The sequence below is a fragment of the Neofelis nebulosa genome, chromosome 13, assembly GCF_028018385.1.
Source record: "Neofelis nebulosa isolate mNeoNeb1 chromosome 13, mNeoNeb1.pri, whole genome shotgun sequence".
NCBI classification, from domain to species: Eukaryota; Metazoa; Chordata; class Mammalia; order Carnivora; family Felidae; genus Neofelis; species Neofelis nebulosa.
In genome coordinates, this window is record NC_080794.1 from 1,296,930 (window position 1) to 1,369,018 (window position 72,089).

Consider the following 72,089-nt stretch of genomic DNA (forward strand, 5'->3'; position numbering starts at 1 on the left):
AGGGGACGTGGAAACATGAAAAGCTTACAAAAGTCAGTGCGACCAAGGTGAAGGGCAAAGACGAATACAGCGTATGAACAGCCCGCAGAGGCGAATGAGGTGGGTGGGATCGGACCGAGTAGGGACCTATAAGCTCAGGTCCCTGATTGGGTCACGTTTGATTAGGTCAATTAGATTCTGACCTCAGGCCTCTTGTAATGCGAAGCAAGGCTCTCTGGACTTGAACTCTGGCTCTGTGAGGCAGTGTTTGAGAGGATTGGGGCAGGTCCTTTTAACCCGTCTGGGCCTCAGTGTCCTCATCTGCGAAATGGGGTAACAATACTCCTCTTCAGAAGGCTGGTGTTGAAGGTCAAATGGGTTTATGCATCTAAGGGACCTCGAACACTGCTTAGAAGACACTACACAGTGATACTGCTTTTGGTTGTTTTTTGTTGTTGTCTTTAACACAGGTGGCTCTTACTAGATAAACTCTGAGTGCTTTTCAACCCCGAGCCTTCAGGTTTCCCCAAATCTTGTCTGAGATGTGCACGGTAACCCTCACTTTTGAGAAATGCCGGGAGCAACAGTTCGACTTGCTGAGTACGGGGCTGTGTTTTCCCCACACGGGCCTCGGGGAGGCCCCAGCATGGGATGGACTGACCTGGAGAAAGCATGCGCAGGGAGAGGGCTGGTGGGCCGCCTCGGTTCAGGAGGAAGTGATGTTGAAGTGGAGAGATTCGGGGTGGGGGCGGGGCAGATGCTGGTAAAGACTCCCGCAGGACAAGGGCACAGGGCCGGACCACTGGATCCGGTGACCCCGCCGCGCACGGCGCCTGGGGACTTGGGAGAAGAAGCCTGAGTTCCACATGCAGGAGATCATCCCAATCCAGCGATGTCACGGGGACCAGACCCTTACCGCCATCTGTCAGGTAGTGCCCATTGGCCATTGACCTGCCCCATCAGGGTGCCCACTGCAGACAACCCCTGAGAGAGCAGCTTTGGGGTTGGGGGCAGGGGGGACGTGAATGCGGATCGTGTCGTCAAGCAGCGGCGGTGGGTTGAGACGGAGGCCGAGGCGGAGGCTCATCCTTGTGGCTGAGAAGTAGGAGCCCGTGGAAAGGCGGGGAAGAGAACAAGAGAGCCAAAGAGACGAATAGTGCCCGGTGAGGACCCGAGAGCCCGCCGACCACTATGGGCAGCCCCAGCCCCTGCCTCACACCCCCATGCCTTGCTCGCCGGAGCTCTGAAGCTTTGGTGTGCACCTGCTCTCATGACTTCTGCCTTGAAGCAAACCCTCCACCAACAGGACTAGAAAATGGAAACACGGCTTATGAGCCAGCACGCTGGGAAAGGAGGTGCAGGTGTGGTCCCATAAGTCTGATCATCAGCAAACAGTTATTGAATATGGCAATGCTGTTGTATGTTACTTTTTTTCATGTTTATTATTTTATTATGATTTTTGAGAGAGAGAGAGAGAGAGAGAGAGAATGTGAGTGGGGGAGGGGTAGAGACACACACACACGTGCACACACACACAGAATCCGAAGCAGGCTCCAGGCTCTGAGCTGTCAGCACAGAGCTCAACGCGGGGCTCGATCTCTGAACGGCGAGATCATGACCTGAGCTGAAGTCAGACGCTTAACCGACTGAACCACCCAGGGGCCCCAGCAATGCTGGGTTTCTTAAAAAAGATTATTTATTTATTTATGTATTTATTTATTTAGAGTGTGTGTGTGTGTGTGTGTGTGTGTGTGCAGGGCTGGGAGGAGGGACAGGGAGAGAGGGAGAGAGAAAGAGACAGAATCCCAAGCAGGCTCTGCACTAGCAACACAGAGCCCCACGCAGGGCTCAAACTCCCAAACAGTGAGATCATGACGTGAGCTGAAATCAGGAGTCGGAGGCTTACCTGACTGAGCCACCCAGGCGCCCCCGCAAGGCTGTTATTTATTGCGACACCCTGGAAGGTTGGCGTGGAAATAAAACAGCAGAGGGAATCCAGATTCCTGGGCTCCTGCCTCGAGCTACCGCAGTGGAATCTACGCTTTCCCTCTGCTTGTCGGTGATTCTTAGACCACCTACCATTTGGGACCCAGTGATCACGTGATGTAAGACACTGGTGGTGGAGGAAGAAGGGCCCTGGCCCCCAACTGGGGAAACCGTCTGGCACAGAGAGAGAACGAACCACCCCGTAGGCTCGGAAAACCGGGGAGGGCGTGGCAGCGGTAACTGTTATTTGTGGTTTACTCCAAGGGCCACTGCCGGTGGACAGCAGGTGCCTGCGGCGGGGCACGGCGCCCAGGGGACCAAGTGGCGGAGGGGCCCACAAGCATGGCTTTCGGACCGGGAAGGAATTCAGGGAACAGAAAGGGGAGTACATTAGGGCAGAGGTGGGAATTAGAGTGGCTTGTTCAAGGAATAGAAACATAGCTCAGCCTGGCCGGTTAGAGGGTTTGCGCAGGCTCATGAAAGTGGGGACACGGTTGGGAAGTGATCTCGGGCTACGTTGTGACAGGCTTTGAAGCCCAGAGGAAGGAGCCGCTGCATTCATTTCTGCAGGCCCTGGTGCGTTCACTCTGGGCTGGTGCAGGGCTGGGTGCCGGGGACATAAGTCCAGATAAGGCAGACTCTTCCCTCCCTGAGCCCTCAGTCCAGTGGTGGAGATGGACATTTGCATGAGCAAGCAGGACTCTGAGCGAGCGTGCAGGAGCAGAGGAGCCTGGGAGACCAGGGTGCAAGACTGAGTGATTGACCCTCTGCTGACCTGGGGGGCCTCCCAGGCAGGGGGAAATTCCTTGCCTGAGAGTTTCCAAATGGAAAGTACTATGCAGTTGTAACTTGCGGGCAATGGGTTGGGTCCACCGGGGCGGGGGGGGGGGGGGCGGTTTCTGGGCAAAAGAGGGATATGATGAAAGTAGCATTTCAGAAATAGTAAAGGGGGCGCCTGGATTTCGCGGCCGAGCGTCCCACGTCGGCTCTGGTCATGATTTCATGGTTCGTGGGTTCGAGCCCCGCGTCGGGCCCTGTGCTGACAGCTCGGAGCCTGGCGCCTGCTTCGGATTCTGTGCCTCCCTCTCTCTCTGCCCCTCCCCTGCTTGCGCTCTCTAAATAAATAAATAAATAAATAAGCATTAAAAAAAATTTTTTTTAATAAAAATAGTAGGGGCGCCTGGGTGGCTCAGTCGGTTAAGCATCCAACTTTGGCTCAGGTCATGATCTCAGGGTTCATGGGTTCAAGCCCCGCGTCAGGCTCTGTGCTGACGGCTCGGAGCCTGGAGCCCGCTCCGGATTCTGTGTCTCCCCCTCTCTCTCTGCCCCTTCCCTGCTTGTGCTCTGTCTCTGTCTCTGTCTCTGTCTCTCTCTCTCAAATAAATACATAAACAAACATTAAAAAAAATAAAAATAGTAAAAACTGGCGAAAAGACGTTAAAGGGAACATAGCCTGGTTCCCAGCTCCCCCTTAGTGATCCACAATCTCTCTATTGTGCATGGATAATCCAAGTTCTCCTCCCCTGTGAGGGTACATCTCTCACCCTCTGCCTTTCCCTTTATCCCCTTGCAGGCTAAAGCACTTGAAAACAAGGCATCAGGTAGTCGGGATCTGTTCTCGAGGGCCAAGTGGGCAGCCTCCCAGAGCAAGTTCCTTCCCTGGCTGGGGTCTGCAGGGGGGGAGCAGACGGGGGGGGGGGAAGAGCTGGAAAACCATCCACGAAGCTGCTTCACCAGCGGGAGAAGGTGCAGAGTGTGGGAGGAAAGTCAGGTTCACTCGCTTGGCCTCAGCCTTTCTTATTGATCACGTCTAGCTTAATTACTTTTCTAGGCATTCAGGAAACCAGAAAAATGGCTTATGGTTTACTGATGTCAAAGCCTAGGACTTCAAGGGTTTGCTTCAAGGACAAAGAGAAGCAACTTGGGTGGATTTTTTTTTTTTTTTCCCCACCGTGGCAACACGACCTTGGCTATGTTCCTTAGACTCTCAGGAAATAATCACATCTGTCCCCTTTCATTGCCATGCACAAAAAATAAGGCATCAAGGGTATATGAAGGCGCTGACACTTCTCTATTCTCCAAGGGTTGGTAAGTCAGGCATCATGGCTTTGTGGGGTCCCAGGTGGAGAGCCCAGTGTAGGAGCAGAAAAGCGGGGGAGGGAGGTGGTTTTGACTGTCCGCTAAATCGAAGTGGGAATTAAGTTTCGATTATCTGCTACTCAGGAAGGTGTCATCATTTTACCCCTAGAAGAGCCCAAGTGGACGTCACAAACCTTTAAGGCACCGCTGCTCAACTGACTAATGGCCACCAGAGACCTGGTTCTGACCAAGAGTCTCCTAAAGGCCCAGGTTCTATGCCTTGTTTTGCCCACAGGATGAATGGGTTTGTGATGCCCCAGCCATATAGTTTCGGAGACTTCAGGTCAGACCTAGAACGGCAGTGTGAGGACAGAGTAGAGGCTCCCTGTGCCCACACGGAATCCCCCACCTCACCTGGGCTCCTCGCACCCAGTGAACTGCCAGCCTGAGAGCTGGAGGCAGACTCGGCTTCCCCACCAAGCCCAGGCTCCCAGAGAGCACACGGGGCTCGGCAGTGGGAGCCAGGAGCCCTGGGTTCCGGTCTGGGCGCTGACACTTCTCAGTCCAGGAATAAATTCGATGACCCCTCAGACCTTGCCATCTGGCTAATGCTGACCAACCTTCCGAGCTCCCAGAGAAGTCTGTTTATTGGCCCCCCACGGCCAGTGACCTCTCGTAGCACCTACCCGGTGTATGGAGACCCACCCCGCTGGGTCTCTTACCTTCCTGGCCCCCTGGTGACCTCCGACGGGGCATGAGGCACACCCTTCACCTTTATAACCCCAGCATCTCTGTTGGTGACAGAACAGACTTCAAGTCCTTCCCCTTGTTGCTGCAATCCAAACTACGCACTGAGTTCTTGAAACAGCAAGAGCTTGACAAGGTAAGCGAGCTAGACGGTAGCAATGCAGTGAGACAGGGACAGGCGAGGCACGGCCAACAAGCACTTGGCAAAGGCCATTGTCCTGTGCTGGGCGCTGCGGCCCGAGCCTTGTAGAAGGGCACTGGTCTCCTACTGGGCTGCCGTGACCAAGTGCCACAGGCTGGGGGCGCTGAAACAACAGAGCATTATTGTCTCCCGGTCCTGGAGGCTAAACGTCCAAGATCAAGGTGTTGGCCGGGTTCCATCCTTGGAGGGCTGTGGGGGAAGCGTCTGTCCCAGGCCTTGTACGCGGCTTGATCTTCATACGGCCTCCTCCCCGTGTGTATGTCTGGTTCCAAATTCACCTTTTTATAAGGATGCCAGACCCATTGTCATTGGGCTCACCCTAATGACCCCGTCATGATGACCTCTCTAAAGACCTTGTCTCCAAATGCTATGGTCTGAATATTTGGGCCCCCCCACCCCGTATGTTGAAATCCCACCCTCTGAAAGTGACGGTATTAAGAGGTGGGGCCTTCGGGAAGTGCTCAGGTCATGAGGATGGGCTCTCATGATGGGATTGATGCTCTTATCGAAGAGACCCCACAGCTCCCTCCCCCCTCTGCCACGGGAGGACACAGTGAGAAGGCGCTGGTTAGGAGCCAAGAGGAGGGTCCCCACCGGTAGGTGACCGCACTGACACCCTGATTGTGGACCTCCAGCCTCCAGGACTGTGAGGAATAAATTTCCGTTGTTCATAAGCCACCCAGTCCGTGCAAATTTGTTACGTAGCCCGAGCTGACTAAGACACCAGATAAGGTCACATTCTGAGGCGGTAGGGCTTCAACATAGGAAATGGGGGGCGGGGTGGGGCGCAATTCAAGCCACAACAGAGGGTTATATGAGAAGGGTCACATATCAAGCCAATTTCAGCCCTTAACATCATTCAGAGATTAGCCAAGTCTCCTCGGAGGTTGGAGCGAATCATTTCCAAGAAGGGCAAAAGAAAGGCCTGCCCAAAGATTGGGCCCTGGTAGAACCCTGTGGGGTACAGGTGGCTCCGAGGAGCCAGGGGACAGCACAAGATCTCTGGCGGAAAGGGGCTTGGGTAGGAAGGGGATGCTGGAATCGCCCCGTGAGGCCTGCCCTCCCCCGGCCAAGCTCCAGGCAGGATGGACGGGAGCTTGTCCCCGTGGAGTCACACATCCCGGAAGGCTTGGGTTGATGGACGCTCGGTGGTCATTTCGTCCAGGAGTCCCTGGGCCTGGCTGTACGTGTAGGATCACCTCAGGAGATTTGTTTAAATGGCGCGGCCCAGGTTCCACGCCAAGCCAATCAGACTGGAATGTCTGGCTGGGCATCTGTAGCTTTCTGAATCTCTCTGCTCTGCTCCCGTTCCTCAGTTGAGAGCAGAGACTTGGCTTGGGCGAGTGCCGGGCACAACACACACACGTCACACACGTGCGTGCACATGGGCACGCGCATGCAACTTCCTCCCGTTGGGCCACGCGTGGAGCTTGTGTAGAAGACAGAGCTTGACCAACTGAGTAACGGTGGGTTTCCAGTCTCGGTTCTGTCACCGCTTGTGTCCTTCCGTGATGCCCTTGACAGCCCCGGCCTCCATTTCCTCCTGGGAGGAGAGGATGGGGCTCAACCCAGTGGACTAGAGGGGGGTACGGTCCTTGCAGCCCCGGGCTTCCGAGGCTGCACGTCGGAGAGTGCAATGCATGTGCTGGCAGTCCTTTGCCTGAAGCCAACTCACATCCACCTTCCAGACCCTTCCAGAACCTTCCAGACCCTCCCGTGCCTCCCTGGAGCCCATTTCCAATGCTCCAACGGGCAGGGGCACAACGCAAAGACTTCCTGGGAGGCCTGTGGTTTTCTTGAAGGGCGGGGTGTCCCTAAGGCCTATTTCTTGGCTTGGACCACAGATTCAACTGAGAGCCACCAGCAAGAACCGGTGATGGAGTAGGAAGGCTTCCCGGCATCGGGTGGGGTCACCCTTCCTGGGCCCCAAGAAACCAGATCGAGTGGTGCTCTTGTGTTGGCTTCCCTCAGGAAACTAGATCCTTGGGGGGAGCCGGAGGCCGCGTTCTGACTTGACGGCAATACCCCCTTTCACCTAACGCCATGCGGAGAGTCCGGCTCTCCCGCGTGAATTCAGCTATCGAGAGCGTTCTCCGCTAGCTGCTCTCTTCTGTGAACGTTTACCAGCCCTGCCTGCCAGCCGTCCCCACGCGCGTATTTCCCTTGGACGGCAGGAACTGTTCTCCAAGCCAGCGTCGCGCGGACGGAACGCCGCGGTCAGGACGCCTTCTTGTAGGACAGATGTGCCAATGCCACACGGTTTCAGCGACGAGAACTTCGTGGGGACACACGGGAGGCAAAGTGCTGCCCAAGCGGATGCGTTCGTCGTGTTACCCGAGGGATGGGACGGTCTACTCCGGGGAGCCTGGCAGGTGGTTTTGTATCCCTCTGACCTTGTTCCTCATCACCCTGGCGGATATGGAACGCACGCTCTCACTGCTCTAGAACCACCAAATGCCGGTTACGCCTCCCTGTCATTCTTTAAGCACACTCCTCACCATCAGAATCCGTGCTGACTGGAGCTGAGAAGTGCCGGCCAGCTAAGGTGGGTGGGAGCAGTTGCTCCTCAGACAGCCACTTCTGGAAGTTTTGCTTCTAGAAAGATCCGAGGCACTCAGGAAGCAGGACGGACACTGCAGGCCTCGCCCGGCTCCCCGGGAGCTGCCCTGTGTACAAACAGCAGTTCCACCTCGGGCGTGTGACGCTCCAGGTCTCTCCCAAGTGACCGAGGGAAACGCTGAGGAAACTCCCGTGTTCCTGGCGCCCACTCTGACTTGGGTTCTTTCGTGAACATCATCTCTTCAGTCAGCGATTCGTTGACTTGTTCTTTCACTTGTTCACGTACTCGTTCCCTCGTTCGCTTAGTACATTTTGACTGACAGCTGCTCTGTGCGTGAGGCACTGTTGTCGGCGTTCTACCCCGAGACTCTTGCGTGGAACGTCTTGTCCCTTCTACGCCCGCTAACGTCTCCTCGGCATCTGCAGCCCACTTGTTCCAGGTGGCCACCGCCTCCAGAGAGCGTTGAATAACCAAACAAAACTTCCCCCTCTCACTGGGCTGATATCCTGGCGGGGAGAGACAGCCAATAAGTAATAAATGAGAAAAATGGAGAGCGCCTGGTTTGTTCTTGAAGGAACCAGTGTGCCCGGAGGGGAGATGAGGCCAAGAGGCCACAGGTCCTTCAGGTCACTGTAGGAACATAGGTGCGTACTTGCAGTGAGCTGGGACTCACTGGAGGGCATCACATCTCAGCAGGATCGCTCCCCTGCTGCGTTCAGACGAGACTGGGTGCTGTGGGGAGAGTGGGTGGGCAAGGGCAGGAGTGGGGAGACCACTAAGCAGGCTCCTGCCACGACCCAGGTGAGAGATGGGGGTTGGCTTGCTTCGAAAGGCGGTGGTCAGACCCTGGATGTACGTGGAAGGGGGAGCCGACTGCATTTGCACTCGGACCCGATGTGGGGAGGGACAGCAAGACCCAGGAGCCCAGATGTGGAGAGTGAGTTCATAGCTTCCGCCTGAGCATCTGCAAGTGTCCAGTTGTCGTCAGCTGAGAAAGGAATGCCTACCCAAGTTGCTACTTTGGGGAGGGAATGTCAGGATCGTGGTTGCGTGAGGTCCGACGTGACCAGCAGCTACCCAAGGGGAGACGGGGGAGTAGGCAGTTTCATCGATGGGTCTGGAGGTCAAGAAAGAGGTCTGGGCAGGAGATGAGTAAATACTCAGCAGCATGGGGACAGTACTGGAAACAATGATCCCATAGGAGGTCATCTAGTGAGTGAGGCTTGACAGAAAGGTCTGGGTCCGGGGCTCTGTGACACCTCGGGTCTGGGGAAGGGGTTGAACCAGCAAAAACAGTCTGAGCAAGAAGGGCCAGAGAAAGAGAAGGACATCCGAGCCTGTGACATCGTTGGAGCCACGCGAAGGGGGCGTCTTAAGAAACACCACATGCTGCTAAGTGTCCGAGAGAGGCATGGTCTGAGCACTGACCTAGAGCCTTGGCAATGTGGGTCATTGCAACCTCGGAGTGGTGAGGACAGAGGCCTGGTTGGGGTGAGTTCAAGAGCGTGGGACGCCGTGGACGTTGACACCTCTTCGGGGTAGTTTGAAGGGGCAAAATGGAGCAGGAGCCGGAGGAGGAAGTGGGATCGGGAACGGGTTCCTCGGGATGATGCGAAATCACAGTGACTTTGCAGGGCCCGCTCTGCTGGTGTCCTCATCGATGAGGAAGGACTCTGTGATGGGCTTTAAGACAAGATCTCGGGCCCGTCAGAGAGGAGGAGGTGGGACCCCAACCCAGGTCTCTCCCGCTCAGCTTTGTTCTGTCCACTGCATCTTGCCGGATTTTTAAAAAAATCTTATTGTAGACCCAGAAATTCCACTCCGAGGCACACAGTCTAGAGAAATGCACATTTACGTGCACCAAGAAATATCTAAAAGAGTGTTCACTGTGACAGTCTTCATCTCAGAGCCCTAAACTGAAAACAATTCGAATCTCCATCAGTAGTAAAATGGATAAAGAGATTGTGATATATTCTTTTTGTTTAATTTTTTTAAATGTTTATTTATTTTTGAGAGAGAGACAGAGCATGAGTGGGGGAGGAGCAGAGAGAGAGGGAGACACAGAATCCAAAGCAGGCTCCGGGTTCTGAGCTGTCAGCACAGAGGTCAACGCGGGGCTCGAACCCACGAACCGTGAGATCGTGACCTGAGCTGAAGTCAGACACTTAACCGACTGAGCCGCCCAGGCACCCCTATGATATTTTTAATGTCATAGACTTTTTAGTTAAAAATAAGAGGGAAAAAAAACCCTTCTTGTAACCAGAATCCCTGGAGCTATCTCCGAAGCTCTTTCTGCCTTAAAAGACCCCTCTCTTCTACATCTGTTGAAAGTTTTCCTCCTCTGGAAAGTTCCTCTGGACCGGCACTTTGGTGCCAGGTGCTCACATCCATCAAGCCCTGCAGAGCTGCTGTGGGTCCCAGCCCACCTGTGTGTACCCCATGTGTGTGTATCCTACGTGCACCCAAGTCATTTTCTGCACAGCTGAGCCTAGATGGGGAGCTCCTGGAAGACAGAAAATAGCTTACTACATCTCTCCGAGATATACACCACAATCTCCGTCCCTTCCCTTCCCTCCTACACACACACACACACACACACACACACACACACACACCTCCTTCACACACTATACGAAGATGTTTAAAGCGTGTCTTGGGCTTTAAAACAGAAATCTGCATTCAGAACCTCTCCTTCCATGAGAAAAGGCCAAGAAAAGGGGTTTAAGACCCACACTCAGGATTGGGGGGCGGGGAGGGGGGGTCGTTGGTGGTCTCGCACTTCTCATTGGATTCTTGCAGTACAAAGTCGAGAATGGAAAAGGCAGCCCTTTGCGAGCATATGCTTTGTGTCCTTTCTAGTTCAAGATCAGATGGATCGTTGATCTTGCTTTTTGCCTCTTTCTGTCTTATAATTTTTCGCTTTTGAGCAATAAATAATGAGGGGTTTGCCCTGAAAGCAACTTCTCGTGTTTTTATTAGTCAGAAGTGTTCTGAGGTCAGAACAGCATGAAACATAAAGTCCAGTCTACAAAAGAGAGCGTACTCCCATTTCGCGGGCGGCAAGTCTGGGGAGCGGGGAAGATGATGTGATCTTGCTGGTGACTTGAGGTTAGGGGATGACCCTGATGTCAAACAAAAAGCCAGATGTGGGCCGGAAAACTGCCGGCACAGAGGCCCCTCACACTTCTAGATTCATTCAAACACTTCAGGCTTTTAAGGGAGGGAAGCAAAAATCCGTGGCGATCGATCCTTGCTCTTTTCCCAGCCTTGCTTCTTCCCTAGGACTTGTATTTCCCACTTGTAATTCTTCCTACGTACGTGTGATTAACTTTCTACCCAATTTAATATTTCAGCTGAAATTATCAGGAACGTAATTTGGTTTCAATTTTAAAAGGCTACATGTAGACCTGATCCTTTCTAGAAGGTACTTGTAATGTGAAATTAAGGACAAGACTCCGGCTTTAAGGCAACTGTTAAAGGAATAAGTAATGGAAAGTTGCCTTTCACATCTCACTCATTTTAGACACATTCTAATTAACTCCGCCGGAAAAAATAATTGGCTTAGATCGGGTCGATCTGATTGAGGATCTAAATAACCTCGCTTGAGTGGTATTTATATTTCAGCTTCTGGTCTTGGGTGAAGTTAGTATGTGGATTGAATGCTAATTGCACGCTACGTGGGGACAGAAATAACACCAAGGCCCGTCGAATGATCTGTACTTGCTCCCTAATCTTGTAAATAGGTGCATAGAGAGTCTTTCAAAAGTTCCTTTAATGTGAGTGGTTTCTCAAAGTTCCTTTTAAGTTGGTTGTTTGGAGCTCGCATTATTTCCCTAAAGAAGTAATATGCTTAGTGCTTAACTTCACTGGTCATAGCAATAATAATGGCAAAATCCATCTAAGCTCTAATGCAGCTAAAATAAAGTATTTAAAGAACCAGCCAGAGCCACTGGTCCTGGGTGGCAGATGCCATCTAGTTTAGGAGAAAGGAAGACAATAAGAGGATGCCTCTTATCCCAGGTCCTGGGACAGACACCACCCCGTCTGTGTCCAGAGAGAGACGCATCCAGAGCGATGACCAGGACAGATGCTCACCTGGACAGGTTGGCAAGTCCAGAAGCAGATGGCCATCAGCTTTGGACGGATGACCCAGCTCAGCAGACTCCCATGGTTGCCAGGGGTTGAGAAAGGCTCATATCAGAAGAGAAAGCAAAGGGATTGAGATGAAATCCAGGCAGGAAGACTGGTAGTTGAGTTGGCATCTAAGAACTGACTCTGAACCTGGGAAAAGTCTGATGCTAACTCTAACAAATAAAAGAGAATCAAAACCCCACAGTGGGTTTCAGATTGAGGGTCAGACAGGGCTGAGGATGTGGTTGGGTGGAGAGTGGGTAGAGAGGACAGGGTAGAAGGAGCAGGGGCAGGAAATGAGATGGTTTCATTACAACCCTTCCTTCCCCATGTGAAACTTTTCCTTTCCTACTCTTTAAGGGAACCATGTTTGAAGCGGCATTTTGAAATCAAAGGCACTTGTCTCTGGCCATCTGCACTTCTCGCCCTCCTCTCCATAGACTCTGGGTGATAGGACCCTCATCTGAGACACCCTCAGCTCCTTGCTGCGACATCTGACTCACGTCTGCCTACACTCGTACTCAAACGACCTCTTTCCTCCCTCCCTTCCCTGCTGGCCAAGGTTCCAGGCTCTCACTGTGAATGAAACTACCATGCTTGAGGAAAGGACTTACATACACTGCGAAAGGAACCCTTCCAGAAGGGTCTGCATCCTGGAAGGATGCTTGTTAGCAAAGAGGAAGCTCCGAAAGGTGGGTTCCAGGCCATGCAAAGTGAAGGCAGTGGAGGAGAGGGTGTGGAGAGGGGAGAAGAGGAAGGTTTTTAGGCAGGGAAGACTGACCTGCCCAAGAGTCTGTCCGTAGCTGTGCCCCTCTGAGTGGGTGCTGTTGCTCAAGTTTTCCTTCCTCCAATTCTGAGCCACGGGTTTCCGAAAAGCTCTGGATTTTCACTGCATATTCTACTGCTATAATAAGGACTAGATTATACTGGAGAAGGGGTGACAGGGACATGATAATGGTAACCCCCTAAAATCTACTGAGTACCTTCTCAGTACTCCTAGATGCCAGAAATTGTTCTAAGTATTATATATAATATATTTATTATATATTTATATATATATATATTATATTTATATATATTTATTTAAGGGCTTTTTTTTTTAAGAGAGGGAGAGAGAGTTTGAGTGGAGGAGAAGGGCAGTAGGAGAGAGAGAGAGAGAGAGCAAGAGAATCCCAAGTAGGCTCCACGCCCCTGGGATCATGACCCAAGCAGACATCAAGAGTTGAACGCTCTACCGACTGAACCACGAAGGCGCCCCAAGGGCTCCTTTTTTATGACTACATATTTTTATTTTGTTTTATCGATGCCCATAATTTATTTCATCAGTCCCCCATTGTTGGTATTTAGGTTATTTCCAATTTTCATTGTCTATTTATAAGAATGCTTCTTCCGGGGTGCCTGGGTGGCTCGGTCGGTTAAGCATCTGACTTCGGCTCAGGTCATGATCTCGTGGTCCGTGAGTTCGAGCCCCGTGTCGGGCTCTGTGCTGACAGCTCAGAGCCTGGAGCCTGTTTCAGATTCTGTGTCTTCCTCTCTCTGACCCTCCCCCGTTCATGCTCTGTCTCTCTCTGTCTCAAGAATTAAATTAAAAAAATGTTTAAAAAAATTAAAAAAAAAAAGAATGCTTCTTCCATTTAACCAGATAACATTTAAGCTGCTATGCAGAAATTTTGTCACCCAGTTCCTAGTTTGCCTTTTAACTTTATCGTGGGTTTGCATTGAGGAGTTTGTTTTTAATGTATTTTTTCTTTTTAGCTTTGGTCCCCCATCACCATTTCCCCTGCCCGCCATCTCCCACCGCTGGCAACCGCCATTCTGTTCTTTACATCTGCGAACTGGGTTTTGCCTTTCTCTGTCTGACTCGTTTCATTTCGTATAACGCCCTTGAGGTCCATCCAAGCCATCACAAATGGCAAGATTTGTTTTTAATGCCTGAATAGTATTCCATTGTGTATTCCGTTGACCCTTAAATAACGACGATTTGAGCACAGATCCACTTATACATGGATTTTTTTTACAGTACAATAGTATAGACATATCATCTCTTTATTATGAGCTTGTAATAACACTTTTCTTTTCTCTGGCTTCCTTTATTTTAAGAATATGGTATATAATACATATAACATACAAAATATGTGTCAATCAACTGTTATCGGTAAGGCTTCTGGTCAACAGGAGGCTGTTGGTGGTTACGTTTTGGGGGAGTCAAGAGTTATACACAGATTTTTGACTACACAGGGGGCTGGTGTCCCTAACCCCTGCATTGTTCAAGGGTCAAATGTGTATATCACAATGTCTACAATCATCTGTCGTGGACACTTAAGTTGCTTCCGTAGCTTGACTATTGCTTAAATACTGCCGTCGTGAGCATTGCAGAGGGGTGGGGTTCAGATATCTTTTCAAGTTAGCGTTGTCATTTTCTTTGAACAAAGACCCAGGAGTGTAATTGCTGGATCATATGGTATTTCTATTGTGAATTTTTTGAGAAACCACCATCATGTGTTCTCTAGTGGCCATGCCTATTTGCATTTCCACCAAGAGAGCACCAAGGTTCTTTTTTCTCCACCTCCTTGCTAACCTTGTTATTTCTTATCTTTTTGATCATGCCCATTCTAACATGTGCGAGGTGATACCTCATTGAGGTTTTCTATATGCATTTCCAGGATGATTAATAGTGTCGAGTACCTTTCAAGTACCTATTGGCCATCTGTTATGTGTTCTTTGGAAAAATATCTATTCAGATCTTCTGCCCATTTTTACTTTATTGTTTTTATCTTATATAGAGATAGCATGCACACATGCGAACATGGGAGAGGGGCAGAGGGAGAGAGCGAGAATCTTCAGCAGACTCTCAACCCCATGACCCTGAGATCATGACCTGAGCCCAAATCAAGAGTTGGTCGCTCAGCCAACTGAGCCACTCAGGCACCTCTCTGCCCATTGTAAAATCAGATTGTGTGGGTTTTTTGGTTTTTGTTTTTTAACTTTTTTTTTTGCTATTGAGTTGTACAGGTTCTTTATACATTTTGGATATTAGCTCCATATAGTTGAGAAAACTAGGATTTGCAAATATTTTCTCCATCACAGGTTACCTTTGTGTTTTGTTAATGGTTTCCTTCGCTGTGCCAAAGCTTTTTAGTTTGATACGGTGCTGTTTGTTTACTTTTGCTTTGGTTTTTTTTTTTGCTTTTGGTATCAGATTTAAAAAATCATGGGAAGAAGCTTGGCACCTGTGTTTTCTTCTGGGAAGTTTATGGTTTCAGGTATTTGTCTTTATTTTAAGTAAATTTTTGTGTGTGGTGTGAGATAGCAGGTGAGTTACATTTTTTTTTTTTTTTTTGCACATGGCTGTCCAATTTTCCCAAGGCGCTTTATTGAAGAGACTGTCTTTTCCCCGTTGTATATTCTTAGCTCCTCTGTCGCAAATTAACTGACCATATACGCACGGGTTTATTTCCGAGCTCTCTATTCTGTTCCACCGATCTATGTGTCTGTTTTCATGCCAATACCATACTGTCTTGATGACTACGTCTCTGAAACATAGTTTGAAGTCAAGGAGCATGATGCTTCTAGCCTGGTTTTTCTTTCTCAAGATTTCTTTGGCTCTTTGGAGTCTTTTATGCTTCCACAGCCATTTTAGGATTGTTTGTTCTATGTTTTTGTGAAAAATCCCATTGGCGCCTTGATGGGGCTTGCGCTGAAACTGTACGTTTTGGTAGGTAGTATGGACATTTTAACATGCTTCATTCTTCCAATCCATGAGCACAGAATATCTTTTCATTTGCTTGTGTTGTCTTGGGTTTCTTTCATTAATGTCTTGTGCTTTTCAACATATAGGTCTTTCACCTTCTGAGTTAAATTTATTCCTAGCTTTTTTATTCTTTCTGAGCCAATTGTCAATGGGATTGTTTTCTTCATTTCTCTTTCCTATACTTTAGCGTACAGAACTGCAACAGATCTTAGGGCATTGATTTTGTATCCTGCAACGTTACCGAACTTGCTTATCAGTTCTAACAGTTATCTGACGAACTTTCCAGGGTTTTCTGTATAATAGCATTTCATCTGCAAAGAGTGACAGGAGTTTTTATTGTGAATGCTGCATTTTGTCAGATGCTGTTTCTGCATCTATGGAGACGATCATGTGATTTTGGTCCTCTGCTTTTGCTAATGTGGTATATCACACGGCCTGATTTAGGGGATGTTGAACCATCCCTGCAATAAATCCCACGTGATCATAGAGGCGATCCTTTCAGTCGATTGTAAAATTAAACAGGGTAGTATTTTGCTGAGGATTTTTGCAGCTATTTTCATCAGGGATGTTGGCCTGTAATTTTCTTTTCTGTGGCATCATTGTTTGGTTTTCATATCAGGGTATTGCTGGCATCATAAAATGAATTTGGAAGGTTTTCCTCCTGTTCTATTTTTTGGAAGAGTTTGAGATGGATAAGTATTAATTTTCTTTGAACGTTTGGTAGAATTCACCAGTGAGGCCATCTGGCCCTGGACTTTTGTTTGTTGGCAGGTTTTTGATTACTGATGACTGATCTCCTTACTAGTAATTGGTCTATTCAGATCTTTGTTTAAATGTTTATTTATTTTTGACACAGAAAGAGAGACAGAGCATGAGCAGGGAAGGGGCAGAGAGAGAGGGAGACACAGAATCGGAAGCAGGCTCCAGATCTGAGCTGCCAGCACAGAGCCCAACGCGGGGCTTGAACTCACAGACCGCAAGATCGTGACCTGAGCCGAAGTCGGACGCTCAACCGACTGAGCCACCCAGGCGCCCCTTTTTTTGTGTATTTCTATTGTATCAGTTGTAAATCTCTTCCATTTCCTATTTTATTTTAAGTATTTTAATGCCTTGCATCTTTTAAGCCTCAGCAGCCCATCTTTCCTTATATCGCAGCAAGGAACCCTGCGGCAAATGAGGCAATTTGGACACGACCATGTTCTTAAAGCATGGCAGGGCCAGGATTGGAACGCAGGAGAGCTGTGTCAGGATTTGACCCAAAGCCTGTGCCTCTGAGTATGTCTGTCTGATGTCTATACAACTAGAGCAAGGCAGCTCGCGGCACGGTGCTCGGCGGCTGGCAGCTTTTCCAGGCAGACTCGTCTGTGATTTCCAGCCAAGGTGGACTAGAAGTTGTGCTAAGGAAATGAGGATGAGATAGAAGGGGGTATCAGTAAAGGGAAAAACAGGGAGAGGAGCAGGTGGCAGAAACGAGTCAGCTCAGACCTTAAGTTGCCGGGTTGATGAAGTCAAGCCAAAGTGAGTTAAGTCAATGAAGTTGGGCAGAAGGGTGAAAAGAGTGGGTCAGGGAGTAGTCAGGGAAAAAAAGACAAGATTTCTACCTGAACAGAGCCTGGAAGATGAACTGGGAAAAGGCTGGGGAAAGACATGCGGATGGGATTAAGGTCATAACTTGTCTGGCATCAGGATCGGGGTGTAGGTGAGGTGCGATGGAATGAAGAGCTTAGGAGGGCAGGAGAATGGGGAGGGGCAGGACTGAGTGGCACACACCTCTCTGGAAAGGTAAGTTTTCTTCAAAGAGAAGAATCATACGTTCGTAGCGGCCGAGCTTGCGAAAGACCAGTCGTTATTGCGCGAGCCGTCATTCCTACAGTGTAACTGCGCTGCGACCCTGCCGCGTGCCTGGCACCGCCGAAGATTCTTTACATGCTTTATTCTAATTCTCAAAACCCTTCAAGATGGATGCCGATACTTCCAATTTACCAGTGGAGGGAATTGAGGCCCAGAATGGTGAAGTCACCCGCCCAAGGACATGGGGTTAGGAAATCACAGAGTGGGACTCTGAAGTCAAGGGTAGCTTGCTGCATTAGTCAAGGTGCAGGGCAAGGTGCTGTAACAAAGACGCCCAAAGAACAGTGCGTTACGCGAGGCGGAAACTTCTTTCTTTCTCATGTAATAGACTGCAGGTCAGGCACCCAGGCAAGTGGGGTGGCTGTGCTCTGAAATGTCGTTTCAGAGACATTCTACCAGACGTTCAAAGAAAATTAATACTTATCCTTCTCAAACTGTAGTGGTTGTTACTGCAGATCATTGTGCGAACATGAACAGACCCATCACCGCTGGAGGCTCAACCCAGAGCCCGTATCTGACTTGCACAGGCAGGGCCTGAGCCAGGAAGGGTAGAGATGGGGTAGACTGATGGGTGCCCACCATCCCGGACTGTGCTGCTCTCGATTCTCAGAGTTGTCCTTTCCAACATGTTCTTCTGTCTCTCTAGGACCTAGGAACCATTGACTGTTCAAGCCCACAAGAGAAACGTAAACTCAAAATGCCAGAGCTGAGATGTGACGGGACTGAATATCGCCTGGTCCAGCTTCTAGTCCCCAGAGGAAGCACAAGGAGAGTCTGCCCCCTGGGATCACAGAGGGTAGTCAGCAGGTGGTCTGTCCATGCTCCGTCCACCCACAATCCACCCTCCCAGGAATAGGAATGAGGAAGCCCCACACCCTCTGAGCTCAGGGCATCCATGATCCACATTAAACCAATCCTGGCCTTCCCACTCTCCTCCATTACCCATGCCGCGGAGAGGGGTAAAGGCAGCCTTCCCAACGCTTCAGTCCAGACTGTGGCAGGTCCTGTCTTCATTCTTAGGTTGACAGGTGGCCCATTTTTTTCTCTCCAGTGCCTCGGAACACCCCACAGCGACATACGGAGTCACTTGCCTTAAAATATCCTGGATGATGGGAAAAGACAATTCCTTTCTAGGCGTAGGCTGGGTGGGTTTAGATGTGGGATGGCCTTGGCCTTGGGTGGCTGACAGCAGAGCATGGGGACATGTCTGTCCTCACCCTCCCAGCCATTGACTAGTCCAGGTTCAAGCTTAGGATTGAACTCATCTCTTCTCTTGACTCAGATCAAAACCCTCAAGCCGCTGCTTTTAATGTAATCCGGTTCCCAACTTCAGGCTCAGTGATGTGCTCAGGCTTCCCTTCGATGTTTGTGTGCCTTCTGTGTAGACCTGGGCTCTCTCCAAGAAGTCAGGGGGAGCTAAGGAGGAGGGAACCACCCCTCTTTAGTCCCTAGAACCATGGCCAGCCCTTGGATGGTGCAACCCTTCTCCTCTGTGTCTCCTCTGCCTGGAATGCTCATCACTTCCTCTGAGTTGAGAACGACGACTGACATTAACACAGTGCTTACTAAGTATATCTAGTCCTGTAGTGCTCACGTGCTGTTATTGTAGTGCTGTCCGTCTGTCCGTCTCTCTAGGAGGGAGAGCACCGTACGAGCACTTGGCATCGTTCAGTTCTCAATCCTTATAGCACACTAGGGGCTGGTTCCATTATGATTCCCACTTTACAGATGAGAAAACTGAGGCACCTGCCAGATGGTTATTGTTAGATCATACAGATCCACTTGCACACTTTATTCCCGGCGTGTCGGATCCGGGTCTATATGGATGACGTCGACAGGCTTCCAAATTCTATGGTTTTCGGTTGTGTTTAGCCAGTGAGGAGAATGAAGGGGAGGGGTGGAGAAAGTGAGGTTGTGCGCTTGCCCCCCTGGCTCTCTCCCTGCGAGGTGGCCGGGGCTGCGTGTGTCTCCCAGCCTGAGGACGCTGCCGCTTTCAGGGCTCTCCCTTCTCCTGGGCTCCCTCTTCTCATTCCTTCCGGCCTCAGGTGGTGGCAGTTCCTGGGTTCCTGCACAAGCCCCCAGGGGCTCCGGAGACTCTGCCCAGAGGAACAAATCCCTTTGTAAACAGCCCCCTCCAATTATTTACTTTCCCTCTCTCTGAACTCCCTTTAATTAAATCACAAAACAACACAAAAGAAGCTGTATTCCTGGCGAGTGGATGCGGTCTTCCTTCGAAAAGTGCTGAGCACACCAAAAGCTTGCAAGCTTCTTGCGTTTGCAGTTTGGTGAAGCTGGCTTGCTTTTTTACGAGCAGCCAGCGATTGAACGCCAACCCCGGAAATTAAGGATTCGTCTTGGTTTAAAAAAAAGGTGGTTAGCCACCTGCACCAAATGCAAGCTTACGCCAGGTCCAGGAATTTTGTAAGTGAAGACCGCCATCTAGAAGAAGTTTCACCCTTTAGTTTCCCAGGGAGCTGGGCAGGGAGAGTTCGAGCAAACAGAGTGAGGCAGGCTACACAGGACTGAAGGGGGTGCGGCGACAGGGTTGGGGAGATTTTTGCAAACACAGCCATCCCCAAACAGGATAGCTCCCAAGTAACCCGGCTCCCCATCCCCACCCCAACACCAAGACAAGGGAAGGCTGAGGGATACTAGATTTGATCACATTTATTTAACATGAAAACAATCAGACAGTCTCAGTGGACCACAAGTTGACAGAGGTGGTGGTTCTTCGAGACAAAAAGTCTAAAAATTGTGAATTTTCACCCAAAGTTGCATAGCTTGGGCAAAGCCAGGACTCATACTAGGACCTGCCTGCTGTAGAACCCATGTTCGTTTCTTTATACTATAGCTTCCGAAACCCGAGGAACTGATAAAAACATACAGATTCTCAGACCCCAGTCCTGACTTACTGAATCAGAAAATTCAGAGGGAGTAGCTTAGGAATCGATACTTTTAGAAGAGCACCACAGTGATATGGTCTAAATAATCCAGGGATCCGGGGAGTGTGTGGGCGAAGCGAGAGTGGTTGAATTAATCATGACCGCAGCTGAGTGATGCGCTCATGGGGGTTGATTTTCCTTTTCTCTTTGCTTTTGTGCGTGTTTTAATTATTCCACATTGAACTCTTAAGAAAAGAGAAAACAGAAAGAATTAGCAAGAAATCTACCAGATTGGAGACCCCCTCGTTTGATATTCCACACTGGGGGGCCTTGCCAATTTATGAACAGGTATGGAGGGAGGGACTGAAGTCAAATGTGTCATCTAAAAAGGACACAAGTCTTATCTGCTCCCCAGTCGGTAGAGCTGTCAACGATTAAACATCATGGAATGCAGACTCAAAGGGCCAAATGACACTTGCAAGTTCCATTCTCCCCCCCACCCTGGGGTCGGGGGGGGGTGGTCCTGACATCGTTGCCATAAACCACGCCCAGCAAGAAGGTAGTCAGTTTGGGGTAGGATTTGCTCTTTTCCCGGCCTTGCAAAAATAACCAGAGAAAGGAAACTCCCGAGACTCAGGCAAATTGGGTGTTTTCTCTGGCTCAGCAAAACCAGCCCCGTCCACGGGACTGCAGTTAAGAGAGTCGGTGCTGCAGTATCGCCAGGGACAAGCCGGCCTGGGATGGGCAAGTGGCCCACAGAGCCTCCGCCCTGCACGCCTGGCACCTGGGGGAGATGTGCGCGTGTCTGCCTGCCCACCCCATCTCCAGTGGGGGCGGGCAGCCGTCGCAGGGCACTTAGGCGTGCTAACTCCGGGGCGTGCAGACCTAGGACCTCAGCCCGCATCGGTCACTGCTGTGGGTGAGTTGCCAGACCTTTGGGAGCCCCGGTTTTCTCATCTGCAAAATGACAATAACAATAGGGCAAGTTCCATGGCTTGTGAGGAGGTGACCCCCGTGCGGCGCGTTAGCAGCGAGCCCCAGGCCCGAGGATGGTGAATTTTTCCTCTTGCTGAGCCCCAGCTGTCCGTTCTTCCTGCCTCCCTGGAGCAGAAGCTGTGGGTGCTCTGCCTGCACCCTCCGCTTTAGGGGTGCTCCAGCCGACTTCCAGCTGTGTCTCATTGCCCGAGGCCTTTCTCTGCAGCCACAGAAGGTCACTTGGGCCCCAGGTGAGGCAGGACAGGACCAATCCTCAAACCCTGCACGGAAATACCACAGCCCCCTCCCACCTGCCATATTCTTATTTACTGGGTCTCTCAGGCATCTCGCTCATGGGGACCACAGACCTCACCTGTTTCTCCTCTTGCCTGGTCGGTGGTTGTCACCTTGTGCCATCAACAGCCACTTTGCAGAGAGCTGTGGCGCCGGTGCAGTGAACCCCTCCCCAAGCTCGAGAGCCTAAGAGGGACCTGCTGTGGCCCTGGAGGCCAAAGCTTCCCCGCGGCCACCCATGGGGGTGGGGGCTGGCCGATAACACACCCTTTCTTTGTCCCCCCACCTCCCAGATAAACCACTTGTACTCAAACCCTTGCTTTAGGATCAGATCTGGGGAGTCCAAACAAAGACACTTGGTGTTACGAGGTCCGGACAGCAGATCCTGTGTCTTGGGTCATTTATTTGTTAGTAGATGGCGACAAGGATCCGGGTCTTGGCAGGGAGGGGGTGGTGATACCCCCTGGCATGCTGTAGCCCATCATGAAGACCCCCTTCTGTGAATACCCGGGACGCGTGCTGGTTATTTGGCACCTGCAGCCGTGTCCCCAGGGGGGAGGTGACCTTCTGTGCCCTGTGATGCTGCAGCTGGGACTCTCAACATTCCATTTCCACGCCGCCTGGGTGGAATTAGGCTCTGGGGTGCCGTGGGACGCTGGAGGGAAACAGGGGGCTGGACGAGGAAGAAGGGACTTGCCGCTTCCCATCGCTGCCAGGGTCGCTCAGCGATGATTCTTCGTTCTGGAGAGGAAGTCGGTTCCAATCGCTACAGGTGGTTCCAGTTAATGGTTTTTCCCGTAACCCGTTTCATGGCCCCCCCTCAGTAGGGGTGCCCCCTGCCCAGACAAAACCCTTCCCCATGATCCCCCAGTCTTGGGGTCTTCGTCGCTTCCTATAATTACTACCTCGGTGACACCACAGTGAGGGTGGCCAACAGGTCTGGTTTGCTTGGGGCTACGGGGTTTCCCAGAAGGCAGGACGTTCAGCACTGATAGTAACATAGCTCTGGGCAAACCGAGGTGACTGGTCTCCGTGCTCCCTTCTTACCTGCCCAGGTCCTCAATAGCTGTTTTCAAATTCTCCATATGAAATTTTCTATGTAAAAATTCCTTGGTGAGGCTTATAACTTCTTCTGACCAAAGCCTGACCGGTACCATATGCGATGCAGGTGCCGGAAGATGAGCCGGCTTACCCGATGTCGTTAGCATTTGAGCGGGATGGTGGCGGTCACGGGGGACTCTTAGTGCATCAGGGCAGAAAGACAACGGCAGACCCAAGTCAGAAAACCATTGACGAGGGCACCAGATTGGAAGCCAGAAGCCCTCTGTGGTAGCACGTAAAAGGACGGTCGCCTGCCGGGGCCGGGTGGCACATCCCGCTGTACACGTGGCTTTGGACCCGATAAAACGCGTGGTGAGGTCTGACATTACGGCCCCAGCAAGTAGCCGGTGCCAAAGTCAAGGCGCCGTAAAGAAGAGCGGGACCCGGCAGCCTAGAATGGGTCGTCTGGGTACGTGTGCTCCAGACCCCTCAATCCTCAGGTTACCTGGCCCTCTCGGTGCTTTCGTAGCCTCCCCTTGCCCCAAGGTGACGTGGAGGTCTCACCTGAAGCCGGTGCTTTGTAAGATGATACTTGCCCTCGTGGCTTTTCGGCCAGGGGTGGTAAACTTTCTCTGTAAAAGGACAGATAGCAAATATCTTAGGCTTTTCTTGGCCAGGGGTGGTAAACTTTCTCTGTAAAGGGACAGAAAGCAAATATCTTAGGCTTTTCTCGGCCAAGGGTGGTAAACTTTCTCTGTAAAGGGACAGATAGCAAATATCTTAGGCTTTTCTCGGCCAGGGGTGGTAAACTTTCTCTGTAAAGGGACAGACAGCAAATATCTTAGGCTTTGCAGGCCACGCAACCCCTCTCATAACTACTCAACTCGTGCACTGCATCCAGAAAGCAGCCTCACCCGGTGCCCCGGGTGGCTCAGTCGGTTAAGCGTGATCTCAGCTCCGGTCAAGATCTCACAGTTTGTGGGTTCAAGCCATGCTTCGTTGACGCCCCTCCCCCACTCGTGTGGACAAGCCCTTGCGCGCTCTCTCTCAAAATAAATAAATGAACTTAAAAACAAAACCAAACCAAAAAGCAGCCTCGCCAATATGTAGATGAATGGGTATGGCTAGAGTCCTAACAACACTTTATTCGCAAAAACAGGCCGTGTTTGACCCGTGGACCGCAGTTTGCCAGTCCCTGTGGTAGACCAATAATTAGCCCTAGCATATCTCAGCACGGCAGACGCGAAAAATGCCTCCCGTCTTCAGAAAGGGCCGCGGAACCCAGCTAACATGCACCCTCGTGATTCAGGAGGTCCCATCTGGGAATGAATCTTGAGATAACTGGCGCGAAAGAAAACAGAAGGCTGGAGAAGGGAGACTTCACTGACATGTGGGCACTGTCCCATGACTCAGGATTTAGCACCCTGGCAAGGACCCTTAGCGCCCCCCTAATCTGCTACTGACACAGTGCCCCGCAGCGTGGTGATAAAGGATGGCCTCAACCAAATGAGACATTAATGCCAGAACGGCCTTGGGAGCAGAAGGGGAAGAATGCTCAGTGAGGCAGGCATACAAAAATAGGTTCTGTAAAATCAGAGCGTCTACCTCGCCTTCTCTGTCTGCCCCTCCCCTGCTCATGGGCTCGCTCACTCTCTCTCTCTCTCTCTCTCTCTCTCGCAGATAAACTTTTTTTTTTTTTTTTAAAGAAAAGCACAGCACGGTTGGCAGGGCTAACCCATCAGAGGTGACGTGGACAAATGACTGTAAAAGCAGAAGAGTTCCAGTGGCAACCTGGACCCTTATCTGCAAGAATCAGGGGGGCATGACTAACAGACCGTGGTGTTCTTAGTGGTGAGATGGCAGCATGTTGCTTGAACTGTGTAACCAAAGATGAAGGGCAGGTGAGGCAAAGACTGATGTCAACTGCTGCAGTGGAAAACCAGGATGCTCTGCCCGGTTTCCAGACCTGAGCCTGTTGTCAGACCCAGAGCGAATTGCCGAAGGGGAGCCTGGGTGTCCTTGAGGAATGCCCTTGCAGCATCACAGCACAGCATACACGGTAGTGATTATCTCCTTCATCTGTCACTGAAAAAAAACTTATGGCTATTTCTCCTGAGGCAAAGGAATGACTCAGATCTTTAAAGAGCTGTGGATGGAAGATCTGGGCTAAAACTTAAAATGCCATCCCAACCCTCCCCCTGATGTGGAGAACTTCTAGCTCCAAACCCATCTCATAGTGAGTTCAACGGATTCACACCCCACCTCGTGTTCATTTGTCTGTTCCCCGAATGTGTTACTGGAAAGGACGCACGTGAGAGCTGGAAGGACACTGTTGCGGAGTAAGAGCCACAGTGGTAAGAAAAACCCAAGTGGAAACTCTCGAAACTTCCTCATTCTGGCTAAGATAGGAAATCAGAAGAAATGTCTCGTTCTGGGTTAGAAGGTCGCCTAAAAACTTAACGACGGCAAACAAACAAACAAACAAACACCAAAAAAACTTAAAGAAGGCAGCGGGCAGGGCCCCTGGGTGGCTGAGTTGGTTAAGCGTCTGACTTCAGCTCAGGCCATGATCTCACCGTTCCCCAATTTGAGCCCCACGTCAGGCTCTGTGCTGACAGCTCAGAGTCTGGAACCTGTTTCAGATTCTGTCTCTCTCTCTCTCTGCCCCTCTCCCACTCTTTCTCTCTCTCTGTAAAAAATAAATAAGCATTAAAAAAATTAAAAATAAATAAACATTAAATAAATAAATGAAATTGGGTTTGTAAATTTAATATATATTTTTTCCTCTGTAAGGTACTTTAATTGTCCGATAGATAAACCAAGCCTTTCCAGGGTCTTTAGTCAATTTTCATAAGTCTAATTAATTGTAATTTATAAACAAGATGAATCTAGGTCCTTTTAAGTGTTCTTACACTCTATATAAATTTAGTAAATCTAGAATGTATTATGCTAAGCAAAATAAATTAGTCAGGGAAAGACAAATATGATTTCACTCATAATTGGAATTTAAGGAACAAAACAGATGAACATAGGGGAAGGGAGGGAAAAATAAAGACAAAAACAGAGAGGGAGACAAACCAGAAGAGACTCTTAAATACTGAGTTGAGAACAAACTGAGGGTTGGGGAAGGGGTGGTGGGTGGGGGGGATGGGCTACATGTGTGATGGGCATTAAGGAGGGCACTTGTTGGGATGAGCACTGGGTGTCATATGTAAGTGATGAATCACTAAATTCTATTCTTGAGACCAATACTACATTACATGTGAAGTAATTTGAATTTACATTAAAAAAATCACAAATTTATTTTATTTTATTTTTTTAATGTTTATTTATTTTTGGGAGAGAAAGGGGGGAGCAGAGAGAGAAGGAGACACAGAATCCCAAGAAGACTCCAGGCTCTGAGCTGTCAGCACAGAGCCCAACACGGGGCTCGAACCCATGAACTGTGAGATCATGATCTGAGCTAAATAAAGTCTGGTTCTTAACCCTCTGAGTCACCCAGGTGCCCCCCAAAAATCACAAATGTAAATCACTTAATTTTAATATGGAATCACAAAACTGGCCTATTACTTGCATAAGCCAAAATCTCTTAAGTACTGTAGGAACTTAAATACTAAATATGAGTTGGATACTTACGTCAAGAATTGTGAAGAGTCTGAAATTTAGCCTACTTTCAAAATAATCAGTTTGCTGGCTGCTGGCAAAGGATAGGAGCCTTCTGAGTCAGAGACAAAGGACTTAGTTACTCATAGCAATAGTAGAATTCAGCATTTATACCAGTTTCTGAGTCCCAGTCCCCAAGGGTGGTGTGAAACAGGCCAAGTGACATCTGCACCCACAATGGATTATGGGAGAGGAGCCCTGAGCTTAGGGCCCCCAGATCTTTTCTAATGGACAGTAAGTCTGCTTCAATTTTGCTGTGGAGGATGGCGTTATCTTTATTGTACTGGACAGTAAATAAACCTTCCCTTTGCTCTGGAGGAACAAACTGGAGGAAAACACTGTCTCTGTTTTCTAAAGCTGTTCACCAGCTTTAGGATATCCTTGAAAAGATAGTGCAGAAGAAAGGCAGTCATGCGTCTGCTCACAAGATGTGCAGAAACAGGTGAAACCCATGGAAAATGCTCTCTCAACACCTTACCCACAAAATAGTCTCACTGTGGGTTCTCTTAAGCATTTCTAAATTTAAATCTAGATCTTTCTGTGATTGAAAGATGTTTCCCTGCTAGGGGATCAATCCAGACAACTTTTGGGTTATTTTCTCATACAATTGTTGTGGTTGCCTCCCAGTTAACTGGGGAATTTTTAATGACCAGTAGATCTCTGGCTGGAATATGGCTTGGGTGCTTGTGGGTGACCTTGACTGCCAGGTGAATCCTGGCTTCAGAGTCATTGTGCCAATAGTCTCCAAACAGGGTGGTCTCCACATGTATTTCACCTATACTTGTGTTACATGACGCCATTCTGCTGACTTGCGACAGAGCGGTCAGCCCTCCAGCCAATTGTTGCTCCCTCTGGTTGGATTTCACATATCTATTTACATCTTTATTCTTGTCATGCTATTCCTATCTTTTACTCTTTTTTTTTTAATGTTTATTTATTTATTTTGCAAGAGGAGAGGCAGAGAGCGAGGGAGAGAGAATCCCAAGCAAGCTCCTTGCTCAGCACAGAGCCCAACACGGGGCTTGATCTCAGGAACAGTGGAATCATGACCTGAGCAGAAATCAAGAGTCGGATGCTTGACCGACTGAGCCACTGAGGTGTCCCTATTCCTATCTTTTAGACCACAGACCTCAGAGATACACTTGACTCCATTGTCTTCACGTTTAAGAAGAGCATTTTGTTTAGTTCTTTGACAGGCTAGGAAAGGGTATCTTCTCATCTGATCCTCTCTTCCCTGTTCTGGAAAGTGCCAAAGTGTGCCACTTGGGCAAAGGGAAAGAGGAAACCCTTCCTGTGGAGGTCCCTCAGAGATGTAACAGTTAAGGCAGCAGCCCCTCGCTGTGGCCAGGAGTTGGAGATTTCACCCTTCTCAGAAGAGCTCCCGCCCCCTGGCTGAAGTTCCGCCTCCAACAGCTCTGTCAGTGAAAGTCCTGCTCCTCCCCAGGAGGACCCCCTGCCGGGGGGGCTGAGTCCTGAGTGCTCACCTGTATGGCACAGAGGGCAGCAACTAGGCAGAGAGGAGGGCTCTGGCGACACCTTGAGCCAGCCCATAAATTCCCCCTTCCTTCCACCGACAGATCATGAATCTCCTGGAACAGAAGCTGAGTACTAATTGGTCTAATAATGGGAAATGGGTCAGAGAGAAGGGCCTCCATGGTGGAATGGAGATGACTTTTTTAGGTACGTAGTTTTGATAGGCATGTGAGAAGGAATTACAGCCCTACGGCAACCTCTGGTTTGCCCAGCTTGAAATAACTGAAGTTTCTCTCCATTTCAAATTCTAAATTAATTATAGCCTGAGTGCACTATCGCATTCGGCTTTCATCGTCCATTCAGTTTGAAGGCCATTACCAGCCGCCGAGCCTCCCAGCTCCTGCAACCAGCGGCGGTCTGTCTATACTCTGCACTCCCAGAGTAAAACTTGAGCTGGTGTCTCATTTCCCTCTCCTAAGAGCAAAGTAAAGCCCAAAGGAAAGGGGCCCTGTTGGTGGCAGGATAGCGTCCTGGCATAGCTTATGGATAGATGGCACCTGGCAGGGTCTCACATCGCCTGGGGAGCAGCAGGAGAAGGGGCAGCCCAAGCTGGGTTCTTTGTGGGGGGCGGGCACTCCATCTGAGCCTGGGCACCAGGGCATGTCCACTAACCGTGAGAAGTTTGCTGGTTTTCACAGTTATTTTTTGGCCGGAACGCACAGCAGCCAAGATGCTCTTACTTGTGCTTTATGATGTTGTGATAAGGGCCCCAGGATTCCCAGAGACTGGTACCACTGACGAGGAGCCAGGAGACCCGAGTTCTAGTCCCGTCTCCGCCACTCACTGCCACCATCACTGAATAAGTCCCTCGATGTGTTAGTTATCTAACTCATAAGCAAGTGTAATTGTACCTGCCACGCCATATCCCAGGGTTATTGCTGGGCTTGGTTATTTCATCACATGAAATAATGGAATACTAGATGTGAATGTACTCTGCGAAGTACTGTGTTGCTCATTCTAAATGAGAGTCCAAGGGACCCACTTCAATTCTCAGCACAGGACAGCTCTTCTGATCACTCAGAGACTGACAACAAGCTCCCCAGGTTCCTGGTTTGAATCTCTATCCAAGAGATAGAAAGCTCAGCCACGGTGCTCCACCTGGAGGGATCTTGGGATGTGGCTCTCAGCTGGAAAAAGGTGGGGGGGGACCTGTCTGCCTGACTGCGGGAACTTAGGGGAGGCACCTAAGTGGCCGGGTTTACCGAGGGCTGGAGTGCAGAGAAAGGAGGCAGGAAGAAGAGAGGGCAGCGAAGGACGGAGAGATATGGTGTGGGCTCTGTCCTCAAGCCAGATCCGGAATCCCGGGACTTCCTTCCACCTGCTACCTCGCACACCTGTCACCTGAAGGGGCTCCTCACAGGTCTCCCTGCTTCTGCCTGACGGCCTTCAACACGGAAGTCAGATTCCTCCACAGCACCCAAAGCCCTCAGCAGCTCTGGATTCCCCTCAGAGCAAGAGCCCAGTCTCCAGGGAAGCCCATGAAGCTCCCCCTTCTCAGCCCCTGCTTCTGGTCGCTCCCAGCCACCCTCGCCATGCGGGCTTCCGGCCTGTTTCAGACTGCTGTTTTGCACCAACCGTTGTTCTGCTTGGACCCCTCTTTCCCGGATTTCCCCAGTCATTCCCAGTGACTTTCCTCACCTCACTTGAGTGTGTGCCCATTTACGTTTTTCACCATGACACTTAGAACCACCACAGACCGCCCAGCGCCCTCCCGAACTCTTCGTACCTCTTAGCCTGGGTTGTCCTTCCGGTGGTCCTTATCACCTTCAACACCACGTAACTTATTTCTTACACTTTCTGTTTATTCCGCCTCCTCCCTCCCCCGACCAGAATGTAAACCCCAGGAGCGCAGGGGTTTTTGTCTGCTTCCTTTCACCGATGTATCCCAGGGGCCTAGAACACCGCCTGGCCCATATCAAGTATTCAATAAATATTTGTAAGAAAATGAGTAATTCCGTGGGAGGAAAGGGAGGAGACCGTCTCAAGAAAGAGAAAGAATTCAACAATGTCAACACTTCCAAATGCTTCAGAGAGGTCAAGGCGAGAGCCGGAATCCTTGGCAAACACACTCCCGTCTGTTTGGACTGGAAACAGAGTACCATGCAGGATTACGAGATGAATGAATGGGACTTAAGTACAGGAAAAATAAGTGTCAACACCTTCAAGAAATGCAGGGCAGGGGCGGGCGGGGGGGGTGGGGGAAGGTTGTAAATCATTTCGATGCTAACTTGAGGGCACCACATCAAGAAAAAGAAATGCTTTCTGTGGTTTTAAACCGTCTTCTGGTTCTGAAATTAATGTGTGCCCATTTTAGAAGGATTTGGAAATTGTAAAAGACCCAAAGACAGAGATGAACGTCTCGCCCCATCCCACCACCCAGAGAAAATCACAACTGACCGTGCCCTATGCTTGTTCTCTAGGTCCAGGTATTTATGACGGTTCTGTTGCTTGTTAGAGTGCTTCCTCAAAACTCAGGGGCGTCTGGGCGGCTCAGTCAGTCAAGCGTCCAACTTTAGCTCAGGTCATGATCTCACGGTTCGTGAGTTCGAGCCTGGCGCGGAGCTCTGCGCTGACAGCTCGGAGTCTGCTTCAGACCCTTTGTCCCCACCTCTCTCTGCCCCTCCCCCACTCATGTGCACACATGCTCCCTCTCTCTAAAAAATAAACATAACAAAACTTTTTAAATTACACAGCTATGCGTGATATGGCTACTTTGTATTTGCATGTCCATTTTGTAGCTTTGTATTCATTTCATGTCGTAGCAGGAATTTTTCTTCATACCCTCATAGGTTTTTGTATGATGTAAATTTGGGGGGCGCAAATGACTTTGTTCAATAACGTATATAGCCAATTCTCTCCTTGGACCTTTATGTTTTACCCATTCCTTTATTATTATAAGCCACACTTAGAGCATGATGTTTCTTTTCCTTTCCTTTCCTTTCCTTTCCTTTCCTTTCCTTTCCTTTCCCTCCCCTCCCTTCCCTTCCCTTTCCTTTCCTTTCCTTTCCTTTCCTTTCCTTTCCTTTCCTTTCCTTCCTTTCCTTTCCTTTCTTTTCCTTCCTCTCCTCTCCTCTCCTCTCCTTTCCTTTCCTTTCTTATTTTTTTCTTTTTGGAAAGAGAAAGAGAAAGCCCAGAGAGGAGAAGTTGAAGAAATAAAAGAAAATGGAAATAACTCGTGGCAAAATGTCTTGAGGAATCTGGACAAGATGAAAGGAAAGGCGAGGGAGCACATAATACTTGATCTTGAGGGGTCAGCCTGTCACTGCCCACAGCCCCTGTCAGTACCAGCATCACTGCAGTGGGCACACGAGAGTGTGCCACACTGTGTACAACAGGAGCCCATGGCATCCCCCGTGGTCCAGGCGCCAGAAGACCCTGAAAAGCTAGTGGAGAACACAGAGCCCCAGCCTCACCAAGGCAGGTTCGGGCCTCGGTCTCTGTGTTTCTACCACGTTACCCAGCTGAGTCTGACGCTCACCAGAGTTTGAAAACCCGTCAAGCCTCTTCGGACTTCCGGTCAACGTGAAATATGGGGCACAGAAAAATGAATTAGATGACAGGCTGAGGAATCAGACACATCCAGAAAGTGTAGCATCCATCACAGAGGACATCCTAAATGGTCTCTTCCACCGGGCAGTGCCCGGGGAAGGGTTGGGGAGGGCGGCTTAAGACTTAACAGCATTCAAGTATACAAGAACCAAATGCAAAGTTTGAATTCTGTCTTGTTTGAATTCTGTCTCAAGCAAAGCAATTTGGGGAGGGCCAACAAGGGGAATTTGAATGCGAAGGGGTATAAGACATTACTAAGGAATCACTGTTCATTTGGTTTGCTGTCCTATGGTATTATCACTGGGCCAGAAAATGCCTTTATGTTTTAGAGCCACAGGCCAAAGTTTTGAAAATAAATGTGACACGTGCCTCTTCGTAATATTTCAGCAAGGCAAAAGTGAGCAAACAAATATGGACAGTGTTAACGGATAGATCTAGGTCACGGACACAGGGGGACTCGTTTTAATATCGTAGCTGGTTTTCTATATATTTGAAAAATTGTCGCAACAAAACGCTAACGAGACACCTGGGAGATCAGCCGTAGCAAGTTGGAGAGACCATCGGTCCTCAAAAACTGGCCTGTATGGAGAGAGAGGTGATAGAGATTTTTTGGGTGGAGGAAGTTTGAGGAAACTCAAGTTGAGTAGCCCACCTATCACTTAGGCAGAGAGGGAGAAGTGCAGTGACGAGGCAGGGGGATTGCCTTGAAGGGAAGGAAATCACGACTGAATCACCTCACAGAGCCTGCCAGATGCCTGGAGAAGTCCTTGGGGATGCGGGATTCTGAGGTGGCCGAGGCTGATCAGGCTTGTGTGTCTGCCTTCGTGTGTGGCTGAGGGTGTGCAGAGGGGGGTGTTGGTGAGTAGTTTCAATACCTCTCATACTGAAAAAAGCTGAGTTTTATGCCTTTCAAATCTTGCTGGCCCACACTTTCCGAGGGCGGAGAGACCCAACGTTGATCTAGCAAAGATTTAGCGAGCACTTTATTATAGGCTACACCTCGGCCCCATCAACCTTTGTGGTTTTTCTGGTCAGCAGGAGGGGCAGGCTTAGAACTGTCCATCACAATGCATTTCTTACTATCAAAGTTATATCGCAGTGGGGTTGTATTCATAATTTTTAAGAAGTTATGTCTTCTTTTTTTTTTTTTTTTTTTTTTAATTTTTTTTTTTTCAACATTTTTTATTTATTTTTGGGACAGAGAGAGACAGAGCATGAACGGGGGAGGGGCAGAGAGAGAGGGAGACACAGAATCGGAAACAGGCTCCAGGCTCCGAGCCATCAGCCCAGAGCCTGACGCGGGGCTCGAACTCACGGACCGCGAGATCGTGACCTGGCTGAAGTCGGACGCTTAACCGACTGCGCCACCCAGGCGCCCCTATGTCTTCTTTTTTAATGCTTATTTATTTTGAGAGAGAGAGAGAGAGCACGTGCACGAGCCAGTGGAGGAAGGGCAGAGAGCGGGGAGACAGAGAATCCCGAGCAGGGGGTTGATCTCACAAACTGTGATATCATGACCTGAGCCCAAATCAAACGTCTGACGCTTAACCGATGGAGCCACCCAGGCATCCAGAGTTGTATCCATATTTATCTTAAACGTTTTTAGGGCAAAGCCTTCTCTGAAACCCGGTAAAAGTTATTTCTTTTTTTCTCCTGAGAAAAGATGTACAGATGCCCATATGTGGGAATCTGCATAGGAGTTCAAGAAAGGGGCTCCTGGGTGGATCAGTCGGTTAAGTTGGCCAACTCTCGATTTTGGCTCAGGTCACTGCTGTGATTGAGCCCCGAGTTGGGCTCAGCACTGATAGTGCAGAGCCTGCTTGGGATTTTTCTCTCTGCCTCTCTCTCCTCCCCTGCTCTCTCTCTCTCTCTCTGTCAAAATAAACAAATAAACATTAAAAAAAAAGTGCAGGAAATTCACAAACTCCCGGAAGCCAACTGGTGAATCTTTGGGGCTCTCTGGGGTAGAGGTTTTCACAGACATGTTGTGGGAAGAGACAAGGAGGTAATAGGCTTGTCCTGGAGACTGAGGAAGCCTCTAGAAGTGCCAGCTGAGCCAGGCCTTGGAGAGCAGCCAGGACTTATATCCTTGACCCAGCTGGGGACCTGGGCCTGTGGACGGGAACCCAGAACGAAGGAGGCCTGGGGAATGAGAGCCGGTGAGTCTAACTGGCCTCCGTGCCTGCATTCACCCCTTCACTGACAGCCTCAGTCCGGGGGTGTGCGGGGCTCACATGATGCAGGTAAGTGATGTGAGGCGGGGTTGGCTCTGGAGACCAGCGGAGTCCCTGATGGAAGTGCATGTTTCCCATAATCTGGCCAGATCTCCTGGCAGAGAGAAGACGGGCTTCGGACATGGAGGGAGAGGTGTCTCTCCGTGGGAGGGGTGCCTGCTGTTTAAGCACATCTGTTTTGATTTGGCTCCCAGGCTGTGGATTCATTTAACAGATGCAGGCTTTCAGTGGGTTCAGCTTTTTATATCCCCGTCAGGCACCGATTTAGGGAGGCTCGGCTGATTCTCTGCGCTTGTTTGGCTTTGAGGAATGGAAAATGTGGTTCTTTCAACATCCCTCCTTCAAGCAGGTGGCTGGAGGGGGGCGGGGCGCGGGATGGCCACAGCCTCATGAATAGCTGCTGGTCTTTTCCCATCTTTGTTCCTCTTTCTCATTACTCCACTGACAGGCTCAGGCCCCCGGGGAGGAGTGAGAATGTTGGCACATTTCAGTGGCTCTGCTTCGGGCCCATCGGCATCCAATAAGCCAGTGACTCCATCTGGCTATACTTCAGCCGCCATAGGATGGGCTGCTGGCAACGGGACTGCGGGGCAGACCCGTTCGTGTGAAAGATTGAAATCGACAACTGTCAGATATTTCTTTCTCTTTTCAGCAAGCAAATCTCGCATGCGTGTGTGCATGTGCGTGCACTCAGGGAAGTACATATGCTCCTTAAGGTTTGACTTCTGATCTTCCTATTTTAAATAAAAAGGTCCAGGAAATTTCTGATTGGTGGTGTTGATAAACGATTACAGAGATCATACCCATACACCTGCCGCACTTTACAATTTTTTTAAATTTTTCAAAATTTATTTATTTATTTATTTATTTATTTATTTATTTTAACGTTCATTTATTTTTGAGACAGAGCATGAACGGGGGAGGGGCAGAGAGAGAGGGAGACACAGAATTTGAAGCAAGCTCCAGGCTCTGAGCCATCAGCCCAGAGCCCCACACGGGGCTCAAGCTCACGGAGCGTGAGATTGTGACCTGAGCTGAAGTCGGAGGCTTAACTGACTGAGCCACCCAGGCACCACTTATTTATTTTTTAATTTACATCCAAGTTAGTTAGCATAGAGGGCAACAATGATTTCAGGAGTAGATTCCTTAGTGCCCTTTACCCATTTAGCCCATCCCCCCTCCCACAACCCCTCCAGTAACCCTCTGTTTGTTCTCCATATTTAAGAGTCTCTTATGTTTTGTCCCCCTCCCTGTTTTTTATATTATTTTTGCTTCCCTTCCATATGCTCATCTGCTCTGTGTCTTAAAGTCCTCATATGAGTGAAGTCATATGATATTTGTCTTTCTCTCACTAATTTCGCTTAGCATAATACCTTCCAGTTCCATCCACATAGTTGCAAATGGCAAGATTTCATTCTTGTTGATTGCCGAGTAATACTCCAGTGTGTGTGTGTGTGTGTGTGTGTATGTGTGTGTGTATATATATGTATATATGTATATGTTGATATACATATGTTGATATGTTGATATGTGTATGTTGTTGATAGTGCTGCTATAAACATTGCGGTGCACCTGTCCCTTCGAAACAGCACATTTGAATCCCTTGGATAAACACCTAGTAGTGCAATTGCTGGGTCGTAGGGTAGTTCCACTTTTAATGTTTTCAGGAAACTCCATACTGTTTTCCAGAGTGGCTGCACCAGTTGGCATTCACACCAGCAGTGCAAAAGAGATCCTCTTTCTCCGCATTTTCATCAATACCTGTTGTTGCCTCAGTTGTTAACGTTAGCCATTCTGACAGGTGTGAGGTGGTAAGTCATTGTGGTTTTGATTCGTATCTCCCTGATAATGAGTGATGTTGAGCATTTTTTCATGTGTCGGTTGGCCATCTGGATGTCTTCTTTGGAAAAGTGTCTATTCATGTCTTTTGCCCATTTCTTCACTGGATTATTTGTTTTTTGGGTGTTGGGCTTGATAAGTTCTTTACAGATTTTGGATACTAACCCTTTATCTGATATGTCATTGCAAATATCTTCTCCCATTCTGTTGGTTGCCTTTTAGTTTTGCTGATTGTTTCCTTCGCTGTGCAGAAGCCTTTTATTTTGATGAGGTCCCAGTAGTTCATTCTTGCTTTTGTTTCCCTTGCCTCCGGAGACGTGTTGGGTAAGAAGTTTCTGTGGCTGAGGTCAAAGAGGTTGTTGCCTGTTTTCTCCTCGAGGATTTTGGTGACTTCCTGTCTTACGTTTAGGTCTTTCATCCATTTTGAGTTTATTTTTGTGTAGGGTGTAAGAAAGTGGTCCACGTTCGTTTTTCTGCATGTTGCTGTCCAGTTTTCCCAGAATCATTTGCTGAAGAGAATGTCTTTATTCCACTGGATAGTCTTTCCTGCTTTGTTAAAGATTAGTCGGCCATACGTTTGTGGGTTGCGCTTTATAATTTTTAAAGTATGTTCCCAGCTATGACTTTATAATGGTCCTGAGAAGCAGCCACAACCACCAGCATTGTAATAATCCTATTTTGCAGATGAGCAAACTGAAATCCTCGGATATAATTTACCATTACCACACTACCAAGAAACAGTACATACCATTCCAGAACTCTCCTTTTGCAATCTAAGTCACATATGTTGCGGAAAGTTTCATCGTTGGCTACCTGCAGTTCAGATACTTGGTCTTCAAAGTTGGAAAGTCACTACACGAGCTCCTTGATTTTTCACTTGGTCTGGAAATAAAAGAAAGTGACATTTTTAAGCTGTATCCTCTGGTTAATCAAGGAAAGAATATTCATAGTCAATTTTTTGAGCTTTTACTATATGACAGACACTAATCTAAAATCATTGTGTTAATTAACATACTCATTTAGCCCTTGTAGCAACCCTGTTATGTATGTTTTACAAATGATGAAAGAGACGTCTAAAGAAGCTATTTAATGCCCACACACACACACTCAGTAAGAGTCTAGACTTGAACCAGGCAGTGTGAGCTTAGAGTCCACGAGTGCTCAGTAGTTGGGGTCATCAGACAAACGAGTAATAATTCAGAAGAATGGGCCTGAGAATAATCTATTCTACTCAGGCCCTGGAGACTGGGTCAAAGCATTTGCCCTGTTTCTCTGAGAGCAGAGATAGACTTTTATCTCCAATGGTGACACAGGGAAACTTGGAGAAACCTTTCCACTGGGAACCATTACAAATGCTGGAAAAATGTGTATGCATGATTTGAAGGCAATGGAGAGCTACCAGAGCAGTGGAAAATTACTTGGTTAACATCCAAATGCAAAGAACGCAGAGAAATGAGCAAGGGATTCAAGACCCCTTTTGCACAGGGAACATTTGCAGTTCCAGGAGAGGAGGCTCAATTGACCAGGGGCTAGGAAGACAAATTCAAGCTTTGGCTCACCAAAAGAAGTAGCCATAGTAAATCCCTTAGGTTTTGAGTGTGGTTGCACCCTACAAATAAGGGTGAACTAGAAGCAGATCAGTTCTTCTAGACTCTCAAGCCCAACTTGGAATTATCCCAACCTAGGCTTGAATTAAATTCATCTGAGATTGATGGTGCCCTTAACTAACTGCCAGAAACAGATATGAGCCTCCTTAGAAAAAGATAACATCCAGAGCCTCAAATTGCTTCTAAAATTTTTCATAAAAATTTCAGACATATAAGTTAAAAAGTAACATGAATTCAAATAGAGGGGCCAACACAATTTTTTTAAAACCAAGAGAAACTACAGATAATAGCAGCAGACCCCCAGGTGTTCCAGATAATGAAGTTATCTAACATGAAATTTATTTTATTTCATTTTATTTTATTTCATTTTATTTTAATTTTTTAAATAAAACCTTAATTTTTTAGAGAAGTTTTAGGTTTACAACAAAATCGAGAGGCCTCCCCCCATCATCTGCATCTCCCGCCAGAGGGTACATTTGTCTAGCATGAATTTTAAACTAACTATTTTTAATATGTTCAAGAAAAGACAAGATTGGGAATTTGGCAGAGAGCTGAAAGCTATTTAAAAACTAACTATATGGAGCATTCTAGAATAGAAAAATACAATAACTGAAACTAAATACCAAGAGGGTGGATTTAGAGATACATTAGAACTTAAGAGAGGATTAGTGAACTTGAATAAAGCTTAGAAGAAAATATTCAGAATATTTTCCTGGAAACACAGAAGAATGAACAATTCAGAAAAATGATAGGAGACATAGTGGATACAGTGAAGAAGACTAAAAAAATATGTGATTGAAGTTCTAGAAGAGGAGAGAGAGAATGATGCCAAAGCGATAATAAAGCTAACAGATGATTTTCTCAAAGGAAACACAGAATCCAGAAGAACAAGGAGGCGTTATCATCCAAGTGCTGGAAGAAAATAACTACCAGCCTAGATCCTTATACCCAGCAAAAACATCCATCATGAATAAAAGTAAAATAAGCACATTTTCAGATAATCAAAAACTAGAGGATTTGTCATCAGCAGACCTGAACTAAAAAAAAAAAAAAACAAAAAAAAAAACCCAGAAAAAAACACACCTGTTGTTCAGGTATAAAAAACAAAAACAAAAAACAAAAAAATGAAACCACATGGAAACCCAGACCCGGGAATGAAAGCAGAAAAACATAAAAGGCAACTCTGTAGGTAAATCTAAATAAATATTGACCATAAAAATTAGTGTGAGATTTTTTTTAATATTGAAAATTAAAATATATCACCCAATAGCATATGATTCAGGAGGTAGGTAAATTAAGTTAAGGTATTCTAAGGGGGCCTGGATGGCTCAGTTGGTTAAGCATCCAACTCTTCACTTCAACTCAGGTCATGATCTTGTTGGGCATGGACCCTGCTTGAGATTCTCTCTCCCTCCCCCTCTGTCCCTAGTATAAATCAAGACTGCACATTATAATTTCTAAGATAAAAACATTTTGAAGTAAACTAATAAAATACAGAAATGTGATCTTTAAAACATCTATCCAAAGGAAAAGACAGAAAGAAAGTGGAACAAAAATAGAAATGCAAAATACGCGTGGGGCTCTGTGCTGACAGCTCAGAGCCCGGAGGCGGCTTCAGATTCTGTGTCTCCCTCTCTCTGGCCCTCCCCCATTGATGCTCTGTCTCTCTCTGTCTCAAAAATAAATAAACATTAAAAAAAAAATTTTGTTTTAAAGGGGCGCCTGGGTAGCTCAGTCGGTTAAGCATCCGACTTCAGCTCAGGTCATGATCTCACGGTCCGTGAGTTCGAGCCCCGTGTCGGGCTCTGTGCTGACAGCTCAGAGCCCAGAGTCAGCTTCAGATTCCGTGTCTCCCTCTCTTTGACCCTCCCTCATTCATGATCTCTCTCTCTGTCTCAAAAATAAATAAACATTAAACAAAATTGGAAATGCAAAATAAAAACCAATTTGCTAATAGATTTATATTAGATGTAAATAGTTTTAATATTCTAATTAAAAGACAAGGATGTTGAAGACTAGATTAAAAAACCAAACCAAACATGTTGTGTACGAAAGAAAATTTAAATATACACATATTTAAATACACACATATACATATATGTATATTTAAATATACACACATTTACATATATTTAAATATACACATATACATATATATAGAAAAGTTGAAAGTAAAAGAATGAAAAATACATATTTGATTTCATATATAGGTATATATATTTATATATAATATATATCCCAACAGAAAAACTGATGTAGCTATATTAATACCAGACAAATTATATTTTATTTTTTTTTTTATTTTTTTATTTATTTTTTTTTTTAATTTTTTTTTTTCAACATTTTTTATTTATTTTTGGGACAGAGAGAGACAGAGCATGAACGGGGAAGGGGCAGAGAGAGAGGGAGACACAGAATCGGAAACAGGCTCCAGGCTCCGAGCCATCAACCCAGAGCCTGACGCGGGGCTCAAACTCACGGACCGCGAGATCGTGACCTGGTTGAAGTCGGACGCTTAACCAACTGCGCCACCCAGGCGCCCCGACAAATTATATTTTAAAGCATAAGATAAGATATAAAGGGGATCACTTCACAATAATAAAAGAGTTAATTCACTAGGAAGATGTAACATTTAAAATTGAATATGACAAATAGCCTCAGAATATATAAAGCAAAATTTCCCCGAACTACAAGGAGATAGACAACTTCACAATCATAATGGAAGATTTTTCAGTCAGTTCGCTCAGTGATTGGTAGAACAAACGAACAAAAAGATTAGTAAAAACATAGAATTGGCCAAAACAAGAAATAAACAACCTAATTATTATTTGTCTATGTGTATATATGTATTATAATTCACTCACGAATAACTGGTACGAGATAATATTTTTCAAAATTTACCATGTGCTAGTTTATACGGCAAGTGTCAACAAATTTAAAAGGCTTTAAATCATACAAAGTATATTCTCTGATTACAAATTAATTAAGCTAGAAATAAATAACAAAAAGATAAAAAGAAAATTTCCATTAGTTTGGAAAAGTATAAATATACTTCTAAGTAACCCACGGGTCAAAGAAGAAATTGCAATGGAAATATGTGAATTGAATGATATTCGTATTTCATATAAGACTTAAACCATGTGTGAGAGGAAATGATAGCTATAAATGCATATGTTTTTTTTTAATTTTTTTTTCAACGTTTTTTATTTATTTTTGGGACAGAGAGAGAGACAGAGCATGAACGGGGGAGGGGCAGAGAGAGAGGGAGACACAGAATTGGAAACAGGCTCCAGGCTCCGAGCCATCAGCCCAGAGCCCGACGCGGGGCTCGAACTCACGGACCGCGAGATCGTGACCTGGCTGAAGTCGGACGCTTAACCGACTGCGCCACCCAGGCGCCCCTAAATGCATATGTTTTAAAAGCAAAAGTTGAAAATTAGTAAGTGTGTCCTGCAAGCAGTTAGAACATAAACAACCGATTAAATTCAAGGGAATTAGAAGGAATGAAATAATTAAACGAGACCAGAAATTAATAAAATAGAGAAAATATATAAAATAGAGCTCACCAAAAAATAAATAAATAAATACATAAATAAATAAAATAAAATAAAATAAAATAGAGTTCGCCAAAGCTGAGAGTTGGTTCTTTCAAAACTCTACTAAAACTGAACAAGTTAAAAAACAGAGAAACTTAAGGAATATCGGGAATGTAAAAAGGTCGACTAATACTAAGCCTAAGTCGTTAAAGCCTGCCCCTTCAAATAACAGAATATTATTGAAAGCTGAAGGCCAAAATTTGAGAATTTAGAGGAAATGAGAAAATTAATAGGAAAACAAAATTTACTAAAGATGAAGTAGAAGATTTGAATGTTCTCTAGCTACTAAAGAAATTGATTTTGTCAATGAAAATCTTCCCGTCGGAGAGCTATTTTCAGTTTCACATGTAGAAAGCCACAGGAGAATGTCACTCCTACTATAGCAATGAGAAAACCCAGGTAATCTGCCAAACTACAACTTTTTTGAGCCCATCAGAGACTCAGCTTTCCAGGCAATCAGGTCGAACGAATTTGAAGTGATGAGCCCCTTTAAGGAGAAATGGGCACACTGCTCTACCTTTGGCAGGTGGTCACCATTAAAGTGAGTCCGGAGAAAGCAGATTTCATTTTAGCAAATTCATAGAGGCCATGTGTGGACTATAATGTTGATCCCAAATCACTTGGAGCTCTACACCTAGGAGGAGTCTGCACTCAATCTCACGCTTTTATCCATGGGCCTCCACTGAGTCCACAGAAGGAATACTGGGACCGGGAGAAGACCAGAGACAGCTCCCCTTAGTGCCACAATCATACCAGAAGTAGTCAGTGGCCACTGAGAGACTCACACAAAGCCCTGTCATCTTCTCAGACTCTTTTCTCATAAGAAGATAGAGCCTTAAGTCATCGGGGAACTCCCATACCCAGAGTCCAGGCAGAGACTCACTGCTTATAAGGGAGGAATAGAAACACAACCTATCACTGGAAGAAAAGCAGAAAGCTCACACACCACTGAGTCTCAGCCACACCACAGCTGCAAGGGACAGCTTGGCTTCCTTGGGATGGAGTGCATAGCAGCAACAATGAGAAACCTCCACTCTCCAGACCAGGTGCACAGGACCTGCCAAAGACAGGAGCTGGATGAGGAGACCTCAGAATCCCTCTTGCCTTCACCATGAGCCTCACACGAAGTTACAAAAAATGGCAGTCTACTTCTAGGGAAGAAACAAGAGAAATCGTCTCTTGGGGTGCAGAGCATACTGGGACCCCTGAAAGCTAAGAAAAAAGCAGAAACATTGAGAAAAGTCCACTAGCATCACAGACACTGCAAAATGAAAAAAGAGCCCTCAGCTGCCCCTGAAGGAAATTAAAGTCTGTGGTGCCCCTAAAGTGACTAGAACAACAACTGAGCTAAACAATGGACTAGACAAATACACACACGCACACACAATGAACTGACAGGAAAAGAGCTGTGTCCCTTTCCGTGAATAACTATTATTTATTTTCATCTGTACTGTTTTTCTAAATACAATATTCATCATTGCATGAAAAATCAGAAAACATACAAAAGCCAAACAAACAAAATCTCATTGTTAAGAGGTAAACCAATCAATAGAAGTAGACTAAGAAATGACCTAAGACTTTATAATAACTATGATTGGTAAGTAATCTACTGGAAAAAGTGGACAACATGCATGAGCAATGGAGAATTTTAACAGAGAGGTGAAAATGATTTTTACAAATAGTCAAATGGAAATACCAGGAATTAAAAAAAAAAACAACATGACGTCAAATATGAATTCCTTTCACAGGTTGAAAAGGGAACTGGAAATTGTTGAGGAAAGAATAAGTGAACTTGAAGATAGGTCAGCAGAAATGGTTAAACCAGGGCAAAGAGTGGGGCACCTGGGTGGCTTAGTTGGTTGAGTGCCCAACTCTTGATTTTGACTCAGGTAGTGATCCTGGTGTTGTGGGATCAAGTCCCACATCAGGGTCTGCAGTGAGCATGGAGCCTACTTGGGATTCTCTCTCTCTATCCTGTGTGCTCTCTCTCTCTTTCTCTCTCAAAACAAAAACCAAGACAAAGAAAATATATGAACAAAACAAAACAAGTCCAGAACATCAAGAGCTGTGGGACAATATCAAATGGAATTTAAATATATTATTGGAGTTCTCAGAGAGAAGAAAGAGGAAGAGACATAAATAGCTGAAGAGAAAATGACTGAGAACTTTAGATTTTAACTTAAAAACAGTAATAAAAAAGCAAAGCACTGATACAAGAAATTCAGAGTCCCAAATAGGATCACACACACACACACACACACGTCAATTTCTGAAAACCAAAGATAAAGAGTAATCTTAAAAGCAGCCAGAGGAAAAATAACTTTAAATACAGTGGAACAAAGGTATGAATATCAAGCATACTTTTTGGCAGAAAGAAGGCAAATCAGAAGATAGTGGGGTCACATCCTTATAGTACTGAAAGAAAAAGCAAAAGGTCAACTCAGAACTCTGTATCCAGTGAAAAAAATCTTTCAAATATGAAGGCAAAACAAGTTGTTTTTTTCAGACGACAAAAGCTGAGAGAATTCATTGCCAGGAGACTCACCCAACAAGAGATATTAAAGGAAGTCTGAGACAGCAAGACAATACTAGGTGGAAATGAAGAGCTTTATCATACAAAGAGATGTAGAGCTGTAAAAATATTAAAATTAAGGGGCTCCTGGGTGGCTCAGTCGGTTAAGCGTCTGACTTCGGCTCAGGTCATGATCTCACAGTTTGTGGGTTTGAGCCCCGTGTTGGGCTCTGTGCTGACAGCTCAGAGCCTGGGGCCTGCTTCAGATTCTGTCTCTCCTCTCTCTGTTCCTCCCCCACTCATGCTCTGTCTCTCTCTCCCCCCTTCAAAAATAAATAAAAACACTAAAAAAATTTAAAAGAATAGTAAAACTAAAGATAAATATAAACAATTGTTCTTTTTTTAAAAAAAAGGTTTAATGTTTATTTTTTGAGAGAGAGAGAGAGAGACAGAGTGTGAGCGGGGGAGGGGCAGAGAGAGAGGGAGACCCAGAATCCGAAGCAGGCTCCAGGCTCCGAGCTGTCACCACAGAGCCTGACATGGGGCTCGAACCCACAAGCTGTGAGATCATGACCTGAGCCAAAGTCAGACGTTTAACTGACTGAGCCACTCAGGAGCCTCTAAAAACAATTGTTCTTATTTTGTGTTATTGGTTTGTAAGAAAATTGACTCTCTAACCAAAAGAGTAGGGATGAATTTTGGAGCTTAAAGTGTATGTAGAAGTAAAACGTATGACAAAAATAGCTCAAAGGATGGGAGGGAGAAAATGGAAATCCAGTGTCGCAAAGTTATTTCACTATACCTAAAGTGGCCTAATATTGTTGAAAGCAGCCTCTGACAAGTTAATGAGTCTGTGGGAATCTGTAGACTAAGAATGAAATAAATTATCAAAGAAGAATAACTAATAAGCCAAGAGTGGACGTAAAATGGAATTATACAATATAAATTTCATACCAAAAAAAGGGCAGGAAAGCAAGGAAAAAGGGGACAAAAGATAGATGAGGCAATATGAATGATATAGTTGATTTAAATCCAACCATATCAGTCATTACATTAAATGTAGACTAAATACAACAAAATTAAAGGCAGAAATGGTCTACTTGGATGAAAAAGCAAGACCCAGCGACACTCTCTACAAGAAACCAATTAAAAATAAATAAATTTGTACGTTAAAAGTAAAAAGATGCAAAAAGATGTGCGAGGCAAACACTAATCAAAAAATTGGAAGGGACTACTGATTGGAAGGGGCTATGAATATCAGACAAATTGGATTTCAGAACAATAAACATTAGCACAGATAAGGATATTACATAATGAAAGAGGAAACAGTTGATCAAAAAGACATAATCCTAACTGTGTACGCATGTAATACAGTTTTTCAATGTATGAAGGAGAATCTGATAGAAGTGAAAATCATATTTGGAGACTTTAACACTCCTCTTTACATAATTAAAAGAACAAATAAGCATAAGTGACATTTATGTCACTTATGCTCTGACAACGGCAGAGCACGCATTCTCTTCAAATGTATGGATGAATTAGTTTCAAGCGTGTGGATTCTTTTCAAATGTATGCATGGAACATTCACCACGATGGATTATGTTCTGTGCCATGAAACAAATCCCAAAAATTTTTTAAAAATGGAAATTTAATAAGTATCTTCTTTGACACAAAAACGAAACAAGACATCAGTAACAGAAATGTATCTGAGAACCCCTGAATATTTTGAAATTAAACAACAAAGTACTACTAAACAACACAGGAGTCAAAGGAGAACTCAGGGGGAATAAGAAAAATTTGAATAGAATGAAAATAAAAACCAAACAGATCAAAACTTATGGGACACAGCTAAAGCCTTGCTAAAGGGGAAATCTATAACATTATATTAGAAAAGGTAAAAGGGGACATTTGGGTGGTTCAGTTAGTTGATCATCTGACTCCTGATTTCAGCTTAGATCATGATCCCAGAGCTGTGGGATCAAGCCCCACATAGGGCTCCAAGCTCAATGTGGAGCCTGCTTAAAATCCTCCCTCTCTCTCTCTCTCTCTCCCTCTCTCTCTCTCTCTCTCCCTCTACTCTTCTCCCAGCTCGTGCATGCTCTCTCAAAATAAAGAAAACAAAAAAGGAAAAAATCATAGGAAAACGTTTCAATCAAATCAAAAAGGTTTCAAATCAAGTTTCTACCTTAAGAAATTGGGAAAAGGAGAGCCAATTACTCAAGTATGCAGAAGGAAGGAAATAATAAAAGCAATGACAGAAATAAGTGAATTTGAAAACAAAAGAATAATAGTGAAAATTAATGAAACTAAAACTTGATTCTTTGGAAAAAATAATATTGCTAAATCTCTAGGCAGATTGATCAGGAGGAAAACATATGTATAGTGAAGACACAAATTACCAATATCAGGAATGAAAGAGAACATAACTACAGATCCAGCAGATAGCACATGGTTAATAAGGGGGAAATGAAAAGTTGTGGGCAATGGGTCTGTAGTTTCAATTATGCAAGCAGAGTAAGTTCTAGAGATGTGCTGTACAAGGTTGTGTATATGGTTAACAACACTGTATTACACGCTTACAATTTGTCAAGAGGGTAAATCTCATGTTGTGTTCTTATCCCAATAAGAAAATATGTAAATATTATGTAAAACTGTATGAACATAAATTCAACAACTTAGATGAAATGAACACATTCCTTTGTAAACACCAGATGACCAGAACTCAACCAAGAAAAAGTAAACATCCTGAATAGCCCTATAGCTAGTAAAGAAAATGCATTCATATTTAAAACTTTCCATTATGGAAGTTGCACATCCAAACTGCTGCACTGGTAAATTCTACCAATTAAGACAGAAATAATACCAATTCCACATAAAGTCTTCTAGAAAAAAGGTAAAGAAGAACAGGGAATGCTTCCCAATTTATTCTATGAGGCCAGCATAACCTTGATCCCAGAACCAGATAAAGATAGTATGAGAAAAGAAGACTACAGAGTAATCATTTTTGCATGATGAAAATGCATGCAAAAATATCAGATGTTAACAAATTGAATTATACAGTATATTACAAAAGACTAAGTTAGTTTTATTCTAAGAATGCTTGATTGGCTCAACATTTAAAAATCAATCATTACAGGGGCACCTGGGTGGCCCTGATCGGTTGGCACATGATCAGTTTAATAGATGCAGAAAATGCATTTGACAAAACTTAACTTACATCATGATAAAAACTCTCAATAAAGCCAGGAACAGAACAGAACGTCTTCAACCTGACAAAGGGCATCTATAAGAAATCTACAGCTAACCTCATCTTTAATGATGAAAGACTGAGTGCTTTACTCCTAAGATTGAACAAGAAAAGGATGTCTGCTGTCATCGATTATATACAAGAGGCCTTTGTCACTGCAACAAGCCAAGGAAGTGAAACAAAAGGTGTCGGAAAGGGAGATATAAGCCTATCTTTAATCACAGATGAAACACTCCTCAAAGAAAATTGCAAAGAATCTACAAAAAAGCTAGAATTAATAAGTGTATTAGCAAGATTATAAGAGTAAAATAATCAATCGAGAAATCAATTTTTTGGTGTATACTAGCAATGAGCCATTGGAAATTGAAATTATAGAATACCATTTATAATAACATTAAAATATATAATATTTAAGGATAAATGCAACAGGACATGTGCAAAAATTGGATGCTGTAAGTTATAAAACATTGCTGACAGAAATGAAAGAAGATCTAAACAAATGTGTACCATATTAATGGATAAGAAAACAATAGTATTAGGATGTCAGTTCTCCTCGAATTGATCTACAGATTCAATGGAAAGTCAATCAAATTCCCAGCCGGCCTTTTTTTTCTTCTTTTGCAGGTGTTTGGAAAAATTATTTGATATACAGAAGTCTTGAAAAAGAACAAAGAATCTGCAATATCTAATTTCAAAGTTTACTGTGAAGCTATAGTAATCAAGAGTGTGGTTTTAGCATAAGGGTTAGACATACAGAAATAGTGTGTGAAAATAGATCCACACTTGTATATACAATTGAATTTTGACAGAGTGACAAAGTAACTCAATGGAGAAATGATAGTCTTTTGCACATACTTTAAGAAGCAACTGAACACTTAAAATAGATACAAAAATTAACTCAAAGTCATACTAACTGGAAAAGCTAAAACTATAAAATTTCTAGAAGAAACTATAGGAACACCTTTGTCACTTGAGTTAAGCAAAGCATTTTTAGATAAGGGATAAAAAAAAAGTTATAAGTTATAAGCAATAAAAGTTAACTACCTCAAAATTAAAAGTTTTTACTGTTTAAAGAATGAGCCACTGACTAGAAGAAAATATTTGTATAACACATATCTGGTAAAAGATTGTACCCAAAATGACTCTCCCAATTCAATTATCTCTTTTTTTTATTAAAAAAAATTTTTTTTTAACGTTTGTTTATTTTTGAGACAGAGAGAGACAGAGCATGAATGGTGGAGGGTCAGAGAGAGGGAGACACAGAATCTGAAACAGGCTCCAGGCTCTGAGCTGTCAGCACAGAGCCCGACGCAGGGCTCGAACCCACAGACCGTGAGATCATGACCTGAGCCGAAGTCGGCTGCTTAACCGACTGAGCCACCCAGGTGCCCCTATCTCTCTTTTTTTTTAATGTTTATTTATTTTTGAGAGACAGAGAGAGAGAGGCTAGCGGAGGAGCAGAGTGAGGGAGACAGAAGATCCAAAGCAGGCTCTGATTGACAGCAGAGAGCCTGATGCAGGGCTCGAACCCACGAACCATGAGATCATGACCTGAGCCGAAATCAGACGCTCAACCAACTGAGCCACCCAGGCGCCCCATTCCCAATTCAATTCTAAGAAGGCAACCCTATAAACACTGAGCCAATGATTTTAATAGACACTTCAATAGAGAAGTTATGTGTGTGGAAAATAAGCACGGGAAAATGTGTTCAGTGTTACTTTTCGTTAGAAAAGGTGTATATTAAAATCCCCCAAATTAAAATGGCTGCTTTTTTCACTTGCAATATCAAATATTGGTGAAGATGCTGGTGATAATGCAAAATGGTGGAAGACCCACTCTGGAAAAGTTTGGTCGTCCCTTGTCACGTTAAACGTGCATTTGCCATATGATTCAACAGTCCCCTCTCCAGTAGTTATCCTCCTAGCTCTTTACTCCTAGGTGTGTCCACATAAAGACCCGCAAGTGAATATTTTCAGGCACCTTTTCATAATAGCCCACCCAGTGTCTATATATCGCTGAATGGATAACCAAATTGTGGTCCTTCATTTACCTGACTGTAGCAACACTTAAGCAATAAAAGGAACAAAGTCCTGGAATACAGCAGCTAGATGACTCTCCCAGGAGTTATGCTCAATGCAAGAAGCCAGATGGTCTTACAGAAGAACTCAGTGGTCTCACAGCTACGGCATTCCAGAAAAACCAAAATGGTGGGGACAGAAGACTGAGCAACGGTTGCCTAGGACGGGGGTTGAGGGTTAAGGGAACTTTCTGGCACGGCAGGAGTGTTTTACACACTGATTCTGGTGGTGTTTTCACAAATGTGTACAGTTGTGAAAACTCCCTGAGGTATATACTTCAAAACAATGAATTTTACTCTTTGTAAATTATACCTCAAGAAAAAAACATTACTTAAATAAAAACTTAAATAAAAATTAAATTTAAAAAATGTCTTCTTTCTTTTTTTATATATTAAATAGTATTTATTGTCAAATTGGTTTCCATACAACACCCAGTGATCATCCCAACAGGTGCCCTCCTCCATGCCCATCACCCACTTTCCCCTCTCCCCCACCCCCCATTACCCCTCAGTTTGTTCTCAGTATTTAAGAGTCTCTTAGGGTTTTTTTCATGAGAAAATTACAGTCCCAGATGGCTTCACGGTCAAGTTATACCAAGTATTTAAGTAAAAATGATGTCTATCCCAAAAGAATAAAAATTCTTGCAAAATATAGAAAAGGAGAGAACTTCTTAATATGCTTTATAAGGCCAGTGCAACCTTGATTCTGAAACCCACAAAAACAGTGTAAAAAAGGAAACTTATATAGACCAATCTTACGAATTGCCCAACAATTCTAAATAAAATATTAGCAAACCAAATCCAGCAAAATATTTAAAAATATGGCATTACTAAACTGGGTTATTCCAAGAATACAAGGCAAGCTTTACATTTGTAAATCGATCAGTGTAATTCATTGCATAGAATAAAAAAGAAAAATCGTACAGTGACCTCAACAGAGACATAAAATGCACTTGATAACATCCTATATCCATTTATAATTTTAAAAGCTTCTTAGCAAAACCAACAAAAGAAGGCAAATTTAATAATCTGTCAAGATTTTTTTTAAGTTTATTTATTTATTGTGAGAGAGACAGAGAGAGTGCAAGTAAGGAGACGCAGAGAGAGAGAGGGAGAGAGAGAATCCCAAGCAGGCTCCACACTGCCAGCACAGAGCTCGACTGGGGCTCAAACCCATGGACCTGTGAGAAGCCAAGGGTGGGACACTTAACCTACTGAGCCACCCCAGTGCCCTAAGATATATGTTTCGAAACGTACAGCAAACATAATACTTAACAGTGAAATATTAAAAGCTTTCCTTTTGAGGTCAGGATAAGGATGTCTGTTACCACCACCTCTACTTAACATTTTGTCTGTGGTTCAAACCAATCCAATAAAGCAATGAAAACAAATATAAGGTGTTAAAGATCGGAAGGCAGAAATTACAAGTGTCCTTTTTTTCAAATACCATAATTGTGTATACAGAAAGAAATTAAAACTACAGATAATAATCTGTAGTTTTTCTTCTTCTGCAATAAATTGCTAAATACAAGGTCGATACAGAAAATACGATAATAATTGCATTCCTATAGAGCAGCAATAAACATAAAATAAATTTTAAAATAGATACCTATATCCAATAGCATATTAAATCTAACAGAAGCAAATCTAATACAAGATAATTCAAGGCAATAAAACAATACTGAGAGACACTAAGGAAGACCTAAATAAATGAAGGAACGTATTATGATTCTGGATTGAAATACATCCAGAGAAAGAAAGAGATGAGGGGAATGGAGAAAACCTGGTAAAGATTATCCTCAAATTGGTTGATAGATGGCGTAAAATTTTGACAAGAATCCCCACAGATTTGGGTGGCTGTGTATTTGTGTGGAAATTGACAAGCTGACTCTAAAATTCATAGGGAAATGCAATTGCCAAGACATTCTTTTTTTTAATGTTTTTTTATTTTTGAGAGAGACAGAACTTGAAATGGGGGAGGGGCAGAGAGAGAGGGAGACACAGAATCTGAAGAGGCTCCAGGCTCTGAGCTGTCAGCACAGAGCCTGATGCGGGGCTCGAACTCACGAACCGTGAGATCATGACCTGAGCCGAAGTTGGATGCTTAACCGACTGAGCCACCCAGGTGCCCCGCCAAGGCATTCTTAAAAAGCACAACATGCAAGACTTACTCTGCAAGGTGTTAAGACTGATTGGAAAACTAGACTGAGTGGCATTCGTGCAAGAAGAGACAAACCAATAGAGCAGAACAGAGTCTAGAAACAGACCCAGGAATACATGTGTTTAGAAGTAGCATTGCAGAACAATAGGAAGTAACAGATTGTTAATAAATGGTGCAGCATCAGTTAGGGATTCGGATGAGGAAAAAACAAAATGTGACCTTTCCTACTGCCTCACACCATATACAGAAATAAATTCCTAGTGGGCTATAGATTTAAATGTGGAAGGTGAAACAATAAAGCTTCATGAACATACGCAGGAGAATTTCTTTGTGAGCCTGAAATGGGTAAGGACTTTTTTTTAAACAAGGCGCAGAAACCCACGCACCATAAGGAAAAGGTTGGCAGGTGACACTACAACAGAACTAAGTGGGGGCTGGCCATCAACTTAAGTGTGAGTATAGTGTGAGGAATTGTATTTTTTTTTTAATGTTTATTTATTTGGAGAGAGAGAAGAGAGAGCAAGAGGACGATTGAGGGAGAGGCAGAGAGAGAGGCTCTGCACTGTCAGCACAGAGCCCAACATGGGGCTCGATCTCATGAACTGTGAGTTCATGACCTGAGCCCAAATCGAGAGTCAGGCACTCAACCAACTGAGCCACCCAGGCGTGCCATAATGTGAGGAATTGTTAATATAATCTGTACTATCCTTACATAGACAAAGCAAAGATGAAGACTCTTGACTCTTTTTTTTGTTGTTTTTGGCAGTGTCTGTATTTTGGAGGCCACAAGCACACTCAAAGTTAAGTAAAAAAAACTTCCCAGACTTGAAGGACCAAAAAGGAATGAAAGGAGGTAAGGATTTTAAGACATGTATGTCATGTGGATAACTCTACTTTTCATGGCTTTCTGTGATCAAACTGAACTGTCTGCCTTTCCATAGACCCTCTCTCCTCATCAAACTTGCTCAAGTTCTCTGCCCCATGGTAGCAGGCCATCGGTCTCCTAAGATGGCAAACATTTTAATGAGCAACCTGAAAAGAAGTTTGTGATCCAGAAGGTGAAAGTTGTCAGTTACAAGTGAAGACACCAGGGCAAGCTCTTGGTGTCGCACTTTGGTCACACCCCATGGAGCTCAAGTGCCAAGTCATTGAAGTCGTATAGTACAAGTGACATGCTGACTTGAGCCAAGAGTTAGATCAATGGAGTCATTACATAAGCAACATTTTGAACACAAGAGAGGATGCAGAGATGTTAACAGCGAAGATCTGGAATTTTCTCTAAGAGCTAACTTCAGAGAACATAAATGGAATATTGATGCTACCTTGACAGATAAAATTTCCAGATGATTGTATCCCCCCAGCACATAAGTTTTTTTCTTCTCCTCCTTTCTCACTATCTCTATCTTCCCTTTCTCTCTTTTACATTCTCTCTCTCATTTTCTCCCTATCTTTCTTTCTATTTCTTGATCCCCAATTCTTCCCCAATTCTGTATTTCTAGCTCTTTCTCTTTAGAGTAATCATTTTCTAACTCTTTTGATTCTTTCTCTTTGTCTACTTACCTTTCTTCTTTTAGCTTTCCTTCACTTCTTCTCTCTTACTAGCGCTTTCTTTGTGGCTGTCTGCTTTTTTTCCCCTTACCCCCTTCTCCTGTTTTACCAGACCCAGGGCAATAGGCAGGTCACATCAAAGCTGCCATCCACTTTGGTCTCACTCTGCTCACCTCTGCAGATGCATGAGCCTATAAAACCTCCCACAATTCCCTTTGGATCCTTTCTGAAAGACATGGCAATGGGCAGATGGAGATGGGTGGGCAGGGTGACATCAGTTTCCAGGAGAACTGGCATCATCCAGCAAACAACAGAGATTTTATTGTCAGACTGTAAACCGCCCCTGGTATTTTGTGGCTGGTAAATTTTGTGCATAAGAGTGATGAGCTCACGCAGGTTTATTGACTTTTGAACTACCGCATCCCTGTGACACATGCTCCAAACAGAATGTGTGAGACGAGGCAAGAGGGAAAGAATGAAAGCTTTTGACGTGGCTTTAAAGCCCTGGCCAGGGCAAGCTGGCAGCCGTGTAGATCTATTTGTCTACCTGTCAAGTTCCAAATCATAATCCAAGTTGCTTCACTGTACTCTTTTCCCACACATTCATCCACCTTTCTCTTGTCGGCAGAAAAATAAACAGCACAGAATCCAATCACAGTGTGGTTCATTAAAACATTTTTAAAAATCACTGAAGCAATTAGCCAACAAGAGAACTTTTGAGTTAATGGCATGCCTGGACGATTTATAAGTTGGCCAAGTCTTGATTAAATTAATTAATCAGGAGTTAACTGTTTTAGCTGCCAGCCCTGGCGTGGATAATTGCTGCTGTCTTGTGAAATCGTTGACAGCTCGCTCTGAGAGTCAGATAGTATGTACCACCTTGCTCAGAGACCCACCCTGCCCATTAGAATAAGGTGCTCTCAAAAATGGTACAGGGGGCCCCCCGGGGGGCTGAGTCAGTGAAGCGTCCAGCTCTTCATTTTGGTTCAGGTCATGATCCCAGGGTTATGGGATTGACCCCTGAGTTGGGCTCAGCAGAGCCTGCTTGGGATTCTCTCTCTCCTTCTCTCTGTGCCCCTCTCCCACTTGCGCCCGCCCTCGCCTGCACTCTCTCTGCCTCTCTCTCTCTCAAAATAAATATACAGACATTAAAAGAAATGGGTATGGAAAGCATCCATGTTAGGGCAGAGTAAGCCATGAGAATAGTAAGGTATCACCAGGATAGGATGAGGCTTAGGATAGATAAGTAGGGTCCACAGAGCAGAAATGGTAGGATACAGGAAAGGCAGCACAAGGAAGGGAAGAAGGAAAAACTAACAACAATGATGGCCGCCATTTTTATGAGCGCTGTGCACCTGGCGTTTTCCAGATGTCACTTCAATCGCAGATCTCAGAGGGCCCAAAGAGTGACGATTACTATTTTCATTCTCCAGAAGAGGAAACCTATTTCCCAAGCAGTTAAGGGGGGCACGTATCCCATGCCAGGTACTTTGTGTGTCTTATCTCTTTGAATCACCACCACCACCTTTGAAGATTTTACAGATGGGGAAATGGAATAACTTGGGAGTTGTTGAAGAATCCGCCTAGCATCAGAGAGCTGGACAATGCCAGAGCCTGGCTGAACACATCTGCTCACCACCACACACAGTCCGCCTTGCGTTCCTGGGAATGTAGAGTGGAGACCAGTGTGGGAGAAAGCCTCACCAACCTCACAGTCTACAAGCACCAGCCCTGATTCGTAGCCACGAAAGTGTTGCTCAAAACCAGGCTTCTATCATTGGCTTACAGCAGTGGCGAATTTTGATGCAGATAAACCTAAGTTTAAATTCTGCTTCTAGAATTTTCTGCCTCTCTGGCTTTGTCACCCAAATTCCCCAAACTTCAGTTTCCTCCAGAGGGTGGCTTGCAGACCGTGGGAGGAATTAAGAGGTGGGATAGAGTGTCTGGCCCATAGTAGGTTCTCAACCGAGGGCTCGTTTTATTACTCTAACTAGCGTCACAGGATGAACTGTGTGTGCCCTACAAATTTCTTATTTTGAAGTCCTAACACCCAGTAGTTCAGAGTGTGATTGTATTTGGAGATCGGGTCTTTAAAGGTAAACTACAATGAGGCTCTTACAATAGACCCTGATCCAATCTGGCTGGTGCTTTTATAAGAAGGGATGAAGACACAGACACACACAGATGAAAACAACGCGAAGACACAGGGAGAAGATGGCGGTCTACGTGCCATGGGGAGGGCTCTGAAGGACCCTTACCTGCCAACATGTTAGTCTTGGACTTTCAGCCTCCAGAAGCGTGAGGAATAAATGTCTGTATTGAAGCCCCCCCGGTCTGTAATGCTTTGTCATAGCAGCCAGAGCCGACTAAGACACCGAGCAAAACAGAATCTGGGCAGACACCCACTTTCCTCAGTACCTTTTCAGTTATTACTTCTGTCATAGAAGCCTCCAGAGAGGGCTGGTCTCGCCCCACATAAGAGCAGCTCTCCCGGCCCTCGGTTACTCCCTGGCCGGCCCCCTTGTTGATTGACTTCTTCCCCGGCACACAGGCTCCATGAAGGAGAACCTTGTTGGTATTTCCAGAGCTACTCGAATGGCCCAAGGAAGGCATTTACCAAATGAATGGACTAATTAATTCATTAGCTAATTAATCTCTTCCAAGTATTCAGACAAATAGATGTAAACCATGATCCTACCTCTCAGAGAGGGTGTTGAGGATGTGGCTTCTATTAGTGAAGTCACTTTCTGGTTCCCAGAAGTAAAATACCTGTCACCCGGTATTTTCTGGAATGTCCCCAAGTACAAGAGCTGTCATGGCTGTGAAATGCGTCTTCTCTCCAGACACTGTTGGGCTCTGAACTTCCTGTTCCAATTTGTCTCCTTCTAAGAATGATCCCCATGAGACCAAAGTATGACCATGAATGACATTTTCACGTCACCCCCTGCCCCCGGGAGGATCCACAGGCCACCTTAGTTGTCCCGTAAGGACTGATGAACAGCATTCATTCAGAATGCAAACCTCTTAAAGGAAAATATAGGAGACTGCTCATGAGAATATAAGAAATAAGATTTTTAAATATATATTTTGTCTTAATCTATTAAGAAGTGAGGTAATATAATTCAGAATTTCTCCTTATTTTAAGAAAAATATAGGTGGTCCATAAGGAAAGAAGAAATATTTTAAATGTATTATAAGATCTTATAAATAGGAATTTTTCCTTCTTTTTTTTTAAGTTTATTTATTTATTTTGAGAGAGCCAGAGACAACATGTGTAGGGGAGAGGCAGAGAGAGAGGTAGAGAGGGAGTGAGAATCCCAAGCAGGCTCTGCCAGCACAGAGCCCAATGTGGGGCTCGAACTCACAAAACGGAGAGATCATGACCTGAGCCAAAACTGCGTTGGGCGCTTAGCCGACTGAGCCACCCACGTGTCCTTTTTCTTTTAAGAAAAATATAGGAGGTGGGGCACCTGGGTGGCTCAGTCAGTTGAGTGTCCGACTTCGGCTCAGGTCATGATCTCACGGTTCGTGAGTTCGAGCTCTGTGTCGGGCTCTGTGCTGAAAGCTCAGATCCTGGAGCCTGCTTCAGATTCTGCGTGCCTCTGCCTCTCTCCCTCTCTCTCTCTCTCAAAAATAAGTAAACATCAAAAATTTCATTATAAAAAAAATATAGGAGGTTGTCCATAAGGATGCAAGAAATATTTGAAAGTATACTATGAGATCATATAAGTCATGGCAGAGAGGAGATTGTTCTTTTTAACTCAGTTCTAGGGTGATACATATTCCTTCCTAGGGGGGTCTCCATTTCGGGGTTATTAGCACTTACTAGAATAGATAATCAAGTACGAAAGAAAGTATTTACCCTTATATACTCGCCACCTACCTCAGCACCCAGCTCACTGGAAGGCTCCCTACAAGGTCTGCCGAGCTGAATGAAATACAGCAAATGTGAAAGCTGCCCGGATAGAAGAAATTTTCTGGAACACTTTCAAGGTGAAAGAGTAAAGGGAGTGGTCGTGGGGGCAAAATACTGGCAAATGGAAAGGAGACCAAAAGGAAATACCCCCCCCAGACTCCAGCCAGTGGTAAATATTTCATTTGGCTCACATGGTATAGCCTGAGGATTTTAAGGCCTCCTTTATCTTGTGCTTTATTGTGCTTTAGTGGAATTTTACAGTTCATACCCTAAATTACGTGTATGGGAAATTTCATAGATGTTAGATTTCATTTGCCGCGTGATTTGGCTCTGATAAAAAAGAAAAATAGAGAAGTAAGAGAACAAGAACTTTATTAGCTGCAGTGGTAAATGAATATACATTTATAGGGCCGTGCCCCGCCCCCCCCCCCGCCCAGGTGTTATTATAGATGTTATACGACATCTATAAAAATACATGCTACAAAGACCAAAAAAGCGATTTAATGAGGCCACCTTCCTTAATAGAACTGTAAAGATAGGTGCGGTGCTGCAGGAGAGGACAAGATCATTTGCAAATATGGGTAAAAATGGCTGTAGCTGATAGATTTTTTTTTCCCCCGGTGTGTGTGTGTGTGTGTGTGTGTGTGTGTGTGTGCCGTGTTCAGTGTATATGTGTGTGCATATCTGAACGTCCATGAGTGTGGATATTTGTATGATGGGAGAGACCAGGGTGGGGGGAGGGTCTTGGGAGTGCTCAGATTTTCAGATCTTCCAAATGTGATCATCGAGGAGCTGGGGGAGAGAGAATCAGAGTGCCGTGGGGAAGGACGCCCTGCCGCTGACAGAGGCCACCCCGCAGCCTTCGAGTCTGGTTGCAGGTGGACACACGTACCCATGCAAGGCTCCCGCTGTCCTTGCCTGACAAGAGCCATTTTTGACTTGACTAGTGGATGTCAATGGGATTCTAAATTGTGATTACTTTTCAGAAAAAGCAACATGAAAATATGTGTCAAGAGCCTTAAAAACGTTATATCCATCTCTCTCTGCCCCTCCCCCATTCATGCTCTGTCTCTCTCTGTCCCAAAAAAAAAAAAAAAAAAAAAAAAAAAAACGTTATATCCATTCTAGTCATTTCCCTCCTAGGTAATCTAAAGTAGGAAAATCAACCCAAAACATAAGCCACTATTTCTATAGGAGATTTTGACCAGAAAATCAGTTATTAAATAGAAAAGATAAGAGCAACTTAAATTTCCCATATGAGAACAATGATAGTACAGCCACTGTATGAAACATCGTGGGTCCCCAAAAAGGACATTTATAAAGAACTTTAAAAAAATGTGAAATTTTCAACGAGGCAGTTTGATTTATTTAAGAAGGATGATTTTTAAAACTGTCATAGGATGACAAGTATAGAAAAATGCAAAGAAAAAATCTAAAAGGAAAGAGCCAAAATGTGAGCAGTGATGGTCTCTGATTGATGAGATACTAACATTTATTTTCCTGCTTTTTCAAATCTTACCATACATTCCTCATTTACCACAATGAGCTTGGGTAATTTTGCAATCTGACAAAAATGAAAATAAAGTGGGCAAGCATTCATGGACAGCTTGTTCTCAAAGAGAGTGCCTCTCTGGCTTTATGCAAAAGATCTATGTCATTAGGATTGGAACCTTCTCCAATGGGGAGATTGCAATTTTCTGTTCATTCCCTTATCTCCAGTGCCTTAAAAACACCCAGAAGGTGTACGCAACAAAAATCATACATCTCAATAAATCATCACAAAGCAAGCAGCAATCTAATCTACTCCAGGTCAAGAAAACGAACACCACAGCACCCCAGAATCACCCCTGCCCTCTCCCGATCGTTGAATTCTCTTTCCAGATCTAACCCTTTATCCCAACTTCCTTTTTCTTAATGATTTTTTTATATCCCGACTTGTAACACCGTTTTTACATCTCCTATTTATTACACTGTCTAAATAGTATCATGCGTGTTTACTCTCTTGGACAGGACTTCTCCTCAGCGCTGTGCTTGTGAGATCTCTCCATGTTGCACGTAGCTGTGGCTTGTTTAGTTTTACTGCTACACTCGGAAAACATTTTGTGATAGCAATATTCATCCATTCTGTTGTCTGTTGGTTTACTCTACTGATGTGCATTTGGCTGTTTCCAGTTTTTGGCTTTTGTAAATATAATGCTGCTGGGATCATTTTTGTGCAATCTCTTGCTATACCTATGCATGCATTTGTATTGGTATAGAACTAGGAGTGGAAATTCCAGGTTAAAGGCTATGCGTGTATTCAACTTCTATAGATAATGATGATTTGTTTTCCAAAATTGTACCAATTTATACTCTCACTAACAGTAGATAGGGATGCCTGATGGTCCACATCCTCATCAACATTTAGTGTTATCTCTTTTTAATTTTAGCAATTCTGGAGGGTGATTGGAAGTATATTATTGTACATTTCAATTGCATTTCCTTGATTACCATTGAGGTTGAAGATATGTTTATCGACCATTTGGATATCCTCTCTTGTGATTTACCCATTCAAGTCATTTTTTTTTTTTTTTGCATGGGGTTATATGTCCTTTTGTTATTAATGTACAGAAATCGTTCGTGTCTTTGGACATGAGCCCCTTATTGGTTGTGTAAGTGCTGAAATATCTTCACATTCTGTAACTTGCATTTTGTGTCTTTTTATGGTGTCTTCCAATGAACAGAAGTTCTTAAATGTAATGGAATCCAATTTATCAATCTCTTCCTTTATAACTAGTGTTTTTAGTGTCTTCTTTAAGTACGCTTTTCTTACTGAACGCGTGAAAATATCCTTATAGGTTTCCTAAAAGCTTTTATTTTTTTGTCTTTCATGTTTAGAGCTACCATCAAAATGGAATTAATTTTTATTTATGTTTTACGGAAGTGTCATTTTTCTAAACAGATATTGAATGGTCTTGGCCTCATTTATCTTTTTATTTTTAGTTTGTACGGTTTTTTTTTAAGTTTTTATTTAAATTCCTGTTAGTTAACAAATAGTGTAATACTAATTTCAGGTGTACAATTTAGTGAGTCAACACTTACATACAACACTCCTTGCTCCTCACAGGTGCCCTCCTTAATCCCTATCACCTATGTCACACATCCCCCCCATCCCCCTCCCCTCTGGTAACCATCAGATTGTTCTCTATAGTGAAGAGTCTGTTTCTTGCTTTGTCTCTCTTTTTTTTCCCCGTTTTGCTCATTTGGTTCATGTCCTAAATTCCACATGTGAGTGATATCATATGGCATTTGTCTTTCTCTGCCTGACTTATTTCAGTTGGCATAATTCTCTATAGCTCCATCTATGTCATTGCAAATGGCAAGATTCAGCCTTTTTTTACGGCTGAATAATATTCCATTCTGTATATACACCACTTCTTTATCCATTCATCAGTCCCATTTATTAAAGACACCGCCCCGTTCCATTCCTCTGAGGTGCAAAAATTGTCATACATCAAGGTTCCATACGTAAGTTGGTTGGTTTCTGGGTTCTCTTTCCATTGGACACTTTCTTAATTACCATAGCTTTATAATAAGGCTTGACTTTGATAGAACAAGTCCATCTATCTTATTCTTGGCTCTTTGAGCATTTATATACATATTAGATTGCTCATAACAAGTTCTGGGGTGGGAGTACATAACTGTTGAGATTTTGATTGGTATTGCATTGACTCTACTAATCTATCTGGGGAGGACTTACATCTTTACAATATTAATTTTTCCAATCCATTGACTTTTGTATTGTGTTTCTTTCTTTAATTTCTTTTAATAACATCTCATAGTATTCTTCATAGAAAATTTACACAACTTTTCTTAGATCTATTCCCGTGTGTTTCATACTTTTGGCCTTATTTTTGAATGGTTTATTTTCATAAATTTCACTTTCTTTTTGTTCTTGACATGTGAAAGTAGTAGATTTTGTTTATTGACCATGTATCCAGAAAAACTCACTTATTAAACTCGCTTACTCGTTCAAATGATTTATTTATAATTTAAAATTCTTATGTATATATAATCATATCATGTGTCAAACTCACAGACCATGAGATCATGACCTGAGGCGAAGTCAGATGCTTAACCGACTGAGCCACCCAGGCACCCCTGAAGAAAATGTTTTTTCTCTAACCTTAACTGGCTAAGAGGTTTTGTCGTGAGTAAATGTTGAATTTTAACAGATATTTTTCATTTACTGAGAAGAGCATATAAGTTGTCGCTTTTGTTGTTTCAATTTTGCCAACTTTACCGATGGATTTTCAAAGGGTTAAACAGACCATGCATTCTTGTAATAAACCCAGTTGGGTCATAATGTGTTATCCTTCTCCGATATATGGAGAAATAATAGTTTGCTATTATTCTTGTTAAGGGTTTTACATCAAGACTATACAAGACTCCTAAAATGTGTTGGGAAGTAATCCCCTATTTTGTATTAACTAAGAGAATTTGTGTTAGATTGAGAATTTGTGAAAGAGTCGGATAGAACTCACTAACTTAGCCATCTGGGCTTGAAATTTTCTTCCAGATGCCCCTCATACGCACCCATTCAGTCACTAGTCTCCTCCTGAGGGTAATGACTCCTGATTTCTGGCACCATCCATGAGTTTTGGCTTTTTAATCTTTACGTAATTGGAATCAAATAGTGTACATGCAGTCTTTTGTGTCTAGGTACTTTTGTTCAACATTTTGTTTGTGAAACTCATTCATATGTTTGGGATTACATGTAGTTCACATATTGTCATTGTTGTTTAGGATTCCATTGAGTGAATATATCATGATTGGCTTATTCATTCTACTTCTGGTATGCATTTGAGTAGTTTTCAGTTTGACGCTATTCCAAAAAGTGCTCCACTGAGCATTCCCTTCTCTTCAATTTTTTTTTTCTTTTGGAAGAGTTTGAAAAAATATTAGCTGTAATTCTTCTTTAAGTGTTTGGTAGAATTCACCAGGGAAACCATCTGGTCCTGGGCTTTTCTTTTTTGGAAAGTTTTTGGTTATTGATTCAATCTCCTTATTCATTTTTGGTCCATTCAGATTTCCTATTTCTTCATGATTCAGTCTTAGTAGATTGTATGTTTCTAGGAATTTTTCCATTTCTTCCAGGTTTTTTTAAATCTTTATTTATTTTTGAGACAGAGAGAGAGAGAGAGAGAGAGAGAGAGCAGGAGAGGAACAGAGAGAGAGGGAGACACAGAATTGGAAGCAGGCTCTAGGCTCTGAGCTGTCAGCATAGAGCCCAAAATGGGGCTCAAAATCATGAACCGCGAGTTCATGACCTGAGCCAAAGTTGGACGTTCAACCACTTAACCAACTAAGCCCCCCAGGAACCCCTCTTCCAGGTTTTTTAATGTTTTGGTGAGTAATTATTCATAGGAGTCTCTTATGGATCCTTTTGTATTTCTGTGGTATCAATTATGACTCCTCTTTCATTTTTCTGGTTTTATTAATTTGAGTCTTTCTTTCTGTTTTTAGTCTACTTAAATTTTGTCAATTTTGTTGACTTCTTCTAAAATATAGCTCTTAGTTTGATCTTTTCAAATTTCTTGTCTCTATTTTACTTATTGCTGATCTAATCTTTATCATTTCCTTCTTTTCACTGACTTTGGGCTGAGTTTGTTTTTGTTTTTCTGTTCCTTGAAGTGTAGAGTTGTTTATTCAAAATCTTTGTGTGTGTGTGTGTTTTAATGTAAGCATTTACTGCAATAAACTTTCCTGTTAGAACTGCTTTTGTGGCATTTCATAAATTTTGGTAGACCATATTTGCATTTTCATCTGTTTCAAGATATTTTTGATTTCCCATTCAATTCCCTTTGACCCAGGACTGTGTTGTTTAATTTCCACATATTAGTACATTTTCCAGTTTTCCTCCTCTTATCGATTTCTAGTTGCATGCCTTTGTGATCAAGAAGGATACTTGGTATGATTTCCATCTTCTTAGATTTCCAGATTTGTTTTGTGAACTAACACAGGATCTATCCTGGAGGATATTTTGTGTGTGCTTGAGAAAAATGTGTATTCTGCTGCTGTTGGACGCACTGTTATTTATGTGCCTGTTAGATCCATTTGGTCTAAAGTATACTTCAAGTCCAATGTTCCTCATTGATTTTCCGTCTGGTTGATCTATCCACTGTTGACAGTGCAGTATTGAAGTTTCTTACTGTTATCATAGTGTTGTCTATTTCTCCCTTCAGACCTGTTAGTATTTGCTTAATATATATAGACACTCCAATAATTAGTGCGTGTGTATTTACAACTGTTATATCCTCTTAGTGACTTAACCACTTTGTCATTATATAATCACCTTCTCTCTCTCTTGTCACAGTTTTTGACTAAAGTCTATTCTGTATAGCGCCCCCTGCTCTCTTTTGGTTCCATTTGCATGGAATTTCTTTTTCCATCCCTTTGTTTTGAGTCTATTTGCCTCCTCCAAGCTGAAATGAATCGCTTGGAGGCAGCATGTAGTTGGACCTTGGGGTTTTTCTGTTCATTTTTTCAGCCAGCCACTCTACTTCTTTTGATTGAAGAATTTAATCTATTTACATTTAAAGAAAACTGATTGATAGGTAAGAAGTTACTAATTCTATCTTACTGTGTTCTGGATGTTTTGTAGTTCTTTTTTTTCCTTTCTTCCTCTTTTGTTGTCTTCCTTTGTGAATGTGTGGTTTTCTGGAATGGTACACTTTTCTTTCCTTCTCTATATCTTTTGTGTATCTACTATAGACTATGGCTCTGTGGCTGCCAAGAGACTTACATAAAATATCTTGTATATATAACAGTCCATTTTAACCTGATGACATTTTAACTTTCATCACTTACTGTTTCACTCTGCTTCCCAACATTTTCCTTTCTCGTGCCCTAATTTTCATGTTTTTATGTTGTGTGTCCATTAACAATTATTGTAGCTACTTTAATACTTTTGTCCTTTCACCATTATATTAAAGTTGAGTGTTTGACACACCACCCCATCCCAGTATTAGAGTGTTCTGAATTTGACTATACACTTAACTGCAGTAGTGTGTTTTGTATTTTCATATGTTTTTATGTTAAGAATTAACATCCTATCGGGGCGCCTGGGTGGCTCAATCACTTAAGCGTCCGACTTCGGCTCAGGTCATGATCTCACGGTTCGTGGGTTCGAGCCCCGCATCGGCCTCTGGGCTGACAGCTCAGAGCCTGGAGCCTGTTTCAGATTCTGTGTCTCCCTCTGTCTCTGCCCCTCCCCCACTCGCACTCTGTCTCCCTCTGTCTCAAAAATAAATAAACATGAAGAAAAAAAAAAAAGAATTAACATCCTGTCATTTCAGCCTGTGGAACTCCTTCCAGCATTTCTTGTAAGGCACGTCTAGTGGTGATGAGCTCCCTCAGGTTTCATTTATCTGGCAACATCTTTACCTATTTTATTTCTGAAAAAAATTTTTATTAGGTAAAGTATTCTTGGTCGGCAGTTGAATATATCAGCTCGGTCACTCCTGGCCTGTAAGGGTTGCTGCTAAGAAATCCACTGATAGCCTTATGGGAGTTCCTTTGTAGGTGAGGGTATTTTTCCTTTTTCTGCCCTTAAAATTCTCTCTTTGTCTTTGATTTTAAATAGTTTTATTATACTGTATCCTGAAGAAGATCATTTTGAGTTGAAAATTTGGGGAAACCTATAAGCTTCATGAACTTGGATGTCCAAATCTCTCCATGGATTTGGGGAGTGCTTAGCCATTATTTCTTTAAATAAATTTTCTGCTCCCCTTCTCCTTCTCTCCCCTGTAACTCCCATGGAGTGTATATTGTTTCTTTTAGTTCTGTCCCACGGTCCATGTGGGGGATACATGGATAACTTCACATGACCTGCCTTCATATATTCTCTTGCTTGATCAAGTCTGCGGTTGATGTTCTCTATTCAACTGTTCATTTCATTCATTGTGTCTTCCGCGCCAGAATTTCTGTTTGGTTCTTGTTTTATGATTTCTATCTCTCCGTCAAACTTCTCGTTTAGCTCATGCATGGAAAGGGGCAGTCATCTCCTCCAGTCTTTATTGGCGGGCCTCTTCAGTGCATCCAATGCGGGTGGTGGTGGTGTTTTCTCTCACAGTGTGCTGGAACAGTGTGGAACTCTCAGACTTCCACAAATGCACCCTTGTCTGTGGATGACTGTCTGTGGATGTTCTCTCAGGGGAAGCCAATAAAAAACTCTTTTGCCATTTTGACAGCAGCCTGATGATTCCAGTGGCTTCGGGTCTTTGAGCGCTGCTTTTCCACCCTTCTCTGTTCTACTTTTGGAAATCTAGTGGGATTTTTCTCTCTAGTCTCTGTTTGTGTGACCCTTCTGTCCTGGTTTCCCGGGTTATTCCTATTGTTGTTATGTATCACTCTCTTGAGCATTTTCCCATGTTTAATAAAGTATTCTTGGGGCGCCTGGGTGGCTCGGTCGGTTGAGCGTCCGACTTCGGCTCAGGTCACGATCTCACAGTCCGTGAGTTCGAGCCCCGCGTCGGGCTCTGGGCTGATGGCTCAGAGCCTGGAGCCTGCTTCAGATTCTGTGTCTCCCTCTCTCTCTGCCCCTCCCCTGTTCATGCTCTGTCTCTCTCTGTCTCAAAAATAAATAAATGTTAAAAAAATAATAAAGTATTCTTATTAATTATATTAAAATGAGGCAGGATATATTTGACAAGTCTCTATACGTCAGCTTCTGCCGTGGACTTTAATAACGTGAGAGGTTCATGTGAAATTAAAAGAATTCTCACTTTATTGGGTGATTAAATCTGACACAGGAATAGAAACAACCTATCTATTTTCTTGATCCTTTTCCAAATGGGATTCAATAAACTCTCTCCCATTGCAGGGGGGCTTTTGATGGCCAAAAGGAAAAAAAAAAATGTGTGCTCAGTACCAAGGAGCTAAGGACAGCGAACGGTTCAGCTAACTCTTCTCTAGAGGTGATGGCAGGGGTAGTCGATGTCTCTATTCTGGTTGGTTGGTTATTTGGTGTATCAACCAGCTGGGCCGTTTCCCATGCCGTGGCCCGTCAGGCCTCTGCCAGTGGGTTCAGTGGCAAGGGAGAAATTACTCATTAGACATATGTGATGGCTGCGTGGGACACATAGACTGAACGGCCCTGCCTTGAAGCAAAAAGAGCATAATCTAATGCCCTTGCTACTGTGGTTTTGTCTCATTGCGTGGTTTAAGTTTAGAACTGCTCATTTTATTTTATTTTTTTGGTAGTGCTTTTTTATTTTATCATGAACCTTTTTGTCGGGAATGAGCTAAGACAATACGAAGTATATGTTTAGTAAAAAATTAAGTAGCAGGGTGCCTGGGTGGCTCAGTCGGTTGAGCGCCCAACTCTTGGTTTCGGCTCAGGTCAGGATCTCGTGGTTTGTGAGTTTCAGCCCTACGTCGGGCTCCATGCTGACAGTGCAGAGCCGGCCTGGGATTCTCTCTCTCCCTCTCTCTCTGCCCCTCCCATGCGCTCACTCTCTTTCCCTCTCTCTCTTTCTCAAAATAAATAAATAAACTTTAAAAAAAATTGAGAAGCAAATTTCTATTTCTCGAGCCAGTTGATGATAAACATACAACTTATACAAAATGTTTTTCAGTATTTAATATCCATCATAGCTGCTGTATCACTAGCCACATGGAACTCAGGAGACTAAACCAGCTGATAAGACGTTGGGATATACTTTGAAAGTTAATTATTACTTTAAGAAGACTGCGTGCCAACATTGTTCCATCGTTTAGATCAAATAGCTAGGCTTCTAAATGAATCTTACTTATTCACAATTCTAAATCTTTTTGCTCATATTTAAAAAGTAAAATGATATGGTCTCTGTTGCTTTGGCAGAAAAGAACCGTTGCAAACAGATAAGTGATACAGTATTATAACAGTGTCATCAGATTCTCCAAACAGGAAATAATTGAAACGAATCTCAATGATGATTTTTTTCATACACTTCAGAGCATCAAAGTTGAGCTTTGAGAAGTTCACTTGGTCAGTGATGAAACATTTGACATTTTTGTAAACACCGTTGTAAATTCAGTGAAAAAGTTCGACATTAAAAAGAAAATCATTTATTTGTGAGGTGATACACAGGTACAAATTTTGATGAAGCATAGCGTTTTCCTAGAAAACTATCTTTGTGCTAATTAGGGAGCCCAAAGAAACCGTATTGGGCCCTAGTGTGGCTCACACATATTTCATAATTATATTTATAAAAGCTATGGTATTCTAATCAAATAGAAGAGACAGTTTTCAAAATTTTAAAATAATATGATATAGAGTAACTACATTGCAAGTTTCAACCGTACAAAACTAATATGGACAAAAAATTCCTTCAGTGGGGGACGCCTGGCTGGCTCAGTTGATATATCATGTGATTCTTGATCTCCGGGCTGTGAGTTCAAGCCCCACGTTGGGTGGAGAGATTACTTAAAAATAAAATATATTTGGGGCGCCTGGGTGGCTCAGTTGGTTAAGCGTCCGACTTCGGCTCAGGTCACGATCTCGCGGTCCGTGAGTTCGAGCCCCGCGTCAGGCTCTGGGCCGATGGCTCAGAGCCTGGAGCCTGTTTCGGATTCTGTGTCTCCCTCTCTCTCTGCCCCTCCCCCGTTCATGCTCTGTCTCTCTCTGTCTCAAAAATAAATAAACGTTAAAAAAAAAAAAGTAAAAAAAAAAAAAAGTAAAATATATTTAAAAAAATCCTTGAGCGGAGCAGTATGAATTTTCTTTACTGGCTATCACGAATCAGATAGTATAAATATTTAAACCTTTGAAGAATTCATTTGTAAATTCATCTGAGTGCTCAGCAATGATATTAAAGTCTTTTGTAAATCTTCTAAATTTGAAGTGAGTTGTGTTGTTGTTGTTTTTTTTCAAAATCTCTTGGAAATCTTTATTCCCAGAAATCAATGCATGGAATGCCAGAAGCTTCTTTTAGAGCTTCTGATACTTTCAGAGAATTGCATTTATTCAAAACAAGACTTGCAAATAAGAAGACAAATTTATCTCTCCAGAAGCAAAAGAGGCCCTAAATAAATTAAAAGATAAGAGCTCAAGGAGTGTACAAGAGTTAGTTTTGAAATTGCATATTTGAGCTGTGGAATATTTGGAGTCTTTTGATGGAGCTCTTATTTTTAACTAAGTAAGTTTTATTTTCCTGGAATGGAATGAAATTGAGAAAGGCTGTGATTTTTGTAGCATCGGAGTTTGGCAAAACTTAAAAGAAATTGGCAAATTTGGTACTCTGAAAAATGGCTGAAAAGCGCCTCTGTGACTATTTGCACGACACATTTGCATATTCAAGGCAGAAGTGATTGGAATTGAGAATAGCCAGTAGGGAGCAGAGCATGACCTGAGTTTCCAGTGTACCTTTGCACCCGTAGAGAGAGCCTTTTCCTAAATAAAAATGTTATGGTCTTCAGAAAAGTATCAAAGGTGCCAGTAATTTCAAGTTGACTTAGCTTCAGACACGGGCTTGAAGACTCAAGAGTTCTGTGAAAAAAAATTTGAAAGGGGAAGACCACGCTGAAAGAAAGACAAAAACAAAAGAGAAAAAAAACCACACTTACTCGTCAGAAAAGAGTGAAACAGAATTAGAGCTACATTCGGTCAAGAAACTGACGAAAGTATGTGACTATGTGCCATGAACCACAAGTCTGCTTATGTTATTTTTAACGTTCAGATCAATATCAGGAAGCGCCTCCCAAATTTTGCTTCCATACACATGGATATATATTATTTTTACCTTTTAGGAAGAAGTTTCTTGCAAAGGAGTTTTTAAAATCGAACCGTATTGTAGATCCATCACTGTAAAACACCGGGATTTTCAGTCAGTAATTTCAATCATGATAACTTACTCTCAAAGTCGTTCGGAGTTGGGACGCCTGCGTGGCTCAGTGGGTTCGGCAACAGGCTCTTGATTTCAACTCAGGTCATGATTTCACTGTTGGTGGGTTTGAACCCCATGGCACCCATTCATTCATGCATTCACTCATTCATTCGACAAATCACTTTCCGTGTTCCGGATGCGGAGGGCACTTAGAAGGATGAGACAAGGCCCCTACCCTTGAGAAACTCACTCCGTGGGCATGTTTGCGGGGAAACAATGGGTTTTCCCCAGCGCCCTGAAATATACAGTCTTCTGACTCTAGGGAAGTTAGTCCAGTGAACTGCGGGACAAGCGAGGCTAAAGAATACTGCACCTGTCCCCCAGATCGCTTACCTACAGAGAAAAAAAGAAAAAAAAATGACAGATAGACCCTCAACCATACTTTTAGTCCCTCTAGGGCACCGAAGCAGGGTAACTGCAAAATCTCACTGGCCCAGTCCCCGTAGGCCTGGGGGTGTGGCCCCATGGGCAGGCACTATCTCCTCTGTCAATCTCCTTACCTGTCCCCAGGCATGGCAGTCAGGAAGAGCCTTTGTCCCTCCACACCGAAAATCTGCACTCGCTCTTTCATGGAGCCCGGATGCTGAGAGGCCGAAGTCCTGGCCTCTCGGTCATTCTGTCCAGCTCTGCCCTGGGCTGGGATTTTTCTCTCGCCACCCTGGGGTTAGAATCCCCACAGCTCCAGGCTTGTGCGGCAGACACAAGAACACACACTCCACCTCGCTCCAAGGTGCGTGGACCCTCTGCTTTACCCAGACCCCAGATAATGCCCGTCCTCCCTCTTCTCCACCTGAACCAGATGGCCCCGTGAGGCTGACACTTCTGCTCCCTGGCTGGCCTGAACTCCGCTCCTGCCTGGGACCCCGAGACATGGGTCTCTTTTCTCCACGCACCAACAGTCTGGGTTGAGGTTTGCAAGCTCTCTTTGATTCCTGTGCCCCTTGTTTTTTTAAAAACTGGTGCTCTGGGGCGCCTGGGTGGCTCAGTGGGTTAAGCATCCGACCTCGGCTCTGGTCACAATCTCACAGTTCGTGGGTTCGAGCCCCGCATTGAGCTCTGTGCTGACAGCTCAGAGCCTGGAGCCTGCTTCCGATTCTGTGTCTCCCTCTCTCTGCCCCTCCCCCACTCACATTCTCTCTCTCTCTCTCTCTCTCTCTCTCAAAAGTAAGTAAAAAAAAGGTTAAATGAATGAATGAATAAATAAATAAATAAATAATGGGGATGCTGGTCAATATCATAATGGGAAAACGCGTAAAACAAACCAAAAAAAAAAACAACGTGAATTAACTGCATAAAATTCTGCGTTAAGAATTTGAAAAGAAAGAAAGAAAAAAGAAATGGTATAGTAGAGAACATGGGCCAAACAGGCCTAACACCAGGAGGCAGGAAAGTCCTGCAGGAAGGTGTGTGATAGATGGGTAGGGGGATCCCCACAGAGGGGGACAGCGGGGCTCTCCTTTCCCAGCTTGGGGAGGTGGGGGTCCAAGGCACCTACGAAGGTCTTTGCCTCTAGGAGTAAAAGTGGTGGTCGCCAACACGTTTCAGACATATATCTGCCCCGCCTTCAGTAAGGTGAGGTGTGCGCGTGACCCTGTTGGCCTCTTTTGCGTAACTCCCTGGGCACCAAAGTAACCTTGGCCCCCCCGTGGCAGGAGCCCCCGTTCTCATGCGCGAACTCTCCCACCGTGAAGTTCACAGGGAGCTCTGCCAAGTGCACGGACTCAGCAGCCCCGTCATCAACCCCAGGTTGGCCCCAGAGGTCCTCGGAACCTCAGGAAGTGGGTCTTGTTTTAATTCCTTTCTTCTCCCTCCCGTACATCTTTTCTGACCGTGTACATGGCTGCCCGGTAGAGATTTCAAGTGACTTCGGAAGGCGAACCTTTGAAAATTTGTATATATCACGCACTTAAATATCATGAACTGGATTCTCGGCCCTGAGCGGATTTCACATCCAATCTTCAGGACAGCACGGTAAAGAAGCTTATAAGGATTATTACTCCCCTTCTACAGATGTGGACCAAAAGGCACAGAGAGGTTAAGTGACTTGGCCAAGATCACACAGCTAGTGAGCGGCAGAGCCAGAATATGAAGGAGGTGGTCTGGGCCCAGGGTCCTTGCTTCTAAACCCTAAGCCATGCTGCCATATATGGGGAAAGATTGGTATCACTGGATAAAGTAAACGGGTTAGAAAGATTTTCAAGAGCTCGTAATACATGAGCAAACCGAAGCCAAAATAGAAATAGCATGCGACACAGTTTCTATCACAGGGTGCTGGTGAAGGGGTCTATGGAACGCCCAGGGCATTGCCCTCCAGCTGTGGTGATACACAGGCTCTTGGGCGCCAATGTTAATTTTTTTTTAATGTTTATTATTTGAGAGAGAGAGACAGAGACAGAGAGCAAGCAGGGGAGGGGCAGAGAGAGAGGGAGACACAGAATCGGAAGCAGGCTCCAGGCTCTGAGCTGCCAGCCCAGAGCCCGACGCGGGGCTCGAACTCACGGACCTCGAGATCAGGACCCGAGCTGAAGTCGGCCTCCCAACCGGCTGAGCCACCCAGGAGTCCCTTCTTGGGCGCCAATGTAAGAACACCCCTGGGGCATGTCAGCAAAAATGGTGGAAAAGGGAAGACAATGTGGAAAGTGAACTACTGTTTCCCAAGGAAAAGGACAAAGATAAACAGGTCCTAGCAGACGTGGCCCTGGAAACAGCTGTGGACAGCTTGATAAAGAGCTGGGGTGGGGAGGCAGGTACAGGAGAAAACATAGGCTGGAGAAGAAGGAATAGAAAAAAGAAAAAGAGGGCCACCTGGGTGGCCAGTAGGTTGAGTGTGCGACCCTTGATTTCAGCTCAGGTTACCATCAGGTCGTGGGGCTCTGTGCTGACAGTGCGGAGCCTGCTTGGGATTCTCTCTCTCCCTCTCTCTCTCTCTCTCTCTGCTCCTCCCTTGCTCATTCTCTCTCTCTCTCCAAATAAATAAATAAACTAAAAAAAAAAATAGAAGAAGAAGAAAAGAGAAAATAATGATTCAACTTCAGTATGCATGAGAAATGAGTGCAACCTCTCTAAAAAGATTTCTTTTTATCTGGGAGTTTGTTTATAATCACATACAGCCTCTGAGCAGGGCTATGATCAGACTCTGTAAGAATCACGGCGCTATGCAAAAGCCCTTCTAGCTGTTTAGAAAATGCTGGCACCACTGTCCATCCTGGGCACAGGCGCTGGGGCAGGAGGCTGTGCCCTTCGTGAGCTCCCCAGGGAGACGGCTATCTGGGTGCTGGTAGAGTCATGGGAGGTATGGCGACGGCGGGGGGGGGGGGGGGGGCCTGGGAACATTCACAAGAACACATTTCTTTCCCAGTTGTCCCCAGCGAGTGACTTTCCTCCCTAGGCTCTAGCCGCTACAGTGTGGGAGCCCCCCATTCGTTTCCAGAAGGAAACTAAAATCAAGAGCATTTCTTCATTCCCACTCACCAGGGGCAGTGCCTGGCCGTTCTGGAAGGGCTGAGTGAGGGCATCCCTTTCCTGCCAGGTTCACGGTTGGTGTGAACAGGTGGGGCTTTTTCTTCCCGGGGTGTTTCCTCCCCTGCCCCCTGCCAACTTCCATTTATTCCTTTTTATTCTTTGTCAGATTATCGCTGAGTTTGGGGACCGAGGTTTTTCACACATATGTTTAAATCAATATGTGGTTTTCTGCTCTAAACAATTTCCAACAATAGGGTTTTTTTTTTCCCTTTGGGCGAGAGAGAAAAATGTGATTTATTACGAGAGCTTGAGATCTTAGTTCAGCATTGAAAAGTGGTGCTGAGGAGGATGTCGTATTGGAGAGCAGGAAAGGCCCATGCAGGCAGAACCGCTGAGAGAGAGAGAGAGAAAGTGGGAGACTGAGAGAGAATTTGAGAGAGAGAGAGGGAGAGTTTTCACCTCTCGATTACACCCCTCCAAGCCAGACAACTTCCGGATCTGCAGGTTACTTGAGCTAGTCTGGGTGGAGTTTCCGAATGTGTCCTCAACTGAGTCCCGACTCGTGTAGGTACTGAGGTGTGAGAGACAGAGAAGATCATCATGAACTCTGGAGTCCTAGGTGAGGGGCGCCCATGAGAAATTCCCTGAACTTTCCAGAAAAGACAAGGACAGCGCGAGGATCTCTTCTGCAGGGAAAAACAAAGGTGAAGGAAAACTTTGAACAGTGAATTAAGAAAAGAAAGACCGGGCGGCACCTGGG

At 44.7% G+C, this 72,089-nt stretch overlaps 1 long non-coding RNA gene across 2 annotated transcripts; it reads right to left on the minus strand.

Annotated features, from left to right (window-relative positions):
- Positions 1–19,943: 19,943 nt before the first annotated feature.
- On the minus strand, positions 19,944–29,507 carry LOC131492506 (uncharacterized). Of its 2 annotated transcripts, XR_009252084.1 has the most exons (4): positions 29,313–29,507; positions 23,043–23,110; positions 20,953–21,125; positions 19,944–20,413 (listed from the first exon to the last, which is right to left on the minus strand). It is a non-coding gene; the product is annotated as an uncharacterized LOC131492506 (long non-coding RNA). The 2 variants fall into 2 exon arrangements; XR_009252083.1 differs by lacking the exon at positions 19,944–20,413 and having other exon boundaries at positions 20,686–21,125.
- Between the last annotated feature and the right edge of the window lie 42,582 nt (positions 29,508–72,089).